At 42.6% G+C, this 72,089-nt stretch overlaps 2 protein-coding genes across 2 annotated transcripts; one reads left to right on the top strand and one right to left on the bottom strand.

The window, feature by feature from the left end:
• Positions 1-4,506: 4,506 nt before the first annotated feature.
• LOC135505267 (peptidyl-prolyl cis-trans isomerase A-like) lies at positions 4,507-8,785 on the top strand. The gene is made up of 6 exons (XM_064924476.1): positions 4,507-4,768; positions 5,104-5,134; positions 5,260-5,348; positions 5,482-5,578; positions 6,512-6,587; positions 7,975-8,785. The coding sequence occupies exons 1-6, from the start codon at positions 4,607-4,609 to the stop codon at positions 8,108-8,110; spliced, it is 591 nt and encodes a 196-aa protein (XP_064780548.1). The 5' UTR covers positions 4,507-4,606; the 3' UTR covers positions 8,111-8,785.
• Positions 8,786-18,750: 9,965 nt separating this feature from the next.
• LOC135505266 (zinc finger CCHC domain-containing protein 24-like) lies at positions 18,751-67,186 on the bottom strand. Its single transcript, XM_064924475.1, has 4 exons — positions 66,643-67,186; positions 53,019-53,219; positions 22,171-22,335; positions 18,751-21,351 (listed from the first exon to the last, which is right to left on the bottom strand). The coding sequence occupies exons 1-4, from the start codon at positions 66,880-66,882 to the stop codon at positions 21,238-21,240; spliced, it is 720 nt and encodes a 239-aa protein (XP_064780547.1). The 5' UTR covers positions 66,883-67,186; the 3' UTR covers positions 18,751-21,237.
• Positions 67,187-72,089: the final 4,903 nt, after the last annotated feature.

Raw genomic sequence — 72,089 nt, 5'->3', positions numbered from 1 at the left:
CGCAAAGTTCAAGGGGGCCGAATACTTTTGCAAGGCACTGTATATGGCAAATAGAAATTAAACTGGATTCGACATCAGAAATAGATGGTTGAGGTTAGAGGAGTAAAACAAACTAAATGTAACTCTTGTAAAATAGACTGTGCCTGTAAAATGTATATAGTGTGTGCAGTGGTGATTTTAGCATATACATCTTGGTGGGGAAAATAAAAATGATTGTGGGATGCATGCCAGCAAAGCCACAACACTAAACAAAACATTCATTGCACTATAACGGTGACAAACGGTGCCCACAAACTGTTAGGGCCTACAGAAATCTGTCCCAACAGCAGAGTCCCAACACCTTACCACTACTACACCTGTCTATCAGCAGAGTCCCAACACCTTACCACTGCTACACCAGGCTATCAGCAGAGTCCCAACACCTTACCACTACTACACCAGGTTATCAGCAGAGTCCCAACACCTTACCACTACTACACCTGGCTATCAGCAGAGTCCCAACACCTTACCACTGCTACACCAGGCTATCAGCAGAGTCCCAACACCTTACCACTACTACACCAGGCTATCAGCAGAGTCCCAACACCTTACCACTACTACACCTGTCTATCAGCGGAGTCCCAACACCTTACCACTACTACACCTGGCTATCAGCAGAGTCCCAACACCTTACCACTACTACACCTGTCTATCAGCGGAGTCCCAACACCTTACCACTACTACACCTGTCTATCAGCGGAGTCCCAACACCTTACCACTACTACACCTGGCTATCAGCGGAGTCCCAACACCTTACCACTACTACACCTGTCTATCAGCGGAGTCCCAACACCTTACCACTACTACACCTGGCTATCAGCAGAGTCCCAACACCTTACCACTACTACACCTGGCTATCAGCGGAGTCCCAACACCTTACCACTACTACACCAGGTTATCAGCAGAGTCCCAACACCTTACCACTGCTACACCAGGTTATCAGCAGAGTCCCAACACCTTACCACTACTACACCAGGTTCAGCAGAGTCTTGTCTGGCAGCGAAACAGTTCATTCAGCCTCATTTACAGCCTTCAATAAAAAAACATAGCTGATATGGCTGGATTGCTTAAACAAAGGTGGTTTCTTCTGACAATTGAGATGTGAAAACTATGACATAAGGGGACAAGATGATAAGAGGCCATCCGTAATTTCGATTAAGACATTAATGATCGAGCGATGACGGATATAGTCAACATAACAATTTGTTCAGCACTTTTGAAATGTACAGCGACAGAATTCAGAACATGGACCGTTCTTACAGTCTGTACTCCCTGTACACCAAGTCAAAAGCGTAGGATAAATAAAGTGGGCATATAGACAGAAAATGAAAGCTCTTACAATATTTGATGTTTACACATCTCTAAAACAGGTTATAGGCTCCATGTGCACCACCAAGTTAGAAGAGTCGTCGAAATTAAAAGGTGAAAATACACAGAATTATTAAGATGAGACACATTGAACGGCGTTTGGGTCTTTGCGCGCCTAAAAAAGATGCACGTCAAATAACACAATTACATTCTAGATTACAATTACATTCTAGAATGCTGAATTCGCCCTTTTCATGCCAAGCGCCACCACTACTATCAGTAGCACTGTCAGAGCTGTACAAAACAAGCACACACGGACCATGAACGATGTGTGTACAATAACACGTTTGGTGAAAATGTACCAAATGATTAGTGTTTATTTATTTATTTTATTTTACTAGGCAAGTCAGTTAAGAACAAATTCTTATTTTCAATGACGGCCTAGGAACAGTGGGTTAACTGCCTGTTCAGGGGCAGAACGACAGATTTTGTACCTTGTCAGCTTGGGGATTTGAACTTGCAACCTTTCGGTTGCTAGTCCAATGCTCTGACCACTAGGCTTGCAGTTAGCCACTGATTACTTCCAAATGATTAGAAGGAATGATCGTCCTCGCAGTGGCAGACCACGTGTAACAACACCTGCACAGGATCGGTACATCCGAACATCACACCTGCGGGACAGGTACAGGATGGCAACAACAACTGCCCAAGTTACACCAGGAAAGCACAATCCCCCCATCAGTGCTCAGACTGTCCGCAATAGGCTGAGAGGCTGAACTGAGGGCATGTAGGCCTGTTGTAAGGTAGATCTTCACCAGACATCACCGGCAACAACCTCGCCTATGGGCACAAACCCACCGTTGCTGGACCAGACAGGACTGGCAAAAAGTGCTCTTCACTGACGAGTGCGGTTTTGTCTCACCAGGGGTGATGGTCAGATTTGCGTTTGTCGTTGAAGGAATGAGCGTTACACCCAGGCCTGTACTCTGGAGCGGGGTTGATTTCGAGGTGGAGGGTCTGTCATGGTCTGGGGCGGTGTGTCACAGCATCATTAGACTGAGCTTGTTGTCATTGTAGGCAATCTCAATGCTATGCGTTACAGGGAAGACCTCCTTCTCCCTCATGTGGTACCCTTCCTGTAGGCTCATGCTGACATGACCCTCCAGCATGACAATGCCACCAGCCATACTGCTCGTCCTGTGCGTGATTTCTGGCAAGACGGGAATGTCAGTGTTCTGCCATGGTCAGCGAAGAGCCCGGATCTCAATCCCATTGAGCACGTCTGGATAGAAAGGTGAGGGCTAGGGCCATTCCCCCCAGAAATGTCAGGGAACTTGCAGGTGTCTTGGTGGAAGAATGGGGTAACATCTCACAGCAAGAACTGGCAAATCTGGTGCAGTCCATGAGGAGGAGATGCACTGTAGTACTTAATGCAGCTGGTGGCCACACCAGATACTGACTGTTACTTTGGATTTTGATCCCCCCCCCCCCTTTGTTCAGGGACACATTATTCCATTTGTCTTTGGAACTTGTTCAGTTTATGTCTCAGTTGTTGGATGTTGTTATGTTCATACAAATATTTACACATTAAATATATAAATATAAAATAAACGCATTTGACAGTGAGAGGACGTTTATTTTTTTGCTGGGTTTATATATTTACATTGTTTGCAAACTGATATGTGTTAATGACAAATAATATGCAAAACAGGCAAGGCCAATTCCCCCATAAAATCTGGCAGCTTCATTAAATAGTAAAACACCAGTCTCAACATCAACAGTGAAGAGGCGACTCCGGGATGCTGAACTTCTAGGCTTAATTCCTCTATCCAGTGTCTCTGTTCTTTTGCCCATCTTAATCTTTTCTTTTTATTGGCCAGTCTGAGATATGACTTTTTCTTTGCATCTCTGCTTAGAAGGCCGGCATCCCGGAGTCGCCTCTTCACTGTTGACGTTGAGACTGGTGTTTTCAGTTGTGCACCGGGACCTCCCACTCTTCTTTCTATTCTGGTTAGAACCAGTTTCCTCGATCACATGGCGCTAATAAGCCCAGTACATCACTTGGTCCCCCTGCCATCCAGGACCTTTATATGAGGTGGTGTGAACATTGATAAAACCCCAGCTACCCAAGCCATAGACTGTTCTCTCTGCTTCCACACAACAAGTGGTACCGGAGCAACAAGTCTGGCACCAACAGGCTCCTGAACACCTTCTATCCCAAAACCAGAAGACTTCTACACAGATAAAGAAAATGCCTTTACGGATTATCTGCATTGATCTTGTATTTTTTTGACATTCAACACTTTTTATTATTCATCCTTTATTTAAACCAGGCAAGTCAGTTAAGAACAAACTATTATTTACATTGACGGCCTACACCGGTCAAACCCAGACGACACTGGGCCAATTGTGTGCCGCCGTTTGGGACTCCCAATCATGTTATACAGCCTGGAGTCAAACCAGGGTCTGTAGTGATGCCTCTAGCACTGAGATGCAGTGTCTTCGACCACTGCGCCACTTCATTGGCTCACAAATGCGTAACGTACACAGACATTAATAGTTACTCTACACAAATGCATTCAATCATCATATACGCTGCTGCTACTCCGTTTATCATATATCCTGATGTCTAGTCAACTTAGCCCTATACATATCTAGCCCTCCAGTGTCCCTGCACATTGTAAATATGGTATTGGCATTGACCCTGTATATACACTATACTGTATATACAGATGTATGTGGACTCCCCTTTATTTTTTTCCCACTCGAGACCATGACGAGTCAAGTGTTGACAACTGGCATTTTAGCTAAACCTAATCCTTTTCCTAACCATAACCTCATTCACCTAACCTGCTACGTTCGTTCTCGCTAACCTGTTATATAAACATTAAGCTGACCCGCAATGCACCTAGCTATGCCCGGTCTAACCAATAATGGAGCTCTGATGTTACACCCGTCGCTGTTGATCCACCCACTTGTTTTGCAACGTCCACTTTCAGACACGGTCCAGGTACGCAGGAACCTATCTATACTTGCAGCACAACCCTGATTGCCAGAGAACACAAATGCGCAGCACAGCGAAATGCTGATTCCTTGACAGCATTAATGCGCAGCACAACGCAACGCTGATTCCTTTAAACACCACACTGTCCTTGATATTCTTGTGAACTTCCTCTTTGACGTCGGCTGTGTGTGTCAGCGCACTGCGTGATAGTTCACTCAATCTCAAGTGCAGTTTGTGTTAACACGTTGCGTTGAAATGCTACTTAACGCTTTATCGAGTCGGATAAAGCTCATTTCAGGATGTTCGTTGGCGTTCACCGCCGCCCGGATGTATTCTGCTGGCCCGGCAGCCACTAACCCTGTTGTCTACTTTGACATCGCTGCAGACAACCAGTCCCTCGGGAGAGTAACCTTCGAGGTGAGTTCAGTTATCTTGACCAGGAACTTGATCCGCGAGTTGCGTAGCTATACAAATGTTCTCTGTGATTGTTTAGGGCTCGGCTTTATGAGATAACGGGTAGCATGTCCATTGGTATCAGGAGGTGCACTAGGACACGGAGTAGGTTAAAGCATGACAACATGCTGCAACTTGTAACCAACGTGAAGAACACTCAGTCGGAGTTAAAACGCAATGAAATAACATGCCAGCTCTGCAACCTTACTATAGGTCTATTTTATTAACGCTGCATGCAACCGACTATATCACAACGGACTAGACTATATCATAACCAATGCTATTTTTTTATTTCGCAGCTGAATGCTGATGTGGTACCAAAAACAGCAGGTATAGGGGTGTGTGGGGGGGGGGGTACGATTCAACATTCAATAATGTGACCTCATACTTTGTATCCATAGACTAGGTCCTGTTGTGATGGGTAAACAAAACCTTGTTTTGTTTTTGTCCCTCAGAGAACTTCAGAGTCCTGTGCACAGGAGGAAATGGTTTTGGCTACAAAGGGTCCGTCTTCCACAGAGTCATTCCTCAGTTCATGTGCCAGGTAGGTTGTCCTGATGACTGCTAAGGGTTATATCATTTAGTGGGGGTAAAGCATGACGTCTGTCTCTGTCTGTCACAGGCCTGTCATCGCCCCTCCCCCCTCCCTCTAAATGTCTCTTATTCATCTCCTATAGGGAGGAGACTTTACTAATCACAATGGAACCGGAGGGAAATCGATCTACGGAACCAAATTCGAAGATGAGAACTTCAAACTGAAGCACACAGGGCCTGGTAATTATTAATTCCCCTTCTTGGTAAATGAAGCGGGGGCGGCAGGGTAGCCTAGTGGTTAGAGCATTGGACTAGCAACCGGAAGGTTGTGAGCTCAAACCCCTGAGCTGACAAGGTACAAATCTGTCATTCTGCCCCTGAACAGGCAGTTAACCCACTGTTCCCAGGCCGTCATTGAAAACAAGAATTTGTTCTTAACTGTCTTGCCTAGTTAAATAAAGGTAAAATAAAAAAAAATGGTGTGTGTGAAAATGGTTGAAGTTGTGTTTCCCCTCCACCCTCAGGTGGCAGCATTGCACTGCCCATATTTCAATGAGAGTTTAACAGCATAATGAAACCAATGTGGTCTAGCAGGATGATGAATTATTCTGGGTTAACACAGCCATAAGGAATCAATTGACCAAATATTATTTTTCTTTGTGTTTTTTTTTTTTTGATAGGTAATTAAGCAGTGCCTCTTATTGATGTTTTAGTTCAGGGCTGTTCAATCCTGATCCTAGTGGACCACTTCTGGTTTTCATTCTCTCCTTCTAATCGGGGACTGACTCAGACCTGGAACACCAGGGGTGTGTTATTAACTACCAGGTAGAAGCATAAACCAGAATCGGAATTCAACAGCCCTGTTTTAGATTGTCATAGGGTAGCCTAGTGGTTAGAGCGTTGGACTAGTAACCGGAAGGTTGCAAGTTCAAACCCCCGAGCTGACAAGGTACAAATCTGTCGTTCTGCCCCTGAACAGGCAGTTAACCAACTGTTCCCAGGCCGTCATGTTCTTAACTGACTTGCCTAGTTAAATAAAGGTAACAAAAAAATAAATAGTAACTCTCCTTACCCAAATGCAACTTGGCTTGACTTCAGCTGTGCAGTATCTCAGCTAACAGGTGTCACTTAGTTAAAATCATGTAATGTGCTGTTGTTTCTTTGTCCATTTAGGCATTTTGTCTATGGCCAACGCTGGGCCCAACACCAACGGCTCTCAGTTCTTCATCTGCACCGACAAGACAGAGTGGTACGTACAGACAGACCTTTTGAGACAGTGGTACGTACAGACAGACCTTTTGAGACAGTGGTACGTACAGACAGACCTTTTGAGACAGTGGTACGTACAGACAGACCGACCTTTTGAGACAGTGGTACGTACAGACAGACAGACCTTTTGAGACTGTGGTACGGACAGACAGACCTTTTGAGACAGTGGTACGTACAGACAGACCTTTTGAGACAGTGGTACGTACAGACAGACCTTTTGAGACAGTGGTACGTACAGACAGACCTTTTGAGACCGTGGTACGTACAGACAGACCTTTTGAGACAGTGGTACGTACAGACAGACCTTTTGAGACAGTGGTACGTACAGACAGACAGACCTTTTGAGACAGTGGTACGTACAGACAGACAGACCTTTTGAGACAGTGGTACGTACAGACAGACAGACCTTTTGAGACAGTGGTACGTACAGACAGACCGACTTTTTGAGACAAGTGGTACGTACAGACAGACCTTTTGAGACAGTGGTACGTACAGACAGACAGACCTTTTGAGACAGTGGTACGTACAGACAGACAGACCTTTTGAGACTGTGGTACGGACAGACAGACCTTTTGAGACAGTGGTACGTACAGACAGACCTTTTGAGACAGTGGTACGTACAGACAGACCTTTTGAGACCGTGGTACGTACAGACAGACCTTTTGAGACCGTGGTACGTACAGACAGACCTTTTGAGACAGTGGTACGTACAGACAGACCTTTTGAGACAGTGGTACGTACAGACAGACAGACCTTTTGAGACAGTGGTACGTACAGACAGACAGACCTTTTGAGACAGTGGTACGTACAGACAGACCGACTTTTTGAGACAAGTGGTACGTACAGACAGACCTTTTGAGACAGTGGTACGTACAGACAGACCTTGGCCCATAGTAGAGCTGTGCCGATAAACTGAAAACATTTTACTTATAATCATTATGTACAATAATTATCCTATACTAAAGAAATGTATGTATGCTAAATTTGGACAATTGATAACTACAATGTTCAAAGTAGTAGAAATTCATAGCAAAGTAACTGAGGTGCACGTTTTATTTATCATTGTGTTAAATCAACCAATTTATTGTGCTGCGGATTTCCCTCCAATATTGCACCAGCTCATAGTCATTAAGAGTCTCTGAGCAGGAGGGCTGATTTTTAGGATCAGTTCTGTCTTTTAGATCATAAACCACAGATATTATATGAACTGGGGGGTAGGGGGGTCTGATCCTAGATCAGCACTGCAATGCTGAGACGCTTCATGAGTACAGTACTGACCCATACCGTAATGAGTTTTCCCAGTCCGGGGGGCAGTGATAATAATTTTTTTAAATTTTTTTTTCCCCTTCACATTTCTTCTCTCTCAGGTTGGATGGCAAACATGTTGTGTTTGGCAGTGTGACCGAGGGACTGGATGTGATCAGGAAAGTGGAGTCGTTCGGATCCCGTTCTGGGCGTACCTCCAAGAGGATCACCATCGCAGACTGTGGAGAGCTTAAGTAGCCTTGGACCGGCCAAATGGCACCTTATTCCCTCTATAGTGCACTACTTTTGACCAGAGTCCTATGGACCCCTATTCCCTATATAGTGCATACCTTTTGACCAGAGCCTTAATAGTGCACTATAGAGGGAACCGGTATGGAGTAGGTGTGATGGTTTCTAACCCCCTGCTACTGTGATTTTCAATGTGAAATAATCTACAGTGGATCTACTGTTTACAATACAGACTAGAACATAGGCTGTGTTTACACAGGCAGCTCAATTTGTATTGGTAAAATATCTGAGCTCATTGATCAAAATAGCAATTATTAGCAAAAGATCAGAAAAGGATTGTGTCTTTAAACACATCAATTGTGTCTGTATGGCATGTTGACGAGTGTTTTTGTTTTCTTTCTTCAGGGATATTATGTCAAACACTGTTTTTAATGGGGAAAGGGAAAGTTAGACGTAGTCTGTGCTTGATCTTTTCGGTAAAGTTTTCAACCACCCACTTACTGGGCCAGTGCTAAGCTAACTCATTCAATGTGAACGTATCTGAAAGACACGTTGATGCCTGGGCGTACACCTCAGTTAACCAGTTTGTCTGTTAAAAGAAAAAAAAAGACAATGATTCTGGAAAGCCTAAAATGTTTTGTAACAGGGACTGGCAGTGACATCTGGAATAAACGTCAGATGGTTTTTGGCATCTGTGTGTTTTCTTTGCCTTCGTACTTTTCTTGCTCCAGCACATTTTCACAAGTAAATTCTGTCAGTGTGGTGCCAGGACAACTACCTCAATGTGAGCAAGACAAAGGAGCTGATCGTGGACTACAGGAAAGAAGAGGCCCGAACAGGCCCCCATTAACATCGATGGGGCTGTAGTGGAGCGGATTGAGAGTTTCAAGTGCCTTTGTGTCCACATGACCAACCAACTATCATTTTCCAAACATACCAAGACGATTGTGAAGAGGGCACGACACAACCTATTCCCCCTCAGGAGACTGAAAATATTTGGCATGGGTCCTCGGATCATCAAATGTTCTACAGCTGCACCATCGAGAGCTTCCTGACCGGTTGCATCACCACCTGATATGGCAACTGCTTGACATCTGACCATAAGGCGCAACAGAGGGTAGTGCGAACAGCCCAGTACATCACTGGAGCCAAGTTTCTTGTCATACAGAACCTCTGTGTCAGAGGAAGGCCCAAAAGAATTGTAAGAGACTTTGTTTTTTTCTGCCCAGCAAGCGGTACCAGAGCGCCAAGTCTACGTAGGACCAAAAGGCTCCTTAACAGCTTCTACCCCAAACCATAAGACTGCTGGACAATCAAATGGCCAGTGGACTATTTGCATTTTTGTTTGTTTATTTGGTAAATATTTTCTTAAACAGTGCAGTTCAAGAAGAGTTCAGGGCTTGCATTTCACGGTAAGACTTGTTGTATTCGGCATGTGACGAAGTTCGATTTGTAATTCAGAACTGACATGCCACAAGTAAGAGCGGGACATTTTAGAACGGTACACCACATCAAAGTTAAGATCATTGATATTTAATGAGTAGGGAAGCCTGCAGTTATGCGCATTAACATGAGACTTTTTCTATTCATTCACAAAGCAATCAGTCGAAGACCATGATCAATGTTATTGTAAAGATGAATGTTTTCATTTCTTCTCGTTGAGGAACATGAGCTTGACTCACCGATGATCTTATGTCCTGTGTGACCCTCCTCCTTGACCCAAACCAGGGACCCTCTGAACACATTGCCTATAGTTACCCATGAAGCATGGAGCAAGAAAAACAACTACTTCCAGGGTCTCAGCGCGAGTGACGTCACTGATTGAAACACTACTGGCTAGCCAGTTACTGTGGGGCAAAAAAGTATTTTCCACCATAATTTGCAAATAAATTCATTAAAAATCCTACAATTTCTTGATTTTTTTTTTCCTCATTTTGTCTGTCATAGTTGACTTGTACCTATGATAAATTACAGGCCTCATCTTTTTAAGTGGGAGAACTTGCACAATTGGTGGTTGACCTAAATACTTTTTTTGCCCCTCTATATGTCAGAAACAACCATTTTGTTTTGGGCTGGTTCTGATTTAATATTTGTGTATATATTATGGATCCCCATTAGTTCCTGCCAAGGCAGCAGCTACTCTTCCTGGGGTTTATTATGGATCCCCATTAGTTCCTGCCAAGGCAACAGCTACTCTCCCTGGGGTTTATTATGGATCCCCATTAGTTCCTGCCAAGGCAGCAGCTACTCTCCCTGGGGTTTATTATGGATCCCCATTAGTTCCTGCCAAGGCAGCAGCTACTCTCCCTGGGGTTTATTATGGATCCCCATTAGTTCCTGCCAAGGCAACAGCTACTCTCCCTGGGGTTTATTATGGATCCCCATTAGTTCCTGCCAAGGCAGCAGCTACTCTTCCTGGGGTTTATTATGGATCCCCATTAGTTCCTGCCAAGGCAACAGCTACTCTCCCTGGAGTTTATTATGGATCCCCATTAATTCCTGCCAAGGCAGCAGCTACTCTTCCTGGGGTTCAGCAAAATTAAGGCAGTTTATACAAGTGTGATGAAGATTCAGTAGCTAATTGTCTGAATGGATCATTTCTTTGTTATTGTGTAGTGGGAAAGACGTGAGTAAAGAATGTCGGAAAAAAAAATGGCACGACAGGCCTGATGGAAACAGCAAATTGATCGTTGAATTTTCAAAAAAGTTGACAAAACAAAATATCCTCGACATACTTCTATATGGTTATTATATCAACTCCTGTACATAAAGGCATTTCCATCATCTCTCCCGTAATTGATTTTACCGACACAAAAAGATCCAACCTTGTCTAGCCGATTTTGTTTTGTCAACGTTTGGATTGTTTAGCCTACCGACTAATTTGCTGTTTCCATCAGGCCTGTCTGTTTACTTTTCTCACTTAAAAAGGTTGGATGGAAACCTGGTTAATGACAGATATTCAATCTATGTTATAAACTGGAAGAAAACTAAATTATACAACAAATTTAAACATTTGAATACAAATATCCCTCAAAGTACAACAGAAAATCTGTTTCAGATCAACTAAGAGCAAACAAGGCACATTGTGCTGTTGGTTTAAAGAGTTGTATTACCCTTCACAGTACCATTAGAACACCTTCACAGTTCCATTAGAACACCTTCACAGTTCCATTAGAACACATTCACAGTTCCATTAGAACACCTTCACAGTTCCATTAGAACACCTTCACAGTTCCATTAGAACACATTCACAGTTCCATTAGAACGTTCCCATTTCTACAGTACATCCACATTCTGAGGCCGTAGGATCTAGCCTTGTCCCAGATCTGTTGTCTCCTTCTATAGCCTGGTCCCAGATCTGTTGTCTCCTTCTATAGCCTGGTCTCAGATCTGATGTCTCCTCCTATAGCCTGGTCCCAGATCTGTTGTCTCCTTCTATAGACTGGTCTCAGATCTGATGTCTCCTTCTATAGCCTGGTCCCAGATCTGATGTCTCCTTCTATAGCCTGGTCCCAGATCTGTTGTCTCCTCCTATAGCCTGGTCCCAGATCTGTTGGCTCCTATAGCCTCGTCCCAGATCTGTTGTCTCCTTCTATAACCTCTTCCCAGATCTGTTGTTTCCTTCTATAGCCTCGTCCCAGATCTGTTGTCTCCTTCTATAGCCTGGTCCCAGATCTGGGACCAGGCTATAGGATGAGACAACAGATCTGGGACCAGGCTATAGGATGAGACAACAGATCTGGGACCAGGCTATAGGATGAGACAACAGATCTGGGACCAGGCTATAGGATGAGACAACAGATCTGGGACCAGGCTATAGGATGAGACAACAGATCTGGGACCAGGCTATAGGATGAGACAACAGATCTGGGACCAGGCTATAGGATGAGACAACAGATCTGGGACCAGGCTATAGGATGAGACAACAGATCTGGGACCAGGCTTTAGGAGGAGACAACAGATCTGGGACCAGGCTATAGGATGAGACAACAGATCTAGGACCAGGCTATAGGATGAGACAACAGATCTGGGACCAGGCTATAGGATGAGACAACAGATCTGGGACCAGGCTATAGATCAATGATATAAAGAATGATGGAAGAAACAACTTTAGTGCTTTAAATAAAATTATGGGCAGAAAGACCAATTCAACTCCGTCTTTCATCCAATCAGGTGGCTTATTCATCACAAAAACATTTGATGTTGCCAATTATTTTAATGATTACTTCATTGGCAAAGTGGGAAAACTTAGGCAGGAAATGGCAACAACGAACAGTGATCCATCGTATTCATGCATAAAAAAAACTAATGATGAATGAAAAGCATTGCAAGTTTGAATTTTGTAAAGTTAGTGTGGGAGAGGTGGAACAATTATTGTTATCGATCAATAATGACAAACCTCCTTCAGCCACCCCACTTTCAGCATGCTTATAGAGAAGGGCGCTCAACATGTACTGCACTGACACAAAAGACTGATGATTGGTTGAAAGATAATAATAATAATAACATTGTGGGAGCTGTACTGTTAGATTTCATTGCAGCCTTTGATATTATTGACCATAACCTGTTGTTAAAAAATCTTGTGTGTTATGGCTTTTCAACCTCTGCCATAACGTGGATTCAGAGCTATCAATCTAATAGTGCTCAAAGGGTTTTCTTTAATGGAAGCGTCTCTAATATCAAACATGTAAAGTGTGGTGTACCGCAGGGCAGCTCTCTAGGCCCTCTACTATTTTCTATCCTATAACTGTAGGTATATTCAGGAAGTAAAGTATACACATGTAGTCTATCCTATAACTGTAGATACATTCAGGAAGTAAAGTATACACATGTAGTCTATCCTATAACTGTAGGTACATTCAGGAAGTAAAGTATACACATGTAGTCTATCCTATAACTGTAGATACATTCAGGAAGTAAAGTATACACATGCAGTCTATAATATAACTGTAGATACATTCAGGAAGTAAAGTATACACATGTAGTCTATCCTATAACTGTAGGTACATTCAGGAAGTAAAGTATACATATGTAACCTATCGTATAACTGTAAATTATTTCATTCTACGAGGTGGGATGAAACATTTTATTTCATACAAAGCACACAAAAAGTTAAAAACAAGTAATGATCTTGTAAACAAAGAGAATAGCCACTGCAGCATTAAAAATAGTTTTATTTCATATAGCACTGTGGTGAATAACTATCTAGTTTTTGGTGCGAAAAGAGGCTATAATATATAATATAATTATATAAGCCAATTTGCATTTATAATACCATTAGAGCTTCAATATTACATTGGGTTTAACAAAAGCTCTTGTCAAATACATCTTCAGAATGGTAACATATAGTGGGAAGAACAAGTATTTGATACACTGCCGATTTTGCAGGTTTTCCTACTTACAAAGCATGTAGAGGTCTGTAATTTTTATCATATGTACACTTGAACTGTGAGAGGTGGAATCTAAAATAAAAATTCAGAAAATCACATTGTATGATTTTTAAGTAGTTAATTTGCATTTATTGCATGACATAAGTATTTGATCACCTACCAACCAGTAAGAATTCCGGCTCTCACAGACCTGTTAGATTTTCTTTAAGAAGCCCTCCTGTTCTCCACTCATTACCTGTATTAACTGCACCTGTTTGAACTCGTTACCTTTATAAAAGACACCTGTCCACACACTCAATCAAACAGACTCCAACCTCTCCACAATGGCCAAGACCAGAGAGCTGTGTAAGGACATCAGGCATAAAATTGTAGATCTGCACTAGGCTGGGATGGGCTACAGGACAATAGTCAAGCAGCTTGGTGAGAAGGCAACAACTGTTGGCGCAATTATTAGAAATTGGAAGAAGTTCAAGATGACAGTCAATCAACCTCGGGCCGGGGCTCCATGCAAGATCTCACCTCGTGGGGCATCAATGAACATGAGGAAGGTGAGGGATCAGCCCATAACTACACGTCAGGACCTGGTCAATGACCTGAAGAGAGCTGGGACCACAGTCTCAAAGTAAACCATTAGTAACACATTACGCCGTCATGGATTAAAATCCTGCAGCGCACACAAGGTCCCCCTGCTCAAGCCAGGTCATATCCAGGCCTGTCTGAAGTTTGCCAATGACCATCTGGATGATCCAGAGGAGGAATGGGAGAAGGTCATGTGGTCTGATGAGACAAAAATAGAGTTTTTGGTCTAAACTCCACTCGCCGTGTTTGAAGGAAGAAGAAGGATGAGTACAACCCCAAGAACACCATCCCAACCGTGAAGCATGGAGGTGGAAACATCATTCTTTGGGGATGCTTTTCTGCAAAGAGGACAGGACGACTGCACCGTATTGAGGGGAGGATGGATGGGGCCATGTATCGCGAGATCTTGGCCAACAACCTCCTTCCATCAGTAAGAGCATTGAAGATGGGTCGTGGTCTTCCAGCATGACAGTGGCCCGAAACACACAGCCAGGGCAACTAAGGAGTGGCTCCGTAAGAAGCATCTCAAGGTCCTGGAGTGGCCTTGCCAGTCTCCAGACCTGAACCCAATAGAACGTTTTTGGAGGGAGCTGAAAGTCCGTATTGCCCAGCGACAGCGCCGAAACCTGAAGGATCTGGAGAAGGTCTGTATGGAGGAGTGGGCCAAAATCCCTGCTGCAGTGTGTGCAAACCTGGTCAAGAACTACAGGAAACGTATGATCTCTGTAATTGCAAACAAAGGTTTCTGTACCAAATATTAAGTTCTTATTTTCTGATGTATCAAATACTTATGTCATGCAATAAAATGCAAATTAATTACTTAAAAATCATACAACGTGATTTTCTGGATTTTTGTTTTAGATTCCGTCTCTCACAGTTGAAGTGTACCTATGATAGAAACCTCTACATGCTTTGTAAGTAGGAGAACCTGCAACATTGGCAGTGTATCAAATACTTGTTCTCCCCACTGTAGATACAAGCACAATAAGCATAGATTTTCACAGATAACAATATATAAGGCACTTACTTGTTATTACAAACTAATCAACAAAACCATTATAATGAATTTTCATTATAGATAATGAAAAAAGTATGAACCATCCTTAATACCAATACTAATTACACAGATTATACAAATTATACAAATTATACACATTATACACATTATACTAATTACACAGATTATACAAATTATACAGATTATACTAATACAGATTATACTAATTGCACAGATTATACAAATTATACAGATTATACTAATTATACAGATTATACTAATTATACAGATTATACTAATAGAGATTATACTAATACATATTTGACTAATTATACAAAGTATACTAATACATATTATACAGATTATACTAATTATACAGATTATACTAATACAGATTATACTAATACATATTATACAGATTATACTAATTATACAGATTATACTAATACAGATTATACAGATTATACTAATACATATTTTACTAATTATACAGATTATAGTAATTATACATTAATATTTCCTTCGTACTAGATATTTGTTGCATATTACAGACAAAAACACAGTTCAGAAAACGTATATTTTTTTCCATTAATTATTTCTGTAAAATACATCAAACATAACAGAAAGCATACTTATCAAATGACCACATTTAATAATATAATAATAATAATAAATGCAGGAAAGGTGGTGTATAAAATAGAAATAGAAAGATTTACTGTATGATTGACAGGATCTAAAATAAGAGCTCTGAGTCAACTTGAAGGAATCAATTGAATCAATTGAGATGAATAATCAATTAATTGATTCAAATGAATCATGTGCAGTTGTTTGATTCTGTTTTCATGAAGGTATTGGACAGAAACGTTTCTGTCAGACAACACCCAGAATACATTTCATGTACAGTGCCTTCAGAAAGTATTCAGACCCCTTGACTTTTTCCACATTTTGTTACGTTACAGCCTTATTCTAAATGTATGAAATCCTTTTTTCCCTCATCAATCTACACACAATACCCCATAATGACTATGTTTTTAGAATTTTTTGCTAATTAAAAAAATATATATATTATATTTATATAAGTATTCAGACCCTTTACTCAGTACTTTGTTGAAGTACCATTGGCAGCTATTACAGCCTTGAGTCTTCTTGGGTATGACGCTACAAGCTTGGCACGCCTGTATTTGGGGAGTTTCTCCCATTCTTCTCTGAAGATCCTCTCAAGCTCTGTCAGGTTGGATGGGGAGCGTTGCAGCACAGCTATTTTCTGGTCTTTCCAGAGATGTTCAATCGGGTTCAAGTCCGGGTTCTGGCTGGGCCACTCAAGGACATTCAGAGACTTGTCCCAAAGGCACTCCTGCGTTGTCTTGGCTGTGTGATCAGGGTCGTTGTCCTGTTGGAAGGTGAACCTTCGCCCCAGTGTGAGGTCCTGAGTGCTCTGGAGCAGGTTTTCATCAAGGATCTATCTGTACTTTGCACCGTTTATCTTTGCCTTGATCCAGATTAGTCTCCCAGTCCCTGTTGCTGAAAAACATCCCCACAGCATGATGCTGCCACCACCATGCTTCAGAGTAGAGATAGTGCCAGGTTTCCTCCAGTGCTGCAGAGATGGTTGTCCTCCTGGAAGGTTCTCCCATCTCCACAGAGGAACTCTGGAGCTCTGTCAGAGTGACCATCAGGTTCTTGGTCACCTCCCTGACTAAGACCCTTTTCCCAGCTCTAGGACGAGTCTTGGTGGTTCTAAACGTCTTCCATTTTAAGAATGGTGGAGGCCACTGTGTTTTTGGGGACCTTCAATGCTGCAGATTTTTTTTGGTACCCTTCCCCAGATCTGTGCCCCGACACAATCCTGTCTCGGAGATCTACGGACAATTCCTTCAAACTCATTGCTTGGTATTTACTCTGTCATGCACTGTCAACTGTGGGACCTTATATAGACAGGTGTGTGCCTTTCCAAATCATGTCCAATCAATTGAATTTACGACACGTGGACTCCAATCAAGTTGTAGAAACATGTCAAGGATAATCAATGGAAATAGGATGCACCTGAGTCTCATAGCAAAGGGTCTGAATACTTATTTAAATAAGGTATCTGTTTTTTATTTTTAATACATTTGCAAAAAAATATATAACCTGTTTTGCTTTGTCATTATGGTGTAGTGTGTACTGTAGATTGCTGAGGATGTAATTTAAAACAAATCCATTTTTAGAATAAGTCTAATGTAACAAAATATGGAAAAAGTCAAGGGGTCTCAATAATTTCTGAAGGCACTGTGTGTACAGTGGGTATACGATACTGCAATATGTGCTTTCAACAGCTACTGATACTGAATATTTTGACCCACAGCAGTCTCAGAAGATCTGGTTCTGACCCACAGCAGTCTCTGAAGATCTGGTTCTGAACCACAGCAGTCTCTGAAGATCTGGTTCTGAACCACAGCAGTCTCTGAAGATCTGGTTCTGACCCACAGCAGTCTCTGAAGATCTGGTTCTGACCCACAGCAGTCTCTGAAGATTCTGGTTCTGACCCACAGCAGTCTCTGACGATCTGGTTCTGACCCACAGCAGTCTCAGAAGATCTGGTTCTGACCCACAGCAGTCTCTGAAGATCTGGTTTTGATCCACAGCAGTCTCTGATGATCTGGTTCTGACCCACAGCAGTCTCAGATAAAAACATACAGTAACTAGTCTATGTTCTATATTTCCAATGAAACATGTTAGATGTAAAGTAATAAATATATAAACAGGTCATGTGAAATCCAGGTCTGACATCTTTATAATTGATTTTTTAGTTAATTCACAGTTGATAAGATATGCTGTTGACCCCCAACAACATAATCCACTTCACTTGAGCCAGGATTCAATCAAATGTGCGTTGTCGCTAAGTGCATTGCACTGTTGACAACGCACCTTTTATTAAAGGCACCTTTCCCCGACATTAACGGAGATCTCGGTAAACAGTGCGAATGACCACTCAAGCATAAATTACTTTTAAAAGTGCTATGCGTCTGTTGTTGTTGTTGTTGTTGTTGTTGTTTGTTGACAAACACACCTTTGATGGAATCCCAGCCTATTATTAAGAATATTTTTTATTTTATTAAGAAATGAAATTAATGAACACATCTACATAAAGTAAAACCTGAAGTATTACTCAAGTACTAGTACAGGTACAGTTGAAGTCGGATGTTTACATACACTTTAGCCAAATACATTTATTAAACTCCGTTTTTCACAATTCCTGACATTTAATCCTAGTAAAAATGTCCTGTCTTAGGTCAGTTAGGATCACTACTTTATTTTAAGAATGTGAAATGTCAGGATAATAGTAGAGAGAATGATTTATTTCAGCTTTTATTTCTTTCATCACATTCCCAGTGGGTCAGAAGTTTACATACACTCAATTAGTATTTGGTAGCATTGCCTTGAAATTGTTTAACTTGGGTCAAAAGTTTCGGGTAGACTTCCACAAGCATCCCACAATAAGTTGGGTGAATTTTGGCCCATTCCTCCTGACAGAGCTGTTGTAACTGATTCAGGTTTGTAGGCCTCCTTGCTCGCACACGCTTTTTCAGTTCTGCACACTAATTTTCTATAGGGTTGAGGTCAGGGCTTTGTGATGGCCACTCCAATACCGTGACTTTGTTGTCCTTAAGCCATTTTGCCACAAATTTGGAAGTATGCTTGGGGTCATTGTCCATTTGGAAGACCCATTTGCGACCAAGCTTTAACTTCCTGACTGATGTCTTGAGATGTTGCTTCAATATATCCACATAATTTTCCTCCCTCATGATGCCATCTATTTTGTGAAGTACACCAGTCCCTCCTGCAGCAAAGCACCCCCACAACATGATGCTGCCACCCCCGTGCTTCATGGTTGGGATGGTGATCTTCAGCTTGCAAGCCTCCCTCTTTTTCCTCCAAACATAACGATGGTCATTATGGCCAAACAGTTCTATTTTTGTTTCATCTGTCCCCATGTGCAGTTGCAAACCGTAGTCTGGCTTTTTTTATGGCGGTTTTGGAGCAGTGGCTTCTACCTTGCTGAGCAGCCTGTCAGGTTATGTCGATATAGGATTAGTTTTACTGTGGATATAGATGCTTTTGTACCTGTTTCCTCCAGCATCTTCACAAGGTCCCTTGCTGTCGTTGTTGTTCTGGGATTGATTTGCACTTTTCGCACCAAAGTGCTTTCATCTCCAGGAGACAGAACGCGTCTCCTTCCTGAGCGGTATGACGGCTGCGTGGTCCCATGGTGTTTACACTTGGGTACTATTTTCTGAGGTCTTGGCTGATTTCTTTAGATTTTCCCATGATGTCAAGCAAAGATGCAGTGTGTTTGAACGTAGACTTTGAAATACACCCACAGTTACACCTCCAATTGACTCAAATGATGTCAATTAGCCTATCAGAAGCTTCTAAAGCATTAGCATCATTTTCTGGAATTTAACCAAGCTGTTTAAAGGCACAGACCCACTGGAATTGTGATACAGTGAATAAGTGAAATAATCTGTAAACAATTGCTGGAAAAATGACTTGTGTCATGCACAAAGTAGATGTCCTAACTGACTTGCCAAAACTATAGTTTGTTAACAAGAAATTTGTAGTGGTTGAAAAACAAGTTTTAATTACTCCAATCTAAGTGTATGTAAACTTCCGACTTCAACTGTCATAACAAATTACTAAATTAACGAATCCTGTAAACACAGAGGCTGCGTTTAGACAGGCAGCCCAATTTTGATATTTATTTTCACTAATTGGTCTTTTAACCAATCAGATCACCTCTGAAAAAAGGATTTGACGTAAAAAGATCTGATGTGATTGGTCAAAAGACCTGTCTAAACCCAGCCTAACAGATATCACTTAAGCCCCATTTATACCCGGTTCTAACATACTTCCTTTGTCATGATCTTGTCCACGTTCTGATTGTGCCCACATTTTCAGACAGGTGTAAACGATTAAAAGATGCACTGTGATCTGATCTTCCTGACCACGTCAGGAGGTCGTCGGCCATTTAAAATCGTCGGTATCCCCGCCTTCTAAAACTATTTCACAGGTGGCAGCATTGACTTACGGCATCAAATGGCGTCTTAAAATAAATAAACAAATGCTACTTTGAAAGAACGGCTGTCAGAATCATGAGGATACAGTGATGGAACCAGGGAATCTGGTCACAATGCGGACACAGTGGACGGATATGATACATTTTTAATACCATGTGTAGACATATTTTCAGAAAATGTGAGCGCAATAAGAATGCGGACAACATCAGGACAAAGGATGCTTGTTAATGGTAAAAAGAAGAAGGCTAGAGGTACAGCTTAACATTGGGTAGGTAGGCAGGAGCTACTACGTGATAAAACACACAACACACACAAGGTTTGGGATCAATTCCACTTCAATTCGGGAAGTAATTGAATCCTAAATAGACTTAAGTGAAATGGAATTGGTCCCCTAATTCACACGTGTAGGGAACAGAGAAACAGGTCAAGATGTGTTTTATAAACATAATAACAATAACAACAGAGTATTGACAGTGGATCAGGACTATTCTACTGAGATATGTGAACCAGGGAAGTCAACTACAGGCCAGGGAAGTGAACCAGGGAAGTCAACTACAGGCCAGGGAAGTGAACCAGGGAAGTCAACTACAGGCCAGGGAAGTGAACCAGGGAAGTCAACTACAGGCCAGGGAAGTGAACCAGGGAAGTCAACTACAGGCCAGGGAAGTCAACCAGGGAAGTCAACTACAGGCCAGGGAAGTCAACTAGGGAAGTCAACTAAAGCGCAGGGAAGTCAACTACAGGCCAGGGAAGTCAACCAGGGAAGTCAACTACAGGCCAGGGAAGTCAACCAGGGAAGTCAACTAAAGCGCAGGGAAGTCAACTAAAGGCCAGGGAAGTGAACCAGGGAAGTCAACTTAAGGCCAGGGAAGTCAACTAAAGGCCAGGGAAGTCAACTATAGGCCAGGGAAGTGAACCAGGGAAGTCAACTAAAGGCCAGGGAAGTGAACTTGACTTCGGGGTGTAGTTTATCCTACTGTAGGTAGATATCTAGGATCAGCTTCCCCAACCCCAGACCTGACCTTAAACATTAGTGTAGAAAATGCTAAACTGACCAAAGATCAGTGTCTAGAGGGCAACTCCATGAACTTGCGGCCAGATAACGACAGGTTATTATTGCACGCGACGACAGTAGTACCCGAGGACCTTGCATTTTTCACACAGGTGCTGTGGGTGCTCCTTGCTCTGGTCTGAAACATCTAACCCATCAGGTTTCTCCAGAGGTCTCTACACAGAGAAACACAGGTAACATTAAGCTGTTTAAAACACAGAGAAACACAGGTAACACACTTTACATTAAGCTATTAAAAACACAATGTATTCAACCTTTTATTTATCCAGGTCCCATTGACGTCAGAGGATCTCTTTTACAAGGGAGTGGCCACCGATATTTAAAAAAAAAAAATTCTCTCCAATTTCGTGGGATCCAATTGTTAGTAGTTACTATCTTGTCTCATCGCTACAACTCCCGTACGGGCTCGGGAGAGACGAAGGTCGAGAGCCATGCGTCCTCTGAAACACAACCCAACCAAGCCGCACTGGTTCTTAACACAGGGCGCATCCAACTCGGAAGCCAGCCGCACCAATGTGTGAGGAAACAACGTACACCTAGCGACCTGGTCAGCGTGCACTGCGCCCGGCCCGCCACAGGAGTCGCTAGTGCGCGATGAGACAAGGATTTCCCTACCGGCCAAACCCTCCCTAACCCGGACGACGCTAGGCCAATTGTGAGTCGCTCCATGGACCTCCCGGTTGCGGCCTGCTGCGACAGAGCCTGGGCTCGAACCCAGAGTCTCTGGTGGCACAGCTAGACTACTGCGCCACCCGGGAGGCCCGGCCACCGATATTTATAGGGTTTATAAACGGTTAATTATTAGTTTATATTGTTTATAAATCAGAAATAAACACTTCAAAGTTACACAATCAGTTGAGACAATAGAACAATTGGATGGAGGTATGTCATATGTAGGCCTATATGCAAGACAACACAAACAGATCTGGGACCAGGCTAATATCATGGATAATAAACAAAATTGAAGTATTCACCTGCTTGTGAGGGTAAACGTTGATGTGGCACTTGATACATTCTTGTCCCATGTTGGCCCAGGAGTTCCCACTCATCCACTTCCTCTTGCATTTAGGGCACTTGTATTCCCCGAAACATCTCTTCTTGCCCTGATATGGGGTCTGGCCTTCCCCTTTCGGCCGAGCCTGGAGACAAAGCATATTGAAGCATTGCACTGAATTTACAGATGAAACGACATCGAATGGTCATATTTCATTTTAGTATACAGAGAGAAGTCTCTGTGCTCAGCAGGCCCTCTACATCCAGGTGCTGATTTTGGCAGATACAACAAGTACACAGAAAAACAGTGTAAAAACTGCAAACTGTTAAAAAAAAACAGGCGACCGACCTTCACTTCTATTTATTTGTAATTTGCCGTGAATCAACTAACAATGTTTCACATATCAACTAACACATATGACACTTTCTTCGGTGTCACTGAATGACCGTGCCATTACGACAACTAATGTGACGACACTGACCGTGGTCTTGACTCTAGGTGACGTTACAACCACTGACCACTGGTCTTGACTCCAGGTGACGTTACGACCACTGACCACTGGTCTTGACTCTAGGTGACGTTACGACCACTGACCACTGGTCTTGACTCTAGGTGATGTTAAGACCACTGACCACTGGTCTTGACTCTAGGTGACGTTACGACCACTGACCACTGGTCTTGACTCCAGGTGACGTTACGACCACTGACCACTGGTCTTGACTCTAGGTGACGTTACGACCACTGACCACTGGTCTTGACAATAGGTGACGTTACGACCACTGACCACTGGTCTTGACTCTAGGTGACATTACGACCACTGACCACTGGTCTTGACTCCAGGTTACATTACGACCACTGACCACTGTTCTTGACTCTAGGTGACGTTACGACCACTGACCACTGGTCTTGACTCTAGGTGACGTTACGACCACTGACCACTGGTCTTGACTCTAGGTGACGTTACGACCACTGACCACTGGTCTTGACTCTAGGTGATGTTACGACCACTGACCGTGGTCTTGACTCCAGGTTACATTACGACCACTGACCACTGGTCTTGACTCTAGGTGATGTTACGACCACTGACCGTGGTCTTGACTCTAGGTGATGTTACGACCACTGACCACTGGTCTTGACTCTCCACATATTGTATATTTAGAAATACATTACATTGCCAAATGCACATAATGTGTATCAATCCAATCGCCTCCCATCACTTTAGCAGGGAGGAATAACATATTGTTTTTTCTCAACTTTAGCAGGAGGAGATAACATATTGTGTTTCTCAACTTTAGCAGGAGGAGATAACATATTGTGTTTCTCAACTTTAGCAGGAGGAGATAACATATTGTGTTTCTCAACTTTAGCAGGGAGGGATAACATATTGGGTTGCTCAACTTTAGCAGGGAGGGATAACATATTGGGTTTTTCAACTTTAGCAGGGAGGGATAACATATTGTGTTTCTCAACTTTAACAGGTGGAGATAACATATTGGGTTTCTCAACTTTAGCAGGGAGGGATAACATATTGTGTTTCTCAACTTTAGCAGGGAGGGATAACATATTGTGTTTCTCAACTTTAGCAGGGAGGGATAACATATTGGGTTTCTCAACTTTAGCAGGGAGGGATAACATATTGGGTTTCTCAACTTTAGCAGGAGGAGATAACATTGTGTTTCTCAACTTTAGCAGGAGGGATAACATATTGTGTTTCTCAACTTTAGCAGGAGGGATAACATATTGTGTTTCTCAACTTTAGCAGGAGGAGATAACATATTGTGTTTCTCAACTTTAGCAGGAGGAGATAACATTGTGTTTCTCAACTTTAGAAGGGAGGGATAACATATTGGGTTTCTCAACTTTAGCAGGAGGAGATAACATATTGGGTTTCTCAACTTTAGCAGGGAGGGATAACATATTGGGTTTCTCAACTTTAGCAGGGAGGGATAACATATTGTGTTTCTGTGGAGCATTGCCAGCTCAAATCACTGAAGCAGAATTATGAAGAGATTTGATAACAGCCTCGTAGGTGGTTAAGTTGAAGGGAAAAGCAGTTCACATTGAATGTTGGTGTAAGTTTCTGTCAAACTGCATATTGAGAAATAACCAGTATCCCCTATGGACCCCTGTTCACTATATAGAGCACTACTTCTGACCAGAGTCCTATGGACCCCTGTTCACTATATAGTGCACTACTTCTGACCAGAGTCCTATGGACCCCTGTTCACTATATAGAGCACTACTTCTGACCAGAGTCCTATGGACCCCTGTTCACTATATAGTGCACTACTTCTGACCAGAGTCCTATGGACCCCTGTTCACTATATAGTGCACTACTTCTGACCAGAGTCCTATGGACCCCTGTTCACTATATAGTGCACTACTTCTGACCAGAGTCCTATGGACCCCTATTCACTATATAGTGCACTACTTCTGACCAGAGTCCTATGGACCCCTGTTCACTATATAGTGCACTACTTCTGACCAGAGTCCTATGGACCCCTGTTCACTATATAGAGCACTACTTCTGACCAGAGTCCTATGGACCCCTATTCACTATATAGTGCACTACTTCTGACCAGAGTCCTATGGACCCCTATTCACTATATAGTGCACTACTTCTGACCAGAGTCCTATGGACCCCTATTCACTATATAGAACACTACTCAAAGGGAGTTCTCATAGAACATGAAATGAGTTCCAATAGAACATGAAGTGAGTTCCAATAGAACATGAAGTGAGTTCCAATAGAACATGAAGTGAGTTCCTATAGAACATGAAGTGAGTTCTTATAGAACATGAAGTGAGTTCCAATAGAACATGAAGTGAGTTCTAATAGAACATGAAGTGAGTTCCAATAGAACATGAAGTGAGTTCCAATAGAACATGAAGTGAGTTCCTATAGAACATGAAGTGAGTTCTTATAGAACATGAAGTGAGTTCCAATAGAACATGAAGTGAGTTCCAATAGAACATGAAGTGAGTTCCTATAGAACATGAAGTGAGTTCCTATAGAACATGAAGTGAGTTCCAATAGAAGATAAAGTAAATTCCTATAGAACATGGAGTTCTCTAGTTCTATGGAGTGTTCTATGGTCCAGCTCCCTGAGGAGCATAGCGGAGGCCCAGCCCAGTGATGGACCAATCACAGCCCTCCTCCTCTACAGGACACATACCTCAGCCTCTCTGTCATCCTTCCCTCCCAGCTGGCCTTTGTCGGCCAATCAGGACTTGGGGGGGGAGGGAGGAAATCAACCCCAGATGAGCTTCACTCCACTTGTATAACTGGAGAAAAATCCTAAACCCAACATAAAGAAATTATTTCAACATTGACTGGTTTAAATTAAAAACACCCCTTCGGAGGTTAAAGGAGGTGGGGCAACCAGCCAAATGACATTGATCTGTTGTCATTTGGACTCCCTCAGAGCAGAGACAAACCTTTCTAGGAATGAATATGAGTGTTGGCTTTTCTGCAGCCATGTATCACAGTAACAGTGAATAGATTTCAAAATGTGATTAAATACATTGTACCCCACTTTTTCAATACATTTATCCATCCAACACTTTGAATTCCATATCCAAACTCCAAGAAGAGTCCCCTTGTTGTTGTGATGCCAGGCGCTGTCTGTAGTTAGTGATGATGGCCTGTATCCTATCTTACCACTCTCTCATCAGCCCAGTTACAGTCTGCGTCCCAAATGGTACCTTATCCCCTATTTGGTCCACTACTTTTGACAGATAGGGAATTTGGGGGGAATAGGGTTCCATTTGGAGGGAATAGGGTTCCATTTGGAGGGAATAGGGTTCATTTGGGAGGAATAGGGTTCCATTTGGAGGGAATAGGGTTCATTTGGAGGAATAGGGTTCATTTGGGAGGAATAGGGTTCATTTGGAGGGAATAGGGTTCCATTTGGAGGGAATAGGGTTCATTTGGGAGGAATAGGGTTCATTTGGAGGGAATAGGGTTCCATTTGGAGGGAATAGGGTTCCATTTGGAGGGAATAGGGTTCCATTTGGGAGGAATAGGGTTCATCTGGGAGGAATAGGGTTCATTTGGGAGGAATAGGGTTCATTTGGGAGGAATAGGGTTCCATTTGGGAGGAATAGGGTTCATTTGGGAGGAATAGGGTTCATTTGGGAGGAATAGGGTTCATTTGGGAGGAATAGGGTTCATCTGGGAGGAATAGGGTTCATTTGGAGGGAATAGGGTTCATTTGGGAGGAATAGGGTTCCATTTGGGAGGAATAGGGTTCATTTGGGAGGAATAGGGTTCATTTGGGAGGAATAGGGTTCATTTGGGAGGAATAGGGTTCCATTTGGGAGGAATAGGGTTCATTTGGGAGGAATAGGGTTCATTTGGGAGGAATAGGGTTCATTTGGGAGGAATAGGGTTCATCTGGGAGGAATAGGGTTCATTTGGAGGGAATAGGGTTCATTTGGGAGGAATAGGGTTCCATTTGGGAGGAATAGGGTTCATTTGGGAGGAATAGGGTTCATTTGGGAGGAATAGGGTTCATTTGGGAGGAATAGGGTTCATTTTGAGGGAATAGGGTTCATTTTGAGGGAATAGGGTTCATTTGGGAGGAATAGGGTTCATTCGGAGGGAATAGGGTTCATTTTGAGGGAATAGGGTTCATTTTGAGGGAATAGGGTTCATTTGGGAGGAATAGGGTTCATTTTGAGGGAATAGGGTTCATTTTGAGGGAATAGGGTTCATTTGGGAGGAATAGGGTTCATTCGGAGGGAATAGGGTTCATTTGGGAGGAATAGGGTTCCATTTGGGAGGAATAGGGTTCATTTGGGAGGAATAGGGTTCATCTGGGAGGAATAGGGTTCATTTGGAGGGAATAGGGTTCATTTGGGAGGAATAGGGTTCCATTTGGGAGGAATAGGGTTCATTTGGGAGGAATAGGGTTCATTTGGGAGGAATAGGGTTCATTTGGGAGGAATAGGGTTCCATTTGGGAGGAATAGGGTTCATTTGGGAGGAATAGGGTTCATTTGGGAGGAATAGGGTTCATTTGGGAGGAATAGGGTTCATCTGGGAGGAATAGGGTTCATTTGGAGGGAATAGGGTTCATTTGGGAGGAATAGGGTTCCATTTGGGAGGAATAGGGTTCATTTGGGAGGAATAGGGTTCATTTGGGAGGAATAGGGTTCATTTGGGAGGAATAGGGTTCATTCTGAGGGAATAGGGTTCATTGAGGGAATAGGGTTCATTTGGGAGGAATAGGGTTCATTCGGAGGGAATAGGGTTCATTTTGAGGGAATAGGGTTCATTTTGAGGGAATAGGGTTCATTTGGGAGGAATAGGGTTCATTTTGAGGGAATAGGGTTCATTTTGAGGGAATAGGGTTCATTTGGGAGGAATAGGGTTCATTCGGAGGGAATAGGGTTCATTTGGGAGGAATAGGGTTCCATTTGGGAGGAATAGGGTTCATTTGGGAGGAATAGGGTTCATTTGGGAGGAATAGGGTTCATTTGGGAGGAATAGGGTTCATTTGGGAGGAATAGGGTTCATTTGGGAGGAATAGGGTTCCATTTGGGAGGAATAGGGTTCATTTGGGAGGAATAGGGTTCCATTTGGGAGGAATAGGGTTCCATTTGGGAGGAATAGGGTTCATTTGGGAGGAATAGGGTTCCATTTGGAGGGAAAAGGGTTCATTTGGAGGGAATAGGGTTCATTTGGAGGGAATAGGGTTCATTTGGAGGGAATAGGGTTCATTTGGGAGGAATAGGGTTCCATTTGGAGGGAATAGGGTTCATTTGGGAGGAATAGGGTTCCATTTGGGAGGAATAGGGTTCATTTGGGAGGAATAGTGTTCATTTGGGAGGAATAGGGTTCATTTGGGAGGAATAGGGTTTCATTTGGAAGGAATAGGGTTCATTTGGGAGGAATAGGGTTCATTTGGGAGGAATAGGGTTCATTTGGAGGGAATAGGGTTCATTTGGGAGGAATAGGGTTCCATTTGGGAGGAATAGGGTTCATTTGGAGGGAATAGGGTTCGTTTGGGAGGAATAGGGTTCATTTGGGAGGAATAGGGTTCATTTGGGAGGAATAGGGTTCATTTGGGAGGAATAGGGTTCATTTGGGAGGAATAGGGTTCATTTGGAAGGAATAGGGTTCCATTTGGAAGGAATAGGGTTCATTTGGAGGGAATAGGGTTCATTTGGGAGGAATAGGGTTCATTTGGAGGGAATAGGGTTCATTTGGTAGGAATAGGGTTCATTTGGGAGGAATAGGGTTCCATTTGGGAGGAATAGGGTTCATTTGGGAGGAATAGGGTTCATTTGGGAGGAATAGGGTTCGTTTTGGGAGGAATAGGGTTCATTTGGGAGGAATAGGGTTCCATTTGGAGGGAATAGGGTTCCATTTGGAGGGAATAGGGTTCATTTGGAGGGAATAGGGCTCCATTTGGAGGGAATAGGGTTCATTTGGAGGGAATAGGGTTCCATTTGGAGGGAATAGGGTTCCATTTGGAGGGAATAGGTTTCCATTTGGAGGGAATAGGGTTCCATTTGGGAGGAATAGGGTTCATTTGGGAGGAATAGGGTTCATTTTGAGGGAATAGGGTTCATTTTGAGGGAATAGGGTTCATTTGGGAGGAATAGGGTTCATTCGGAGGGAATAGGGTTCATTTGGGAGGAATAGGGTTCATTTGGGAGGAATAGGGTTCCATTTTGAGGGAATAGGGTTCGTTTGGGAGGAATAGGGTTCATTTGGGAGGAATAGGGTTCCATTTGGGAGGAATAGGGTTCATTTGGGAGGAATAGGGTTCATTTGGGAGGAATAGGGTTCATTTTGAGGGAATAGGGTTCATTTGGGAGGAATAGGGTTCATTTTGAGGGAATAGGGTTCATTTGGGAGGAATAGGGTTCATTTTGAGGGAATAGGGTTCATTTGGGAGGAATAGGGTTCCATTTGGGAGGAATAGGGTTCATTTGGGAGGAATAGGGTTCATTTTGAGGGAATAGGGTTCATTTGGGAGGAATAGGGTTCATTTTGAGGGAATAGGGTTCATTTTGAGGGAATAGGGTTCATTTGGGAGGAATAGGGTTCATTCGGAGGGAATAGGGTTCATTCGGGAGGAATAGGGTTCCATTTGGGAGGAATAGGGTTCATTTGGGAGGAATAGGGTTCATTTGGGAGGAATAGGGTTCATTTGGGAGGAATAGGGTTCATTTGGGAGGAATAGGGTTCATTTGGAAGGAATAGGGTTCCATTTGGAAGGAATAGTGTTCATTTGGAAGGAATAGGGTTCCATTTGGAGGGAAGAGGGTTCATTTGGGAGGAATAGGGTTCCATTTGGGAGGAATAGGGTTCCATTTGGGAGGAATAGGGTTCATTTGGGAGGAATAGGGTTCATTTGGGAGGAATAGGGTTCATTTGGGAGGAATAGGGTTTCATTTGGAAGGAATAGGGTTCATTTGGGAGGAATAGGGTTCATTTGGAGGGAATAGGGTTCATTTGGGAGGAATAGGGTTCCATTTGGGAGGAATAGGGTTCATTTGGAGGGAATAGGGTTCATTTGGGAGGAATATGGTTCCATTTGGAGGGAATAGGGTTCATCTGGGAGGAATAGGGTTCCATTTGGGAGGAATAGGGTTCGTTTGGGAGGAATAGGGTTCGTTTGGAGGGAATAGGGTTCATCTGGGAGGAATAGGGTTCATTTGGAGGGAATAGGGTTCATTTGGGAGGAATAGGGTTCCATTTGGGAGGAATAGGGTTCGTTTGGGAGGAATAGGGTTCGTTTTGGGAGGAATAGGGTTCATTTGGGAGGAATAGGGTTCATTTGGGAGGAATAGGGTTCATTTGGGAGGAATAGGATTCATTTGGGAGGAATAGGGTTCATTTGGGAGGAATAGGGTTCATTTGGGAGGAATAGGGTTCATTTGGGAGGAATAGGGTTCATTTTGAGGGAATAGGGTTCATTTTGAGGGAATAGGGTTCATTTGGAAGGAATAGGGTTCATTCGGAGGGAATAGGGTTCATTTGGGAGGAATAGGGTTCCATTTGGGAGGAATAGGGTTCATTTGGGAGGAATAGGGTTTCATTTGGAAGGAATAGGGTTCATTTGGGAGGAATAGGGTTCATTTGGGAGGAATAGGGTTCATTTGGGAGGAATAAAGTTCGTTTTGGGAGGAATAGGGTTCATTTGGGAGGAATAGGGTTCATTTGGGAGGAATAGGGTTCCATTTGGAGGGAAAAGGGTTCATTTGGAGGGAATAGGGTTCATTTGGAGGGAATAGGGTTCATTTGGAGGGAATAGGGTTCATTTGGAGGGAATAGGGTTCACTTGGGAGGAATAGGGTTCCATTTGGAGGGAAAAGGGTTCATTTGGGAGGAATAGGGTTCCATTTGGGAGGAATAGGGTTCATTTGGGAGGAATAGTGTTCATTTGGGAGGAATAGGGTTCATTTGGGAGGAATAGGGTTTCATTTGGAAGGAATAGGGTTCATTTGGGAGGAATAGGGTTCATTTGGGAGGAATAGGGTTCATTTGGAGGGAATAGGGTTCATTTGGGAGGAATAGGGTTCCATTTGGGAGGAATAGGGTTCATTTGGAGGGAATAGAGTTCGTTTGGGAGGAATAGGGTTCATTTGGGAGGAATAGGGTTCATTTGGGAGGAATAGGGTTCATTTGGGAGGAATAGGGTTCATTTGGGAGGAATAGGGTTCATTTGGAAGGAATAGGGTTCCATTTGGAAGGAATAGGGTTCATTTGGGAGGAATAGGGTTCATTTGGAGGGAATAGGGTTCATTTGGGAGGAATAGGGTTCATTTGGGAGGAATAGGGTTCCATTTGGGAGGAATAGGGTTCATTTGGGAGGAATAGGGTTCATTTGGGAGGAATAGGGTTCGTTTTGGGAGGAATAGGGTTCATTTGGGAGGAATAGGGTTCCATTTGGAGGGAATAGGGTTCCATTTGGAGGGAATAGGGTTCATTTGGAGGGAATAGGGTTCCATTTGGAGGGAATAGGGTTCATTTGGAGGGAATAGGGTTCCATTTGGAGGGAATAGGGTTCCATTTGGAGGGAATAGGGTTCCATTTGGAGGGAATAGGGTTCCATTTGGGAGGAATAGGGTTCATGTGGGAGGAATAGGGTTCATTTTGAGGGAATAGGGTTCATTTTGAGGGAATAGGGTTAATTTGGGAGGAATAGGGTTCATTCGGAGGGAATAGGGTTCATTTGGGAGGAATAGGGTTCATTTGGGAGGAATAGGGTTCCATTTTGAGGGAATAGGGTTCGTTTGGGAGGAATAGGGTTCATTTGGGAAGAATAGGGTTCCATTTGGGAGGAATAGGGTTCATTTGGGAGGAATAGGGTTCATTTGGGAGGAATAGGGTTCATTTGGGAGGAATAGGGTTCATTTTGAGGGAATAGGGTTCATTTGGGAGGAATAGGGTTCATTTTGAGGGAATAGGGTTCATTTGGGAGGAATAGGGTTCCATTTGGGAGGAATAGGGTTCATTTGGGAGGAATAGGGTTCATTTTGAGGGAATAGGGTTCATTTGGGAGGAATAGGGTTCATTTTGAGGGAATAGGGTTCATTTGGAAGGAATAGGGTTCATTTTGAGGGAATAGGGTTCATTTTGAGGGAATAGGGTTCATTTGGGAGGAATAGGGTTCATTTTGAGGGAATAGGGTTCATTTTGAGGGAATAGGGTTCATTTGGGAGGAATAGGGTTCATTCGGAGGGAATAGGGTTCATTCGGGAGGAATAGGGTTCCATTTGGGAGGAATAGGGTTCATTTGGGAGGAATAGGGTTCATTTGTGAGGAATAGGGTTCATTTGGGAGGAATAGGGTTCATTTGGGAGGAATAGGGTTCATTTGGAAGGAATAGGGTTCCATTTGGAAGGAATAGGGTTCATTTGGAAGGAATAGGGTTCCATTTGGAGGGAAGAGGGTTCATTTGGGAGGAATAGGGTTCATTTGGGAGGAATAGGGTTCATTTGGGAGGAATAGGGTTCATTTGGGAGGAATAGGGTTTCATTTGGAAGGAATAGGGTTCATTTGGGAGGAATAGGGTTCATTTGGAGGGAATAGGGTTCATTTGGGAGGAATAGGGTTCCATTTGGGAGGAATATGGTTCATTTGGAGGGAATAGGGTTCATTTGGGAGGAATAGGGTTCCATTTGGAGGGAATAGGGTTCATCTGGGAGGAATAGGGTTCCATTTGGGAGGAATAGGGTTCGTTTGGGAGGAATAGGGTTCGTTTGGAGGGAATAGGGTTCATCTGGGAGGAATAGGGTTCATTTGGAGGGAATAGGGTTCATTTGGGAGGAATAGGGTTCCATTTGGGAGGAATAGGGTTCGTTTGGGAGGAATAGGGTTCGTTTTGGGAGGAATAGGGTTCATTTGGGAGGAATAGGGTTCATTTGGGAGGAATAGGGTTCATTTGGGAGGAATAGGGTTCATTTGGGAGGAATAGGGTTCATTTGGGAGGAATAGGATTCATTTGGGAGGAATAGGGTTCGTTTTGGGAGGAATAGGGTTCATTTGGGAGGAATAGGATTCATTTGGGAGGAATAGGGTTCATTTGGGAGGAATAGGGTTCATTTGGGAGGAATAGGGTTCATTTGGAGGGAATAGGGTTCATTTGGGAGGAATAGGGTTCATTTGGGAGGAATAGGGTTCATTTGGGAGGAATAGGGTTCATTTGGGAGGAATAGGGTTCGTTTTGGGAGGAATAGGGTTCATTTGGGAGGAATAGGGTTCATTTGGGAGGAATAGGGTTCATTTTGAGGGAATAGGGTTCATTTGGAGGGAATAGGGTTCATTTGGGAGGAATAGGATTCATTTGGGAGGAATAGGGTTCATTTGGGAGGAATAGGGTTCATTTGGGAGGAATAGGGTTCATTTGGGAGGAATAGGGTTCCATTTTGAGGGAATAGGGTTCATTTGGGAGGAATAGGGTTCATTTGGGAGGAATAGGGTTCATTTGGGAGGAATAGGGTTCATTTGGGAGGAATAGGGTTCCATTTGGGAGGAATAGGGTTCGTTTGGGAGGAATAGGGTTCGTTTGGAGGGAATAGGGTTCATCTGGGAGGAATAGGGTTCATTTGGAGGGAATAGGGTTCATTTGGGAGGAATAGGGTTCCATTTGGGAGGAATAGGGTTCGTTTGGGAGGAATAGGGTTCGTTTTGGGAGGAATAGGGTTCATTTGGGAGGAATAGGGTTCATTTGGGAGGAATAGGGTTCATTTGGGAGGAATAGGGTTCATTTGGGAGGAATAGGTTTCATTTGGGAGGAATAGGATTCATTTGGGAGGAATAGGGTTCGTTTTGGGAGGAATAGGGTTCATTTGGGAGGAATAGGATTCATTTGGGAGGAATAGGGTTCATTTGGGAGGAATAGGGTTCATTTGGGAGGAATAGGGTTCATTTGGAGGGAATAGGGTTCATTTGGGAGGAATAGGGTTCATTTGGGAGGAATAGGGTTCATTTGGGAGGAATAGGGTTCATTTGGGAGGAATAGGGTTCATTTGGGAGGAATAGGGTTCGTTTTGGGAGGAATAGGGTTCATTTGGGAGGAATAGGGTTCATTTGGGAGGAATAGGGTTCATTTTGAGGGAATAGGGTTCATTTGGAGGGAATAGGGTTCATTTGGGAGGAATAGGATTCATTTGGGAGGAATAGGGTTCATTTGGGAGGAATAGGGTTCATTTGGGAGGAATAGGGTTCATTTGGGAGGAATAGGGTTCCATTTTGAGGGAATAGGGTTCATTTGGGAGGAATAGGGTTCATTTGGGAGGAATAGGGTTCATTTGGGAGGAATAGGGTTCATTTGGGAGGAATAGGGTTCATTTGGAAGGAATAGGGTTCATTTGGGAGGAATAGGGTTCATTTGGGAGGAATAGGGTTCATTTGGGAGGAATAGGGTTCCATTTTGAGGGAATAGGGTTCATTTGGGAGGAATAGGGTTCATTTGGGAGGAATAGGGTTCATTTGGGAGGAATAGGGTTCATTTGGGAGGAATAGGGTTCATTTGGGAGGAACAGGGTTCATTTGGGAGGAATAGGGTTCATTTGGGAGGAATAGGGTTCATTTGGGAGGAATAGGGTTCATTTGGGAGGAATAGGGTTCATTTGGGAGGAATAGGGTTCCATTTGGGAGGAATAGGGTTCATTTGGGAGGAATAGGGTTCCATTTGGGAGGAATAGGGTTCATTTGGGAGGAATAGGGTTCATTTGGGAGGAATATGGTTCCATTTTGAGGGAATAGGGTTCATTTGGGAGGAATAGGGTTCATTTGGGAGGAATAGGGTTCATTTGGGAGGAATAGGGTTCATTTGGGAGGAATAGGGTTCATTTGGGAGGAACAGGGTTCATTTGGGAGGAATATGGTTCATTTGGGAGGAATAGGGTTCATTTGGGAGGAATAGGGTTCATTTGGGAGGAATAGGGTTCATTTGGGAGGAATAGGGTTCCATTTGGGAGGAATAGGGTTCATTTGGGAGGAATAGGGTTCCATTTGGGAGGAATAGGGTTCATTTGGGAGGAATAGGGTTCATTTGGGAGGAATAGGGTTCATTTGGGAGGAATAGGGTTCATTTGGGAGGAATAGGGTTCCATTTGGAGGGAATAGGGTTCATTTGGGAGGAATAGGGTTCATTTGGGAGGAATAGGGTTCATTTGGGAGGAATAGGGTTCCATTTGGGAGGAATAGGATTCATTTGGGAGGAATAGGGTTCCATTTGGGAGGAATAGGATTCATTTGGGAGGAATAGGGTTCCATTTGGGAGGAATAGGATTCATTTGGGAGGAATAGGGTTAATTTGGGAGGAATAGGGTTCATCTGGGAGGAATAGGGTTCCATTTTGAGGGAATAGGGTTCATTTGGAGGGAATAGGGTTCATTTGGGAGGAATAGGATTCATTTGGAGGGAATAGGGTTCCATTTGGGAGGAATAGGGTTCATTTGGGAGGAATAGGGTTCATTTGGGAGGAATAGGGTTCATTTGGGAGGAATAGGGTTCATTTGGAGGGAATAGGGTTCATTTGGGAGGAATAGGGTTCATTTGGGAGGAATAGGGTTCATCTGGGAGGAATAGGGTTCATTTGGGAGGAATAGGGTTCATTTTGAGGGAATAGGGTTCATTTGGGAGGAATAGGGTTCATTTGGGAGGAATAGGGTTCATTTGGGAGGAATAGGGTTCCATTTGGAGGGAATAGGGTTCATTTGGGAGGAATAGGATTCATTTGGAGGGAATAGGGTTCCATTTGGGAGGAATAGGGTTCATTTGGGAGGAATAGGGTTCATTTGGGAGGAATAGGGTTCAATTGGGAGGAATAGGGTTCATTTGGAGGGAATAGGGTTCCATTTGGGAGGAATAGGGTTCATTTGGGAGGAATAGGGTTCATTTGGGAGGAATAGGGTTCATTTGGGAGGAATAGGGTTCATTTGGGAGGAATAGGGTTCATTTGGGAGGAATAGGGTTCATTTGGGAGGAATAGGGTTCATTTGGGAGGAATAGGGTTCCATTTGGGAGGAATAGGGTTCATTTGGGAGGAATAGGGTTCATCTGGGAGGAATAGGGTTCCATTTGGAGGGAATAGGGTTCCATTTGGAGGGAATAGGGTTCATTTGGGAGGAATAGGGTTCATTTGGGAGGAATAGGGTTCCATTTGGGAGGAATAGGGTTCATTTGGGAGGAATAGGGTTCCATTTGGGAGGAATAGGATTCATTTGGAGGGAATAGGGTTCATTTGGGAGGAATAGGGTTCATTTGGGAGGAATAGGGTTCATTTGGGAGGAATAGGGTTCATTTGGGAGGAATAGGGTTCATTTGGGAGGAATAGGGTTCATTTGGAGGGAATAGGGTTCCATTTGGAGGGAATAGGGTTCATTTGGGAGGAATAGGGTTCATTTGGGAGGAATAGGGTTCCATTTGGGAGGAATAGGGTTCATTTGGGAGGAATAGGGTTCATTTGGGAGGAATAGGGTTCATTTGGGAGGAATAGGGTTCATTTGGGAGGAATAGGGTTCATTTGGGAGGAATAGGGTTCATTTGGGAGGAATAGGGTTCATTTGGGAGGAATAGGTTCCATTTGGAGGGAATAGGGTTCCATTTGGGAGGAATAGGGTTCATTTGGGAGGAATAGGGTTCATCTGGGAGGAATAGGGTTCCATTTGGAGGGAATAGGGTTCCATTTGGAGGGAATAGGGTTCATTTGGGAGGAATAGGGTTCATTTGGGAGGAATAGGGTTCCATTTGGAGGGAATAGGGTTCATTTGGGAGGAATAGGGTTCCATTTGGGAGGAATAGGATTCATTTGGAGGGAATAGGGTTCATTTGGGAGGAATAGGGTTCATTTGGGAGGAATAGGGTTCATTTGGGAGGAATAGGGTTCATTTGGGAGGAATAGGGTTCATTTGGGAGGAATAGGGTTCATTTGGGAGGAATAGGGTTCATTTGGAGGGAATAGGGTTCCATTTGGAGGGAATAGGGTTCATTTGGGAGGAATAGGGTTCATTTGGGAGGAATAGGGTTCCATTTGGAGGGAATAGGGTTCATTTGGGAGGAATAGGGTTCCATTTGGGAGGAATAGGATTCATTTGGAGGGAATAGGGTTCATTTGGGAGGAATAGGGTTCATTTGGGAGGAATAGGGTTCATTTGGGAGGAATAGGGTTCATTTGGGAGGAATAGGGTTCATTTGGGAGGAATAGGGTTCATTTGGGAGGAATAGGGTTCCATTTTGAGGGAATAGGGTTCATTTGGGAGGAATAGGGTTCCATTTGGAGGGAATAGGGTTCGTTTGGGAGGAATAGGGTTCATCTGGGAGGAATAGGGTTCCATTTTGAGGGAATAGGGTTCATTTGGAGGGAATAGGGTTCATTTGGGAGGAATAGGGTTCCATTTGGAGGGAATAGGGTTCCATTTGGAGGGAATAGGGTTCATTTGGGAGGAATAGGGTTCCATTTGGAGGGAATAGGGTTCATTTGGGAGGAATAGGGTTCCATTTGGAGGGAATAGGGTTCATTTGGGAGGAATAGGGTTCATTTGAAACATCTCAAATATTATTTATTTGAAACATCTCAAATATTATTTATTTCTCTGCTTGGAGATCAATGTGGTGATTGTGATCAGAAAGAATGGAGATCAATGTGGAGATCAATGTGGAGATCAATGTGGAGATCAATGTGGAGATCAATGTGGTGATCAATGTGGTGATCAATGTGGTGATCAATGTGGTGATTGTGATCAGAAAGAATGGAGATGATTGTAATCAGAAAGAAACCAAACCACATGTACGTATAAATCAAAAGCATATTTTCATGATTCATGCTTGACTGACTGCTTGGTTTGACTTGGGAACATGAGGCATCATTCATTCTGTTATTAACAAACTACATGTCTGCTCTGAGGTTTCAAAGCATGAGCACACAAGATGCAGAAACCTTGATGAATGCAAACTCCCAAGTCCTTCCAAAACCTAAGCGATACAGACAAGAGCGAGTCCTTCCTCAACTACAGCCGCGGACAGATTTGTTTCTTCAGTGGATGGTCGGAGGTCTGGAACATAATTGCAAATAATTTGTAGACTGCAAATTGACCCTCTGGAGGTTGGCTCCCTCAGCATCTGGGAAACATCATGATAAACAATGGTCTCTCTCTCTCTCTCTCTCTCTCTCTCTCTCTCGAAAATTGTACTCGATCAAATGTGTTATTTGTATATTTAAAGTTTTCAAAAAAAATCTCAAACAGCCTCAACAGATTGGCTCTTAGGGATTAAGGGCATTTATATTTTGAGAATCACAATACGTCACTTGTGGGTAGTGCCAATAAAATAGCTATAACATATGGCCATGAGCCCTCTTGGGACAAATACACACTCCAGTAAACCTGATACATGTTACAGTGCCTTGCGAAAGTATTCGGCTCCCTTGAACTTTGCGACCTTTTGCCACATTTCAGGCTTCAAACATAAAGAACTGTATAAAACTGTATTTTTTTGTGAAGAATCAACACCAAGTGGGACACAATCATGAAGTGGAACGACATTTATTGGATATTTCAAACTTTTTTAACAAATCAAAAACTGAAAAATTGGGCGTGCAAAATTATTCAGCCCCCTTAAGTTAATACTTTGTAGCGCCACCTGTTGCTGCGATTACAGCTGTAAGTCGCTTGGGGTATGTCTCTATCAGTTTTGCACATCGAGAGACTGAAATTTCGCAAGGCACTGTATATGCTTTGTGTTCATGGGAAGACATACGAACAGTATTACCTAGGTAACCAACTGACATCTCACCTGAACCAGATGACAAGTCCACAATGACTAAAGTCCTCCTTCTCTCTACTTTTTCAATGTCTCTTGGTACTCTGTGGACTGGTTTCCCGGACACAGATTAAGTTCTGGACTTAAACACGATTTTTTTCGATGGAGGTTTCCCATTGAGCCGGCTGTTTAGTTCAGGACGAGGCTTAACTGTGTCCTAAAATCTGTGAACTTTAAAAGCTCACGTAATTGCGTAATTTACGTTACATGCCTCTGTTCACGAGAGATAACTGTCTAACTGGTACCTGTAGTCCCCGACAGACAACACCACCAGGAGATTAAATGTACTATAATATATAAAAACCAACACAGCAACGAGATAGTCCTTTTGTCCTGCAGCACATATACAGCTGTTCTTTCTGCGCCGCTAGCGCCAAGGTATGTTGTTAAATGTCTACTTCATTACAACCATTAGACATTAGCTAATGCAAAATACCACAAAGCCCGCTAGTATGTTACTGAAACAATCACACATCAGAATCAGTCTTCAGGTTGAAAATGGATCAATCCTCCCCACTATCTATATGGGTGTCGAAAGTCCTGTCTATGTGAAGCTATAAGGCAGTATTTTCCCAAAGCCACACACACACACACACACACACACACACACACACACACACACACACACACACACACACACACACACACACACACACACACACACTGAGGGGTTGATTGTTTAACACTAGATTACACTCCATCTTTCCTTTAACTTTTGCCCCAAAATATTACACAGTGTGCAAAAAAAAAAAGAGTAAAAGATGCAACAACAAACTAAAGTTAAGAACGGGAAGCATAGAAATTGATGACGTAGAACAGATATACTGTTTTTTTTTAGTTTACGGTCAATGAGAATTACAGATCTATTAACTCACATTTCTATGTGAATTTTGGTTGGGTCACCTGAAAAGGAACATATTTTCAGCTTTAAGCTTGTTTCGTTAAAGGGTTTAATTCAGGTTTTAATACATATTACAAGTGCAATGCTTTTTAATCAGAGAAGGATAAGAACAAAGTATGTTTGTTTACGTTGTGATGATACAGTCTGTCCCTTGTTTCCATGGATACTATACCTCCTTCCTTGTGTACAAGGAAACACACGCATGGATTACTCAAACAGTGCTGTCTTTATGGACCCAGGATAGTCTATCACATAGAGCTGTCTTTATGGATAGTCTATCACATAGAGCTGTCTTTATGGACCCAGGATAGTCTATCACATAGAGCTGTCTTTATGGACCCATGATAGTCTATCACATAGAGCTGTCTTTATGGACCCAGGATAGTCTATCACATAGAGCTGTCTTTATGGATAGTCTATCACATAGAGCTGTCTTTATGGATAGTCTATCACACAGAGCTGTCTTTATGGACCCAGGATAGTCTATCACATAGAGTTGTCTTAATGGATAGTCTATCACATAGAGTTGTCTTAATGGACCTAGGATAGTCTATCACACGGAGCTGTCTTTCTGGACCCAGGATAGTCTATCACATAGAGCTGTCTTTATGGATAGTTTATCACATAGAGCTGTCTTTATAGATAGTCTATCACATAGAGCTGTCTTTATGGACCCAGGATAGTCTATCACATAGAGCTGTCTTTATGGATAGTCTATCACATAGAGCTGTCTTCATGGACCCAGGATAGTCACATAGAATTGTCTTTATGGATAGTCTATCGCATAGCTGTCTTTATGAATAGTCTATCACACGGAGCTGTCTTTATAGACCCAGTATAGTCTATCACATAGAGCTGTCTTTATGGATAGTCTATCACACAGAGCTGTCTTTATAGATAGTCTATCACAGAGCTGTCTTTATGGACCTAGGATAGTCTATCACATAGAGCTGTCTTTATGGATAGTCTATCACATAGAGCTGTCTTTATGGATAGTCTATCACACAGAGCTGTCTTTATAGATAGTCTATCACAGAGCTGTCTTTATGGACCTAGGATAGTCTATCACATAGAGCTGTCTTTATGGATAGTCTATCACGTAGAGCTGTCTTTATGGACCTAGGATAGTCTATCACATGGAACTGTCTTTATGGACCCAGGATAGTCTATCACATAGAGCTGTCTTTATGGACAGTCTATCACGTAGAGCTGTCTTTATGGACCCAGGATAGTCTATCACACAGAGCTGTCTTTATGGATAGTCTATCACATAGAGCTGTCTTTATTTATAGTCTATCACACGGAGCTGTCTTTATGGACCGTCTATCACATGGAGCTGTCTTTATGGACCCAGGATAGTCTATCACATAGAGCTGTCTTTATGGATAGTCTTTCACATAGAGCTGTCTTTATGGACCCAGGATAGTCTATCACATAGAGCTGTCTTTATGGACCCAGGATAGTCTATCACATAGAGCTGTCTTTATGGACCCAGGATAGTCTATCACATAGAATTGTCTTTATGGATAGTCTATCACATAGCTGTCTTTATGAATAGTCTATAGCATAGAGCTGTCTTTATTGACCCAGGTTAATCTATCAAAGTGAATCAATGATAGCTGTATCATACATTGCCTTAGTCCACAAACCAACAGTGGTCAGGTTGTTGACCATGGCCTAGGTGATGACTTGTACAGCTGTGGGCTAGCTTTACATTTCAAAACATGGGACGGTGACTGAGATTCAAATACAGAGTTATTCAAAACGTTATGGTTGAATCAAGTAACACAAAAAAATTAAAAAGAATTTTAAAAAAATGTTTATTTTTAGAAAATGGGAGAGCAGGTGAGATGTAAGACAGGCCAGGGATATCAAAACGTTATGGTTGAATCAAGTAACACAAAAAAAATTAAAAAGCATTTAAAAAAAAAGTGTGTTTATTTAGAAAAATGGGACAGCGAGTGAAATGTAAGACAGGCCAGGGACGGACATCAAAACTTTATGGTTGCGGTGGAGAGGAAAAGTAGTTGTCTGCCATTTTTACGATGTAGCAGATGTGAAGTCAATAACCCTGTTTCCTGGATGAAAAGATCTGTTTTCAAAACCAGACCGTGCTAAATTAATTCTAGCCTGGTCCCAGATCTCTTTATGCTGTCTTGCCAACTCATATGGCAATAACCATAGGAGTTGATAAGACAGCACAAAGAGATCTGGGACCAGGCTAGAATTAATTTAGCATGGTCTGGTAGTAGATCAGTAGACAGCACAAAGATATCCTAAGCATTTCTCTTTCTGAAATGCTATGGAACTTTGGTGACTATTAAGGATTTTTTAAACCTTCCCGCTTTGGGGTGGATGTCTCAATGTGTAGTTCATACAGACATAATTATTTAGCATAAATAGTGTCTTACCTCAATTAGCCACAAAATTTGCTAAAACAGTTTATCCACAGCATCAGATGCACCTTATCTAAGAGATTTCACACTCTCTTCCTCTGGTTTCCCTTTCCTGCTCTCCCCACATCTCTTCTCCTGAGCAGCGGAGAAATTGCAATGCATACAAGTAGTAGTTCCCACTGAGATGGGACTAGAGAACGAGGTAGTAGTTCCCACTGAGATGGGACTAGAGAACGAGGTAGTTGTTCCCACTGAGATGGGACTAGAGAACGAGGTAGTAGTTCCCACTGAGATGGGACTAGAGAACGAGGTAGTTGTTCCCACTGAGATGGGACGAGAGAACGAGGTAGTTGTTCCCACTGAGATGGGACTGGAGAAGGAGGTAGTAGTTCCAACTGAGATGGGACTAGAGAAGGAGGTAGTAGTTCCAACTGAGATGGGACGAGAGAACGAGGTAGTAGGCTCCCACTGAGATGGGACTAGAGAACGAGGTAGTAGTTCCCACTGGGATGGGACTAGAGAACGAGGTAGTAGTTCCCACTGAGATGGGACTAGAGAACGAGGTAGTAGTTCCCACTGAGATGGGATTAGAGAAGGAGGTAGCAGTTCCCAGAGAACGAGGTAATAGATCCCACTGAGATGGGACTACAGAACGAGGTAGTAGTTCCCACTGAGATGGGATTAGAGAAGGAGGTAGCAGTTCCCAGAGAACGAGGTAATAGATCCCACTGAGATGGGACTACAGAACGAGGTAGTAGCTCCCACTGAGATGGGATGATGTATTACAATTTGCATAAAAATGACTTTGAAACATTAATCAACAGAAATTAGAAAGAATTTGCTGTAACTATTTTGACTACAACAACTAAACCAATACATGTCCAACAAAACATTCTTTCCATCCATACATGTTATTTTTACCGTTGTGGACAGAACCATTTGGTTATCTCAGAGATATCTTCTCCACACACACACACACACACACACACACACACACACACACACACACACACACACACACACACACACACACACACACACACACACCGCACACGCACACACACACACACACACACACACACACACACACACACACACACACACACACATACACACACACACACTTCCTCCACCTCCAGGTTAGTCTCTTTACATAGTGTCACAGCAGGGGACTTCCTGTAATTTTGGTTAGAGCAGACATTTCCATATGTCTGTGTTAGCTGCATGTGTGACATAACTCCACCAGTCCTATTTATGATAGAATTTACAAAGATTATACTTTTTTTTAAATAAAAAAGTATTGTTTATTTGAGTTAAACCATAACATGTGTTGTATTATTTATTCTGTCTGGTGGATTAAACTGAAATTACAACAAACTTTCTATGGCTTGTTTTAAAAAATAACGACATTTTGGAGATTATTTCATTTTCAGATAACCCGAAAGTGAAAGGTTGTTATCTGGATAAAGGGAAAAAGGTCATTCTTGAACGCAGGGTGACACATTCTTACTAATCTGCTGGAGAACCCGAACGGGTTTTAAGTGTAACTAGTTTTTGTATGACTGACGCCTTCAGTGAGAGGTCTAATACTTTAATATTTAATCAATTCTGCCCTCTACATTCATTTCATTACAGTGTATCACACATTGACACTGACACCCATACACACACTCATCTCACCTGATGCCTAGTCACTTTACCCCTACCTATATGTACGGTCCATTCGGAAAGTATTCAGACCCCTTGACTTTTTCCACATTTCGTTACGTTACAGGCTTATTCTAAAATTGATCCAATTAAATGTGTTCCTCATAATATACACACAGTACCCCATAATGACATCACAATACTCCATAATGACATCACAATACCCCATAATGACATCACAATACCCCATGATGACATCACAATTCCCCATGATGACATCACAATACCCCATAATGACATCACAATACCCCATAATGACATCACAATACCCCATGATGACATCACAATACCCCATGATGATATCACAATACCCCATGATGACATCACAATACCTCATGATGGCATCACAATACCCCATGATGACATCACAATACCCCATAATGACATCACAATACCCCATAATGACATCACAATACCCCATGATGACATCACAATACCCCATAATGACATCACAATACCCCATGATGACATCACAATACCCCATGATGACAGCCTTATTCTAAAATTGACTCAATATTTTTTCCCCCTCATTAATCTACACACAATATCCCATAAGGACAAAGCGAACAGTTATTTTTTGTTTACAAATGTATTAAAAATAAAAACAGAAATACCGTATTTACATAAGTATTCAGATCCTTTGCTATGAGACCCGAAATTGAACTCAGGTGCATCCTGTTTCCATTGATCATCCTTGAGATGTTTCTCCAACTTGATTGGTAAATTCAATTGATTGGACATGATTTGGAAAGTCACACACCTGTCTATGTAAGGTCCCACAGTTCACAGTGCATGTCAGAGAAACAAACCAAGCAATGAGGTCGAAGGACTTGTCTGTAGAGCTCTGAGACAGGATGGTGTAGAGGCACAGATCTGGGCAAGGGTACCAAAATATTTCTGCAGCATTGAAGATCCCCAAGAACACAGTGGCCTCCATCATTCTTAAATCGAAGAAGTTTGAAACCACTGTCATGACGTTGGCCTGGGGGTAGGTTTATGACAGACATAAATACATCTTCCCCCCTTTTTCCTCTCTCTACCCTACTGATGTTACATTTGCAAACCCCTTTGGTAAACATAGAGATTCTGGGAACATCAGTAGGTGGGGGGTAAATGAACTATATTCTGGTAATCCGACCAATTGAACATATGAGGTGGTACTTAATGAATATGATGTCAGTTCGGTTGTCATCTGAGACATTCTCATCAATGATAAGATGACATAAACTCTACAAATCAGAGTTATCGGATTCTCATGGAATTGTTGTTCAATTTAAATGTTTGAATATGAAATTATTCGTGATGGGATGAAATATGATTTTAAAATGTGAGATTTGGGTTTTCATAAGGTTAGGGCAATGCTCAATCAGTGGCCCCTGTGAAGGGACATGGGCTATAAAACTTTTCAAGCACGCCCTCCTCTCCCTTCCTATATAAAGCCTTGACAACAATGTAACCTCCTGTTCCGAGGATGTGAGGACGACGGTCCGATGTCAGAATGGTTCAGATAACTACAGAACGAAGCCAACATCAGCGTGAGCTTTGGTTGCAAATGGTATGAACTTTGAACTCTTATTCACTACAGAAGTGATACCTTCTAGCCGTTGAGTTAGCAACAGCAGCTGCAAACGCAGGTTAGGAAGGAACAGACAGAGTATCCCTACTACCACACAATGAAGTTACTACAACATATCCAATTTACCAGCAGAGACATTCTTCAAAGGACAAAGGACTTGGTTGGGCAACACGGCCTTCCATCTACCACCAACCTACCGAAGCGCAGCTCAGAGTAAATATTTATTGCATTTTCCTTTTCCAAATAGGCAGTAATTTAGAATGAATAAGATGCTGTATTTACGATAGCACAGCATCGCCCTTTGTTCCTCAGTCTTCCCACTCTTTCACTCAAACCCCGCCCCTTTTCTTTTGTGTAACAAGCTGTCATATCTGTTCCGCCCGCTAGGGACGTTTTCCTTTATGACATAATTTGTAATCAAGTTATGATTAATTATGTAATTCTGTATGATTAGTTAGGTATTTAGTAAATAAATAATTAAACCCAATTTTGTATTGCTGATTCAACTTGTTAGCCAGGGTTCGTGAAGAATTTACAACATTCAGAAGAGACTGAATTAAGGTGACGATTAATATTGACTGCTATTGATGTAAAATATTACTAGGTCTTTATGAGTTTATTCGTAAGATAACAGCTCTATAAATATTATTTCATGGTACCCCAACTTTCTAGATAATTACATTTACATGATTAGCTCAATCAGGTAATATTCATTCCGGAGAAATTATTTCATAGAATAGCATGTCATATCACTTAATCCGGCATAGCCAAAGACACGACACCACCAAGAATCGGGGGAGATAGGCCTTGGTCAGGGAGGTGACCAATAACCAGATGGCCACTCTGACAGAGGTCCAGAGTTCCTCTGTGTCGATGGGAGAACCTTGCAGAAGGACAACAATCTCTGCTACATTCCACTAATCAGGCTGTTATGGTAGAGTGGCCAGACGGAAGCTACTCCTCAGTGAAAGACACATGACAGCCTGTTTGCCGAAAGGCACCTAAAGAATCTCAGACCATGAGAAGCAATATAATCTGGTCTGATGGAACCAAGATTGAACTCTTTGGCCTGAATGCCAAGCACCACGTCTGGAAGAAACCTGGCACCATCCCTACGGTGAACAATGGTGGTGGCAGCATCATGCTGTGGAGAAGTTTTTCAGCGGCAGGGACTGGGACACTAGTCAGGATCGAGGGAAAGATGAACAGAGAAAAGTACAGAGATATCCTTGATGAAAACCTGCTCCAGAGCACTCAGTACCTCAGACTAGGGCGAAGGTTCACCTTCCAACAGGACAATGTCCCTAAGCACACAGCCAAGACAACAATAGGAGTGGCTTCAGGACAAGTCTCTGAATGTCCTTGAGTGGCCCAGCCAGAGCCTTGACTTGAACCCGATCAAACATCTCAGGAGAGACCAGAAGATAGCTGTGCAGTGACGCTCCCCATCCAACCTGACAGAGCTTGAGAGGATCTGCAGAGAAGAATGGTAGAAACGCCCCAAAATACAGGTGTGCCAAGCCTCAAGGCTTTAATCGCTGCCAAAGGTGCTTCAACAAAGTACTGAGTAAAGGGTCTGAATACTTATGGAAATGCAATATTTCCGTTAAAAAAAAAAATACATTTGCAAAAATTGTGTGTAGATTGATGAGGAAAAAAACGATTGCATTTTTTTTAGAATAAGGCTGTAAGGCACTGTACATAGCTACCTCAATGACCTCTTACCCCCACACATCGACTCAGTACTGGTGCTCCCTGTATATAGCCATGTTATTACCTGGTACTTTCTGTATATTACCATATTATTACCTGGTACTCCCTGTATATAGCCATGTTATTACCTCCTTGTATATAACCATGTTATTACCTGGTACTTCCTGTATAGAACCATGTTATTACCTGGTACTTCCTGTATAGAACCATGTTATTACCTGGTACTTCCTGTATATAGCCATGTTATTACCTGGTACTCCCTGTATATAACCATGTTATTACCTGGTACTCCCTGTATATAGCCATGTTATTACCTGGTACTCCCTCTATATAGCCATGTTATTACCTGGTACTTCCTGTATATAGTCAATATTACCTGGTACTCCCTGTATATAACCATGTTATTACCTGGTACTCCCTGTATATAGCCATGTTATTACCTGGTACTCCCTGTATATAGCCATGTTATAACCTGGTACCCCCTGTATATAGCCATGTTATTACCTCCCTGTATATAGCCATGTTATTACCTGGTACTCCCTGTATATAGCCATGTTATTACCTGGTACTTCCTGTATATAGTCAATATTACCTGGTACTTCCTGTATATAGTCAATATTACCTGGTACTTCCTGTATATAGCCATGTTATTACCTGGTACTTCCTGTATATAGCCATGTTATTACCTGGTACTTCCTGTATATAGCCATGTTATTACCTGGTACTCCCTGTATATAGCCATGTTATTACCTCCCTGTATATAGCCATGTTATTACCTGGTACTTCCTGTATATAGCCATGTTATTACCTGGTACTCCCTGTATATAGCCATGTTATTACCTGGTACTTCCTGTATATAGTCATGTTATTACCTGGTACTTCCTGTATATAGCCATGTTATTACCTGGTACTCCCTGTATATAGCCATGTTATTACCTGGTACTTCCTGTATATAGTCAATATTACCTGGTACTCCCTGTATATATCCATGTTATTACCTGGTACTCCCTGTATATAACCATGTTATTACCTGGTACTCCCTGTATATAGCCATGTCATTACCTGGTACTCCCTGTATATAACCATGCTATTACCTGGTACTCCCTGTATATAGCCATGTTATTACCTGGTACTCCCTGTATATAGCCATGTTATTACCTGGTACTCCCTGTATATAACCATGTTATTACCTCCCTGTATATAGCCATGCTATTACCTGGTACTCCCTGTATATAGCCATGTTATTACCTGGTACTTCCTGTATAAAGCCATGTTATTACCTGGTACTTCCTGTATTTAGCCATGTTATTACCTGGTACTCCCTGTATATAACCATGTTATTACCTCCCTGTATATAACCATGTTATTACCTGGTACTCCCTTTATATAACCATGTTATTACCTCCCTGTATATAGCCATGTTATTACCTGGTACTTACTCCCTGTATATAACCATGTTATTACCTCCCTGTATATAGCCATGTTATTACCTGGTACTCCCTGTATATAGCCATGTTATTACCTGGTACTCCCTGTATATAGCCATGTTATTACCTGGTACTCCCTGTATATAACCATGTTATTACCTCCCTGTATATAACCATGTTATTACCTGGTACTTCCTGTATATAACCATGTTATTACCTGGTACTCCCTTTATATAACCATGTTATTACCTCCCTGTATATAGCCATGTTATTACCTGGTACTTACTCCCTGTATATAACCATGTTATTACCTCCCTGTATATAACCATGTTATTACCTGGTACTCCCTTTATATAACCATGTTATTACCTGGTACTCCCTGTATATAACCATGTTATTACCTGGTACTCCCTGTATATAACCATGTTATTACCTGGTACTTCCTGTATATAACCATGTTATTACCTGGTACTTCCTGTATATAATCATGTTATTCTAACTTGTTATTGTTATTCCTCTGTTTATATTATTTTATCTTTAACTCTGTGTTGTTGGAAAAGGACCTGTCGGTAAGAATTTCACTGTTAGTCTCCAAACCTGTTGATTACAAACCATGTGACAAATACATTTTGATTTGCCTGTGACACACAGCGATGACTTAATGACTCTAGGCCAGCAGACCTGGGTTCAAATAGTATTTGAAATCATTTCAAGAACTTTATCTGGGTTTGATTGAGCTTGCCTGGCCCAACGAAACCAACAGAACAGTCGAGAGAACCCTGACCAATCTGTCAATCCAGGCAGGCTTTAACAAACGTATTTAAATCCAGATCTGTCAGGTAACAACCCTCTGAGTGAACAATACCAGCCGTTACTCTCTGACCTCGCTGTCCGCGGAGCCTTTAGAGAAACAATAGAGTCCTTCTGTAGTCCCAGTCCAGTCCCATTCCCAGGCCCAGTCCCAGCCCAGGCCCATTCCCAGTCCCATTCCCAGGCCAAACCTCAGCCCAGTCCCATTCCTAGTCCCAGGCCCAGTCCCATGCCCAGTCCCATTCCCAGTCCCAGTCCCAGGCCCAGGCCCAGTCCAGTCCCATTCCCAGGCCCATTCCCAGTCCCATGCCCATGCCCAGGCCAGGCCCATTCCCAGGCCCATTCCCAGGCCCAGTCCCAGCCCCATTCCCAATCCCAGTCCCAGCCTCAGCCCAGCCTCAGCCTATTCCAGGTCCCAGCCTCAGCCTATTCCCAGTCCCAGCCTCAGCCCAGTCCCACAACTGGACCAGTTACTGTCTCTTATTTCATCACTTTACTGTCACACAGGTCACAGAGCTGTGAGTATGTCCTGTAACACAGGTCACAGAGCTGTGAGTACGTCCTGTAACACAGGTCACAGAGCTGTGAGTACGTCCTGTAACACAGGTCACAGAGCTGTGAGTACGTCCTGTAACACAGGTCACAGAGCTGTGAGTACGTCCTGTACCACAGGTCACAGAGCTGTGAGTATGTCCTGACACAGATCAGAGAGTGGTGAGTATGTCCTGACACAGGTCAGAGAGCGGTGAGTATGTCCTGTAACACAGGTCACAGAGCTGTGAGTACGTCCTGTAACACAGGTCACAGAGCTGTGAGTACGTCCTGTAACACAGGTCACAGAGCTGTGAGTACGTCCTGTAACACAGGTCACAGAGCTGTGAGTACGTCCTGTAACACAGGTCACAGAGCTGTGAGTACGTCCTGTACCACAGGTCACAGAGCTGTGAGTACGTCCTGTAACACAGGTCACAGAGCTGTGAGTACGTCCTGTAACACAGGTCACAGAGCTGTGAGTACGTCCTGTAACACAGGTCACAGAGCTGTGAGTATGACCTGACACAGATCAGAGAGTGGTGAGTATGTCCTGACACAGGTCAGAGAGCGGTGAGTATGTCCTGACACAGATCAGAGAGTGGTGAGTATGTCCTGACACAGATCAGAGAGCTGTGAGTACGTCCTGTAACACAGGTCACAGAGCTGTGAGTACGTCCTGTAACACAGGTCACAGAGCTGTGAGTACGTCCTGTACCACAGGTCACAGAGCTGTGAGTATGTCCTGACACAGATCAGAGAGTGGTGAGTATGTCCTGACACAGGTCAGAGAGCGGTGAGTATGTCCTGTAACACAGGTCACAGAGCTGTGAGTACGTCCTGTAACACAGGTCACAGAGCTGTGAGTACGTCCTGTAACACAGGTCACAGAGCTGTGAGTACGTCCTGTAACACAGGTCACAGAGCTGTGAGTACGTCCTGTAACACAGGTCACAGAGCTGTGAGTACGTCCTGTACCACAGGTCACAGAGCTGTGAGTACGTCCTGTAACACAGGTCACAGAGCTGTGAGTACGTCCTGTAACACAGGTCACAGAGCTGTGAGTACGTCCTGTAACACAGGTCACAGAGCTGTGAGTATGACCTGACACAGATCAGAGAGTGGTGAGTATGTCCTGACACAGGTCAGAGAGCGGTGAGTATGTCCTGACACAGATCAGAGAGTGGTGAGTATGTCCTGACACAGATCAGAGAGCGGTGAGTATGTCCTGACACAGATCAGAGAGTGGTGAGTATGTCCTGACACAGGTCAGAGAGCGGTGAGTATGTCCTGACACAGATCAGAGAGTGGTGAGTATGTCCTGACACAGGTCAGAGAGTGGTGAGTATGTCCTGTAACACAGGTCACAGAGCTGTGAGTACGTCCTGTAACACAGGTCAGAGAGTGGTGAGTATGTCCTGACACAGGTCAGAGAGTGGTGAGTATGTCCTGACACAGGTCAGAGAGCGGTGAGTATGTCCTGTAACACAGGTCACAGAGCTGTGAGTACGTCCTGTAACACAGGTCACAGAGCTGTGAGTACGTCCTGTAACACAGGTCACAGAGCTGTGAGTACGTCCTGTAACACAGGTCACAGAGCTGTGAGTACGTCCTGTAACACAGGTCACAGAGCTGTGAGTACGTCCTGTACCACAGGTCACAGAGCTGTGAGTACGTCCTGTAACACAGGTCACAGAGCTGTGAGTACGTCCTGTAACACAGGTCACAGAGCTGTGAGTACGTCCTGTAACACAGGTCACAGAGCTGTGAGTATGACCTGACACAGATCAGAGAGTGGTGAGTATGTCCTGACACAGGTCAGAGAGCGGTGAGTATGTCCTGACACAGATCAGAGAGTGGTGAGTATGTCCTGACACAGATCAGAGAGCGGTGAGTATGTCCTGACACAGATCAGAGAGTGGTGAGTATGTCCTGACACAGGTCAGAGAGCGGTGAGTATGTCCTGACACAGATCAGAGAGTGGTGAGTATGTCCTGACACAGGTCAGAGAGTGGTGAGTATGTCCTGTAACACAGGTCACAGAGCTGTGAGTACGTCCTGTAACACAGGTCAGAGAGTGGTGAGTATGTCCTGACACAGGTCAGAGAGTGGTGAGTATGTCCTGACACAGGTCAGAGAGTGGTGAGTATGTCCTGACACAGGTCAGAGAGCGGTGAGTATGTCCTGACACAGATCAGAGAGCTGTGAGTACGTCCTGTACCACAGGTCAGAGAGCGGTGAGTATGTCCTGACACAGGTCAGAGAGTGGTGAGTATGTCCTGACACAGGTCAGAGAGTGGTGAGTATGTCCTGTAACACAGATCAGAGAGTGGTGAGTACGTCCTGTACCACAGGTCAGAGAGCGGTGAGTATGTCCTGACACAGATCAGAGAGTGGTGAGTATGTCCTGACACAGATCAGAGAGTGGTGAGTATGTCCTGACACAGATCAGAGAGTGGTGAGTATGTCCTGACACAGATCAGAGAGCTGTGAGTACGTCCTGTACCACAGGTCAGAGAGCGGTGAGTATGTCCTGACACAGATCAGAGAGTGGTGAGTATGTCCTGACACAGATCAGAGAGTGGTGAGTATGTCCTGACACAGATCAGAGAGTGGTGAGTATGTCCTGACACAGGTCACAGAGCTGTGAGTACGTCCTGTAACACAGGTCACAGAGCTGTGAGTACGTCCTGTAACACAGGTCACAGAGCTGTGAGTATGTCCTGACACAGATCAGAGAGTGGTGAGTATGTCCTGACACAGGTCAGAGAGCGGTGAGTATGTCCTGACACAGATCAGAGAGTGGTGAGTACGTCCTGTAACACAGGTCACAGAGCTGTGAGTATGTCCTGACACAGGTCAGAGAGCGGTGAGTATGTCCTGACACAGGTCAGAGAGTGGTGAGTATGTCCTGACACAGGTCAGAGAGCGGTGAGTATGTCCTGACACAGGTCAGAGAGCGGTGAGTATGTCCTGACACAGGTCAGAGAGTGGTGAGTATGTCCTGACACAGGTCAGAGAGCGGTGAGTATGTCCTGACACAGGTCAGAGAGTGGTGAGTATGTCCTGACACAGGTCAGAGAGTGGTGAGTATGTCCTGACACAGATCAGAGAGTGGTGAGTATGTCCTGACACAGATCAGAGAGCGGTGAGTATGTCCTGATCTTTCCTCACCACTTCAACATTACATCGATGATACATATGCCAAAATAAAAAAAAAGGCATCTGTTTTGCAAAGTGGCTGCAATGTTCTGTACCTTCATCGGACTGTAGCTTTGCCAAAAGGAGAGGGGAAGCTGCTTGGTTTCAGATGGCGCCAGAACCAGCTCAGCTGGGGTTAGTCTTTGATTGTGTGTGTGTGTGTGTGTGTGTGTGTGTGTGTGTGTGTGTGTGTGTGTGTGTGTGTGTGTGTGTGTGTGTGTGTGTGTGCGTGCGTGCGTGCGTGCGTGCGTGTGTGTGTAGGGGCAATGCTCTGCTCACCTGCGGGCAGTCTTTGATGTAGTGTCCTTTGTTGAAGCAGAGATGGCACAGGTAGTTGGGCGGAGGTCGCTTGCTGGGTTTGCGTGACTCAGAGGAGACGGAGAGGTCCGAGAAGTGGTCCGTCAGAGAACTCAGGCCGTCTACGATGTTGCTGAGTGAGCCGTAAGGAGAGGACCTTCTATACAAATGGTCGTTTGAGGCCTGAGGACAGAAAACAATGAGGACTCTATTGAATCTGTAGCAGTGAACATCCACTGTATAGCAGCAATGGAAAATTAAAGGCAACGTCGCCGCGGTCGAGAAGACTGCATTCCCGGTAATCGCAGCATGTGCCGGCTCAACCGGAAACCACCTTTACATTTTAACCTTCCACGATACTTCGGCGATACGGATTGAATAGAGCCCTGAGTGAAATATGGGCTTGAAATTTAGTTGATAAACCACATTTTTTTTTCTCAATATGTCATTAAAGTAATGGGAAAGAATTTAATCTGGCTGAACATGTCAATTACAGACGAGCCTCTCTCTGCATTGAGTGAATAACACGTGGTTGAGAGCATGTTAAAAGGTCAAATCTGTGATATTAGGCCTAAACAGGATTGTGCCAATTAGCTGACAGAGTTTAGATAGATACTTGGCAGGGCTCCTACAGTACTGACTGACTGACTGACTGTCTGTCTGTCTCTCTGTCTCTCTGTCTGTGCCATTACAGAACTGTCTGTCTGTCTGTCTGTCTGTCTGTCTGTCTGTCTGTCTGTCTGTCTGTGCCATTACAGAACTGTCTGTCTGTCTGTCTGTCTGTCTGTCTGTCTGTCTGTCTGTCTGACTGTCTGTCTGTCTGTCTGTCTGTCTGTCTGTCTGTCTGTCTGTCTGTCTGTCTGTCTGTCTGTCTGTCTGTCTGTGCCATTACAGAACTGTCTGTCTGTCTGTCTGTCTGTCTGTCTGTCTGTCTGTCTGTCTGTCTGTCTGTGCCATTACAGTACTGCCTATCTATCTGTCTGTGCCATTACAGTACTGCCTATCTATCTGTATGTGCCACAACACCACAACTTGATAGATTTTCCTATCTGCTTGTCTCCTCAGGGTGCACAACAGAAGTGGACATTATTTTATCTTTCCAGATGTGTTGTCATTCCCTCTACGAGCAGAAAGAATTCCATTTCCTGAGAGGAACAGAATGCCTTTGTCAAGGATCATTTTCTGATCCCCCCTTTTGGGCTGGCACAATCAGTACCATTGTATCTGTGATCCGGATATGAACCCTGACTATAGCACCAGTGTGTGAAGAAGCAACAGGCTGTTGTGCTATTTGATTCAATAAAAGTCCTTACGTACTATGTGTTGTGGAATGGATCAGGATGTGGAATGGAATGGATCTGGATCAGGATGTGGAATGGAATGGATCTGGATCAGGATGTGGAATGGACCTGGATCAGGATGTGGAATGGAATGGATCAGGATGTGGAATGGAATGGATCTGGATCAGGATGTGGAATGGAATGGATCTGGATCAGGATGTGGAATGGAATGGATCAGGATGTGGAATGGATCTGGATCAGGATGTGGAATGGAACTGGATCAGGATGTGGAATGGAATGGATCAGGATGTGGAATGGAATGGATCAGGATGTTGAATGGATCTGGATGTGGAATGGAATGTATCTGGATCAGGATGTGGAATGGAATGTATCTGGATCAGGATGTGGAATGGATCAGGATGTGGAATGGATCAGGATGTGGAATGGAATGGATCAGGATGTGGAATGGATCAGGATGTGGAATGGAATGGATCAGGATGTGGAATGGATCTGGATCAGGATGTGGAATGGAATGGATCAGGATGTGGAATGGATCAGGATGTGGAATGGAACTGGATCAGGATGTGGAATGGATCTGGATCAGGATGTGGAATGGAACTGGATCAGGATGTGGAATGGATCAGGATGTGGAATGGAACTGGATCAGGATGTGGAATGGATCTGGATCAGGATGTGGAATGGATCAGGATGTGGAATGGAACTGGATCAGGATGTGGAATGGATCAGGATGTGGAATGGAACTGGATCAGGATGTGGAATTGATCTGGATCAGGATGTGGAATGGATCTGGATCAGGATGTGGAATGGATCTAGATCAGGATGTGGAATGGATCTGGATCAGGATGTGGAATGGATAAGGATGTGGAATGGAACTGGATCAGGATGTGGAATGGAACTGGATCAGGATGTGGAATGGATCTGGATCAGGATGTGGAATGGAATGGATCTGGATCAGGATGTGGAATGGAATGGATCAGGATGTGGAATGGAATGGATCAGGATGTGGAATGGAACTGGATCAGGATGTTGAATGGATCTGGATCAGGATGTGGAATGGATCTGGATCAGGATGTGGAATGGATCTAGATCAGGATGTGGAATGGATCTGGATCAGGATGTGGAATGGATAAGGATGTGGAATGGAACTGGATCAGGATGTGGAATGGAACTGGATCAGGATGTGGAATGGATCTGGATCAGGATGTGGAATGGAATGGATCTGGATCAGGATGTGGAATGGAATGGATCAGGATGTGGAATGGAATGGATCAGGATGTGGAATGGAACTGGATCAGGATGTTGAATGGATCTGGATCAGGATGTGGAATGGATCAGGATGTGGAATGGAATGGATCAGGATGTGGAATGGAATGGATCAGGATGTGGAATGGAATGGATCAGGATGTGGAATGGAATGGATCAGGATGTTGAATGGATCTGGATGTGGAATGGAATGTATCTGGATCAGGATGTGGAATGGAACTGGATCAGGATGTGGAATGGATCTGGATCAGGATGTGGAATGGAACTGGATCAGGATGTGGAATGGATCAGGATGTGGAATGGAACTGGATCAGGATGTGGAATGGATCTGGATCAGGATGTGGAATGGATCAGGATGTGGAATGGAACTGGATCAGGATGTGGAATGGATCAGGATGTGGAATGGAACTGGATCAGGATGTGGAATTGATCTGGATCAGGATTTGGAATGGATCTGGATCAGGATGTGGAATGGATCTAGATCAGGATGTGGAATGGATCTGGATCAGGATGTGGAATGGATCAGGATGTGAAATGGAACTGGATCAGGATGTGGAATGGATCTAGATCAGGATGTGGAATGGATCTGGATCAGGATGTGGAATGGATCTGGATCAGGATGTGGAATGGATCAGGATGTGGAATGGAACTGGATCAGGATGTGGAATGGATCTGGATCAGGATGTGGAATGGATCTGGATCAAGATGTGGATCAGGATGAGTAATGGAACTGGATAAGGATGTGGAATGGAATGGATCAGGATGTGGAATGGATCTGGATCAGGATGTGGAATGGATCCGGATGTGGAATGGAACTGGATCAGGATGTTAAATGGATCTGGATGTGGAATGGATCAGGATGTGGAATGGATCAGGATGTGGAATGGAACTGGATCAGGATGTGGAATGGGTCTGGATCAGGGTGTGGAATGGATCAGGATGTGGAATGGATCTGGATCAGGATGTGGAATGGAATGTATCTGGATCAGGATGTGGAATGGGTCTGGATCAGGGTGTGGAATGGATCAGGATGTGGAATGGATCTGGATCAGGATGTGGAATGGAATGTATCTGGATCAGGATGTGGAATGGAACTGGGTCAGGATGTGGAATGGATCAGGATGTGGAATGGATCAGGATGTGGAATGGAACTGGATCAGGATGTGGAATGGATCTGGATCAGGATGTGGAATGGATCTGGATCAGGATGTGGAATGGATCAGGATGTGGAATGGATCAGGATGTGGAATGGAACTGGATCAGGATGTGGAATGGATCAGGATGTGGAATGGAACTGGATCAGGATGTGGAATGGATCAGGATGTGGAATGGAACTGGATCAGGATGTGGAATGGATCAGGATGTGGAATGGAACTGGATCAGGATGTGGAATGGAACTGGATCAGGATGTGGAATGGATCTAGATCAGGATGTGGAATGGATCTGGATCAGGATGTGGATCAGGATGTGGATGTGGAATGGATCTGGATCAGGATGTGGAATGGATCTGGATCAGGATGTGGAATGGATCTGGATCAGGATGTGGAATGGAACTGGATCAGGATGTGGAATGGAACTGGATCTAGATGTGGAATGGATCAGGATGTGGAATGGAATGGATCTGGAACAGGATGTGGAATGGATCTGGATCAGGATGTGGATCAGGAATGGATCTGGAACAGGATGTGGAATGGATCTGGATCATGATGTGGAATGGAATGGATCAGGATGTGGAATGGAATGGATCAGGATGTGGAATGGAATGGATCTGGATCAGGATATAGAATGGATCTGGATCAGGATGTGGAATGGAATGGATCTGGATCAGGATATAGAATGGATCTGGATCAGGATGTGGAATGGAATGGATCTGGATCAGGATATGGAATGGATCAGGATGTGGAATGGATCTGGATCAGGATGTGGAATGGATCTGGATCAGGATGTGGAATGGAACTGGATCAGGATGTGGAATGGATCATGCTGTGGAATGGAATGGATCTGGATGTGGAACGGATCTAAATATATGGACACATAACACGCTGCACCTTGGTCCTCTCCTTCCAACAGCCGTTACAGAACTACCCACCAAAAAAGGACCAAGCAGCGTGGTAACCAGGAGCAGCGTGGAATGGACTCATGAACACGGGAAGGGTTCCTCCACATGGGAGGAGATCCTGGCTGGAAGGGATCGCCTCCAGTGAGAACAGGTGGAGGCAGCCAGGAGGGGGAGGCAGCAGGTAAAGGGAGCAAGCGCTTTGAGGGAACACGGCTGGCAAGGAAGCCCGAGAGGCATCCCCAAAAATGTCTTGGGGGAGGCACACGGGGAGTGTGGCTAAGTCAGGTAGGAGACCTGAGCCAACTCCCCATGCTTACCGTGGCGAGAGGTTGACTGGGCAGGCACCGTGTTATGCCGTGAGGCGCACGGTGTCCCCAGTGCGCAGGCATAGCCCGGTGCACTACATCGCAGCTCCTCGTATCGGCCGGGCTAGAGTGGACATCGAGCCAGGAATAATGAAGCCGGCTCAGCGCATCTGGTCTCCAGTGCGTCTCCTCGGCCCGGGTTATATGGTCCCAGCCCTACGCACGGTGTCCCCGGGTCGCCAGCACAGCCCAGTGCGGTCTGTTCCACCCCGCCGCACTTGCCGGTTTACAGGGAGTATCCTGCCAGGACAGGTTGTGCAGGCTCGGTGCTCGAGACCTCCAGAGAGCCTCCACAGTCCGGTCCATCCAGTGCCTCCTCCACGCACCAGGCCTCCTGTGGCAGCCCCACGCACCAGGCTGTCTCCTCCCTACAGGTGCTCCCGCCTGTCCAGCCCTTCCAGAGCCTCCCTCCTGTTCAGCGCTTCCCTTCACTCCGCTTCCCTTCACCCGTCTATTCGGGGCCCGCTGCAAGGGTCCCCAGTCCGAGGCGAGGTTCGCCTCTCCAAAAGCGCCACTTAAGTGGGCCAAGACTATGATGGAGTGGGGTCCACGTCCCGCACCAGAGCCGCCACCGTGGACAGATGCCCATCCAGACCCTCCCCTATAGGTTCAGGTTTTGCAGCCGGAGTCCGCACCTTTGGGGGGGGGGTTATACACTAACCCAGGGTCATCATAGCAGCTACAACTTCAAACAGCATATAGAATCAAGTATTTAATGAATGCTCTCGTGGATATCGTCATAACTCCTGACCCCTCCTGTCTCAGCCTCCAGTATTTATGCTGCAGTAGTTTACGTGTCGGGGGGCTCGGGTCACTTTGTTATATCTGGAGTACTTCTCCTGTCCTATCCGGTGTCCTGTGTGAATTTAATTATGACCTCTCTAATTCTCTCTTTCTCTCTTTCTTTCTCTCTCTCGGAGGACCTGAGCCCTAGGACCATGCCTCAGGACTACCTGACATGATGACTCCTTGCTGTCCCCAGTCCACCTGGCCGTGGACTGGGGACATATATATGAACATTTGAACATCTTGGCCATGTTCTGTTATAAAATCTCCACCCGGCATAGCCAGAAGAGGACTGGCCACCCCACAGCCTGGTTCTTCTCTAGGTTTCTTCCTAGGTTTTGGCCTTTCTAGGGAGTTTTTCCTAGCCACCGTGCTTCTACACCTACATTGCTTGCTGTTTGAGGTTTAAGGCTGGGTTTCTGTACAGCACTTTGAGATATCAGCTGATGTACGAAGGGCTTTATAAATAAATTTGATTTGATTTGATAACTCCACTGTCTTAATCATGACATCTACTAGAACACATTCAAGCATTTATGAAATGGGCAATTACACAGTGACAGGGTGACGCTGAGTCTCACTTTTACACTTAAAAAATGTACGTCGAGCAAATTACCATTGATCGCAAAGTTAAACACACTTACACCTACAGTATATGCAAAAGTTTACTTTTAACAACTGAACATTTTACTAAAACACATTTATTTGAGGAACAGATTTAAAGTCTGGTAACAGAACAGTAACAAATGTTACGTGACTACATTTACACAAAAAAAACTCTTAAATATCTACTCCGAATTAATATTCAACGATGACTGCAGAAAGAGAGTCGGATATGACACCTGGTTATTAAACTACAGTGAAGTGAAGTGGATCAACACCCTGTAATAAAATGATAGTAACAGAATGGCATCATGGGTACTTGATCTGTACATAATTATGAATGGTATTCTCTTCACGGTGATGCATCCTGGATATTTACACAAAGGTAGATACAGTTGAAGTCAGAAGTTTACATAAACCTCAGACAAATATATTTTAAACTCAGTTTTTCATAATTCCTGACATTTAATCAGAGTAAATATACCCTGTCTTAGGTCAGGCAGGATCACCACTTTATTTTAAGAATGTGAAATGTCAGAATAATAGCAGAGAGAATGATTTATTTCAGCTTTTATTTCTCTACACTACAGAACTATACTCTACTGAACTCTACACTAAGGAACTATACTGTACTGAACTCTACTGTACTCTACTGAACTCTACTGAACTCTACTCTACTGAACTATACTCTACTGAACTATACCCTACTGAACTCTACACTAAGGAACTGTACTGTACTGAACTCTACTGTACTGAACTCTACAGAACTCTACTGTACTGTACTCTACAGAACTCTACTGTACTGTACTCAAATGTACTGAACTATACTCTACAGTACTCTACTGTACTGTACTATACTCGACTGTACTCTACTGTACTGTACTGTACTATACTCGACTGTACTCTACTGTACTCTACTGTACTCGACTGTACTCGACTGTACTCGACTGTACTCTACTCTACTGAACTCTACTCTACTGAACTCTAGTCTACTGAACTCTAGTCTACTGAACTCTACTGTACTGAACTGAACTCTACCGTACTAAACTGTACTGTACTGAACTCTACGGAACTCTACTGTACTGAACTCTACTGTAGTCTACTGTACTGTACTGTACTCTACTGTACTGAACTGTACTGTACTGAACTCTACTGTACTGAACTGTACTGTACTGAACTCTACGGAACTCTACTGTACTGAACTCTACTGTACTCTACTGTACTGTACTGTACTGAACTCTACTGAACTATACTGTACTGAACTCTACTGACCTGTACTGAACTCTACGGAACTCTACTGTACTGAACTCTACGGAACTCTACTGTACGGAACTCTACTGTACGGAACTCTACTGTACGGAACTCTACTGTACTGAACTCTACTGTACTGAACTCTACTGTACTGAACTCTACTGTACTGTACTGAACTCTACTGTACTGAACTCTACTGAACTGTACTGAACTCTACGGAACTCTACTGTACTGAACTCTACGGAACTCTACTGTACGGAACTCTACTGTACTGAACTCTACTGTTCTGAACTCTACTGTACTGAACTCTACTGTACTGAACTCTACTGTACTGTACTGAACTCTACTGAACTATACTGAACTCTACTGTACTGAACTCTACTGAACTGTACTGAACTCTACGGAACTCTACTGTACTGAACTCTACGGAACTCTACTGTACGGAACTCTACTGTACGGAACTCTACTGTACTGAACTCTACTGTACTGAACTCTACTGTACTGAACTCTACGGAACTCTACTATACTGAACTCTACTGTACTGAACTCTACTGTACTGAACTCTACTGTACTGAACTCTACTATACTGTAATGTGCTATACTGCAATTGTGGTTTGTGACTACTATGATTGGCCAATTCAATTGCAGTCATTGTGTAACTTATTTTTCGATCACTCTGTTCCCAGTGAAGCTTTTTAGTCATTTAAAAATTCAGAAAAAAACTTGACATCAGTAAAAAAAATAAAAAAAATTGGTAGGTCCCCCTTTACATGTTACTTTAGTGATCTTTCATGATCCTCCCTCCTCATGAGGGAGAGAAAGTAGAAAATATCTTTAAAATATGTGGGTTTTCGGTTCACAGAATGACAAGACATTAGGTAATATTTCCGTAAACTTACAGAACTCAAAATAATTTCCGCAAAACTAAATATAAATGTTGATATTAGTTGTCAGGAGTCTTCAAAATGATTGTGGGTTTTTTTTGTGTGTATTTCTGATACCTTTTATAATAATACCTTACTTTTAATACCTTACTTCTTCTACTAGATGTTTTTCAAGACCCCTTTTCCATCTTTGTCACCATAGATCTGTTTATTTTAGGTTGGAAAATGGCTGAACGGATGCCTTGATTTTACTTTCATTTGACACCAAATTTGATATGCTCCTATAAACTTCACGTTGATGTCTTTTGCGACACCCCCCCCCCCTCCCCCCCAAAAAAGAAAGCAGTATATAGCGAATAAGATACAGCCTAGCTTTCTGTAGCATATCTCACAAGCCAAATAAATCCTTAGTTTCTTCCGCGCCGGATGAATGTGCTATTCTACTTGACATACTGTACCGGTCTATGTGTCAGACTTCTCCTGACTTCTCCTGAGAGGGATGGTAATCAAATTGAGCACCACCACCAGCAGGCCCCATGCAGTATAGAAACATTGCATAGGGCCTACGTCACAAACGGCACCCTATCCCCTATATAGTGCACTACTTTTGACCCTAGCCCTACGGTCCCTGGTCAAAAATAGTGCTCTTCTTAGGGAATAGGGTGCCGTTTGGGACTTAGACTTTTTCAACCTGCCCTACCTCCCCCTGGCAGCCCACTGACATCAGAACGGTCTCAACACACACCAGGCACTATGTACTGTGTAAGAGGGGCTCATTCATACTATAGCCTACATGCAGCTAATCACCAGTCACCACACTGTTGTGGCCCAATGGAGGCAGGTATGTCAGAGCTAGGGATTTACTGTACGTTTACTGAACGTTTACTGAACGTTTACTGTACATTGCTGTATGTTACTGTACGTTAGTATACGTTTACTGAACGTTTACTGTACGTTACAGGACGTTACGGTACGTTACTGTATGTTACTGTACGTTTACTGTATATTACTGTACGTTGCTGTACATTTACTGTACGTTTACTGTACGTTACGGTACGTTACTGTATGTTACTGTACATTACTGTATGTTACTGTACATTACTGTATGTTACGGTACTTTACTGTATGTTACTGTACATTACTGTATGTTACTGTACATTACTGTATGTTACGGTACGTTACTGTATGTTACTGTATATTACTGTACGTTACTGTATGCTACTGTACGTTTACTGTATGTTTACTGTATATTGCTGTATGTTACTGTACGTTAGTATACGTTTACTGAATGTTTACTGTATGTTACTGTACGTTGCTGTACATTTACTGTAGGTTGCTGTACGTTACTGTACGTTACGGTACGTTTACTGAACGTTGCTGTACGTTTACTGTATGTTACTGTACGTTTACTGTATGTTACTGTATGTTGCTGTACGTTTACTGAACGTTGCTGTACGTTTACTGTACGTTACTGTACGTTTACTGTATGTTACTGTATGTTACTGTACGTTTACTGTATGTTACTGTATGTTACTGTACGTTACTGTGTTTACTGTACGTTACTGTATGTTACTGTGTTTACTGTATGTTTACTGTACGTTACTGTATATTACTGTGTTACTGTAGGTGACTGTACGTTACTGTACATTGCTGAACGTTTACTGTATGTTACTGTACATTTACTGTATGTTACTGTATGTTACTGTATGTTACTGTATGTTTACTGTACATTACTGTATGTTACTGTGTTTACTGTATGTTTACTGTACGTTACTGTATATTACTGTGTTACTGTAGGTTACTGTACATTGCTGAACGTTTACTGTATGTTACTGTACATTTACTGTATGTTACTGTATGTTACTGTACATTAATATAATAATATAATAATAATATAATAATACATTACTGTGTTTACTGTATATTACTGTACGTTACTGTATGTTACTGTATGTTACTGTATATTACTGTACGTTACTGTACGTTTACTGTACGTTACTGTACGTTTACTGTACATTTACTGTACGTTTACTGTATATTACGGTACGTTACTGTATGTTACTGTACATTACTGTATGTCACTGTGTTTACTGTATATTACTGTATGTTACTGTATGTTACTGTACGTTACTGTATGTTTACTGTATATTACTGTATGTTACTGTATGTTACTGTGAGTTTACTGGACGTTTACTCTATATTACTGTACGTTTACTGTACGTTTACTGGACGTTTACTGGACGTTTACTCTATATTACTGTATGTTTACTGTACATGTACTGTACGTTACTGTACGTTTACTGTACGATTACTGTACATTTACTGTACGTTTACTCTATATTACTGTATGTTTACTGTACGTTACTGTACGTTTACTGTAGATTAATGTATGTTGCTGTATGTTACTGTATGTTACTGTACGTTACTGTATGTTACTGTATAGTACTGTACGTTACTGTATGTTACTGTATATTACTGTACGTTACTGTATGTTTACTGTACGTTACTGTATGTTACTGTGTTTACTGTATGTTTACTGTACATTACTGTATATTACTGTGTTACTTTAGGTTACTGTATGTTACTGTACATTACTGTGTTTACTGTATATTACTGTACGTTACTGTATGTTAATGTATGTTACTGTATGTTACTGTACGTTTACTGTACATTTACTGTATGTTACTGTACGTTTACTGTATATTACGGTACGTTACTGTATGTTACTGTACATTACTGTATGTTACTGTGTTTACTGTATATTACTGTACGTTACTGTATGTTACTGTATGTTACTGTACGTTTACTGTATATTACTGTATGTTACTGTATGTTACTGTACGTTAGTATACGTTTACTGAACGTTTACTGTACGTTACTGTACGTTGCTGTACAATTACTGTACGTTACTGTACGTTACGGTATGTTTACTGTATGTTACTGTATGTTACTGAATGTTACTGTGTTTACTGTATATTACTATAATAATAATATAATATCCCATTTAGCAGACGCTTTTGTCCAAAGCGACTTACAAGTCGGCTGGGGCCACTACTTTTTGCATATGGGTGGCCCCAGTGGGAAACGAACCCACGACGCTTGGCGTTGCAAGCGCCATGCTCTACCGACTGAGCCACACAGGACCCCTGTATTACTGTACGTTACTGTATGTTTACTGTACGTTACTGTATGTTACTGTGTTTACTGTATGTTTACTGTACATTACTGTATATTACTGTGTTACTGTAGGTTACTGTACGTTACTGTACGTTGCTGTACGTTTACTGTATGTTACTGTACGTTTACTGTATGTTACTGTATGTTACTGTACATTACTGTGTTTACTGTATATTACTGTACGTTACTGTATGTTACTGTATGTTACTGTATGTTACTGTACGTTACTGTACGTTACTGTACATTTACTGTATGTTACTGTATGTTTACTGTATGTTACTGTATGTTTACTGTACGTTACTGTACGTTTACTGTACATTTACTGTATGTTACTGTACGTTTACTGTATATTATGGTACGTTACTGTATGTTACTGTACATTACTGTATCTTACTGTGTTTACTGTATATTACTGTACGTTACTGTATGTTACTGTACGTTACTGTATGTTTACTGTATATTACTGTATTTTACTGTATGTTACTGTACGTTTACTGTACGTTTACTGGACGTTTACTCTATATTACTGTATGTTTACTGTACGTTACTGTACGTTTACTGTACATTTACTGTACGTTACTGTACGTTTACTGTACGTTTACTGTATGTTTACTCTATATTACTGTATGTTTACTGTATGTTACTGTACGTTACTGTACGTTACTGTACGTTTACTGTATGTTTACTGTACGTTTACTGGACATTTACTCTATATTACTGTATGTTTACTGTACGTTACTGTACGTTTACTGTACATTTACTGTACGTTACTGTACGTTTACTGTACGTTTACTGTACATTTACTGTACGTTTACTCTATATTACTGTATGTTACTGTATGTTACTATACGTTACTGTATAGTACTGTACGTTACTGTATGTTACTGTATGTTACTGTACGTTTACTGTACGTTTACTGGACGTTTACTCTATATTACTGTATGTTTACTGTACGTTACTGTACGTTACTTACTGTACGTTTACTGTATGTTTACTGTATGCTTACTGTACGTTTACTGTATATTACTGTACGTTACTGTACGTTACTGTACATTTACTGTATGTTACTGTACGTTTACTGTACGTTACTGTACGTTTACTGTACGTTTACTGTATGTTTACTGTATGTTTACTGTACGTTTACTGTATGTTTACTGTATGTTACTGTACGTTACAGTATGTTTACTGTACGTTTACTGTATGTTACTATACGTTTACTGTACATTACTGTACGTTTACTGTACGTTACTGTACGTTGCTGTACGTCCAACTAAAACAATATTGTAAGTGGGTCATGCATTAAAATGTGAAAATATGTAGGATGGCACATTGGATTGGTAAATTATTATTAACATTATTTTTAATTGAACCTTTATTTAACTAGGCTAGTCAGTTAATAACAAATTGTTATTTACAATAACGGCCTACCCCGGGAAAACCCAGACGACGCTGTGCCAATTGTGCGCCGCCTGATGGGACTCCCAATCACAGCTGGTTGTGATACAGCCTGGATTCGAACCAGGGTCTGTAGTGACGCCTCTAGCACTGAGATGCAGTGCCTTAGACCGCAAGGGCTCTGCTTTCATTCTTAAAATGGGACCGTAAGATTTGTAGCCCTATGGGTTGAGTATAATTATTATTATAATCAAAAGCAAATGATATAATAACATATCTATGCATGCTTCAAGTGAATGGGGTAATCATACAATATACAGATTTTATGTTCAACTTGAGACAACAACAAAAATATGGTTAAAAGTGTTCATTGCAATGACAACATTATAATTGTTCTTTGAATGACAGAATACAATATTGGATGAAGTTCAATCAAAGTTATTTGGCATGACACACTGTGCAGTTTGTGCAAATCACATATTTCATAGTTGTTGTTTTTTAGTAAGCTTTTCACAACTTTACCTCATTCCTCTGAAGTTGCAAGAAATTGTTAAGATAGTTTGAGTTGAGCGCCGAGCTCAGGTCGACAGCAGCAGCGGACCGTTGTTTGTAGTTGTTCTCGTCCGATGGAGAACTCTCAGAATCCGGTCTGAACGCTTCGAAGTCATTGATCTGGTGGGAGTCTTGTAGAGACATATAGATCCAGTTCAGTAGTTGTGCTGGTTGGTACACAGATGTACCCGTATCTATCGCAGACATCATGTTGATCTTTGGAAGAGGAACGCACAGCGCGTCTTGGAAGTTAAAGCGCCTCAGGAGTTATTGCTGCACAATTAGGCTACCAAAACCAAATCACCTAAACCTGATACAAAAAGAAATCCTTTCGACCTCTTTAACCCGATAAAAAAAAAAGATCCTTGCATTTACGGTCACGGGAGAACCGTGATGAAGGCATGACAGGGTAAAACGTGTGTGCCAGTCAAAATATATGTGGACTCCACTCTGTAGCCCATCTCCACTCACCGTAGACCACAGCTGGGATGAGCTCAGCTCATTGCATATTCTCTCTCGATCATTGGAGTGCTTCATTGTGAATAGCTAGGAGGTCTGATAGAGCCCCACAGTGGAGATGTCACAATACCCATAAAACCTTGCGGTCAATCAGGAAAATGTTTCCAATAATTTTTCCCATAGGGGATTTTACAAACATTTAACATAAAGGCAGTGTTTCTTGTAGGCTTACCCTGGCCTGTAGTTTGATAACAATGTAAATCTATTTCGGATAAAGGTGACTTTTGTTAATATATTCGGCAATATTTACACTCAGATTCGAAAATGCTAATTAGCATCAAAGTAAACATCTTGCAAAATTACAAATCCCAGCATGCTTCTGCATGTCATCTCTCGCTGACACCTTTACTAACAGGTATTGTGTCAATTTAAAACGTGCACAAGACAGTTCACAGAACTGTTAATTTAAAGAAATATAGCCTATTTATTCCCTACTACATTTAGCTAACATTAGATAGTTCATCCAGAGGTTCTTACCTTTGCCTCAATTCGGCAGTCTCATCCAGATCATCATGGCATTTGTAGTTCTTTATGATAGCCACATTAGCATTTAATTAGCATGTAATTTAAGGGGGGGGGGGTAAATACAGATGAATATATTGATAAAAGTCACCTTGTCCTAGAGAGATTTACACGGTTATCTAAACGCCATGCCGACACAAAACACGTCCCTTATTTTAAGCGTTTCTAAAATCCCCAATGGGATAAAATGAACGGTGGAAAAAAGATTGGAACCATTTCCTTGTTTGACCGCTAGGTTTTATGGGTATTATGTTGTAATCTATGCTAGAGTAGTCTCGATAGCTACAGTAGGGTCAGGTTTTCATGACTGATGCTGGAGAGTTGTAGTGGCAGTGGTATAACATAGGCTAATAAACAAAAAATACTTTAAAGTAGACTAGTACTTATGCAGTTTCCATAATATAAGGAATTTGAAATTATTTATACTTTTAATTTTGATACTTAAGTATTTTTGAGCAATTACATTTAATTTGGGATACTTAAAGCTGCAAAATTCATATAGACATGTGAGTTATAGATCTGTCGTTCTCATTGAAACCAAGTGTACGAAGCGGTAGATATGTTCTATGTGCGCTATTTCTATGCTTCCCTGTTCTTTAAGTTTTGTTTTTGTGTCTTTTATTTTCAGTTTTGTACACCAGCTTCAAACAACAGAAAATACAATATTTGTGTTTATGGAAAATATATTTCACAGCGGTTTAGATGGTATAAGGATTCTCAACACTGTACTTGCTTGTTTTGCCACATAAACTGAAATTAAGCAAACTATTTGAATTTTAGGAAACAGGAAATAGCAGAGGGATTTCTGCATAGTGCATCGGTTAAATATATTTAAAACCAAATACTTTTAAACTTTTACTCAAGTAGTATTTTACTGGGTGACTTTCACAATAACTTGAGTAACGTTATATTCAGGTGTCTTTATTTTTACTCAAGTATGACAATTGGGTACTTTTCCCATTCCTGTGTAGTGGGTATTGAATGTTATGGATGGGATAGGCCGATTTCCATTCAACCTTTTTATGCGAGTAAAGTAGACCTACATGTCAGATTAAACAAGGTCATAAACCTAATGGAAACAGCTAAATTCTAGGTAAACTTTCAATATTTTGTCAAACCAAAGTACTTTTTTTCTGTTAGTAAAATAAATGATACGATAAATGGTGGTGGAAACGCTTTTATGCACGACTATTGACACAATAACCATCATATGGAAGTAAACTTGGAGTCATGAGATGATATGGTGTGTCGTCCTCCCACTGTGACTCAGGAAACCATGCAGTTTATTAGGCTACAGATGACATAAATTATGATGAACTTCACGGGGTGGGGAAAGTGCACGGTGACGAGTTGGATGCTGATTTATAATAAATATACAGGGTCTTATTCAGGTGACAAGATGATCGTTGACTGGGTGCCGTTTTGACAAATTAAAATAATCTCGCTCTTTTGTCCGTAGTAATCTCATCATGTAGACTAGTCTACCCACACCGTATCTGCGAACTGTTGGCTCGAGCACACCTGCCAATACCGGAGTGGGCACATTCACTATATAATGGAAAACATTTGAAAATTATATGGAAACACATTTAACTTGTATTTTTTATTCGGCACGTGGGAAATTAACTGCAAAAAGGTATTTTTATGTGCACTACATCATTACGCACAGATTTTTTTTAAATCCGCACCAAATCATTTTGCATGGAAACACATCTCTGGTGGGGAAAATGTGCATATTTTATTAATGCATATGTTAGAATATTCGTTTGAAAATCTGTCGCCATCGTTTCTATGGAAACCTGGCTAGTGAGTGACATAACAAGAGAAAAACTGCTGATGCAAAACCAACCCATCAGCTACTGAATACAGTGATACAATAATAACTATAAAAGGAAGTAAATTACTTAGTTTAAGTTTGCACAGTATTCATATGACTGTGTTATATTAAAAGTTAATTGTAAATGAGAGATTTGCAAATTAGAAACATTTGAAAATGGTATTGAGTGACTTAAAACCTGTGGGGCCCTGCTTCAAAGCCATTTCCACAGAGAGGGGCAAACACATTTAACCTGTACAATTTACAATTAAATAACAAATGACTCACCGTACAAATAAAATATTTTCATTATAACTTAAAAACAAGTTGCCTTTCAATTCGTGAATCAATTTACAGAAGCCTACAGACACACTTCTCTCTCAGCCATGAAATGACCGCCATCTACTGTTCACGCGAAAGATATCGTGGGGGAAGTGACGTCATCGATTTTGCTTCCAACACAACCATGTCAGATGCTGTGTTCGAAAAGGTTGGCATTGAATTTCTCCTAAAATATAACTAAATACAATTCCCCTTATATAATAGCCAATTTCCATAAGCAAGCGTTTACTATCCTAGTTAATTGTATATAAACATAATATATCACCTCATATTTATTTGATTTGGAATAACAAAGACAAAATACAAGAACAGATCTTAATTTTTTCAAAGATGGTTCAAGAATGGTATTTTGTTAGTGACAGTTATTTCATGAAAATGTACATTTTTATTTTTTATTAAATTATTTTATTAGCATCCTATTAGATGGTGTGTGCATCAATAATAAAATAAATAATACATTAAAAAAAGTTCACTAATAATTATATATATACTATTTACACTAAAGTATGTGGACACTACTTCAAATTAGTGGATTTGGCTATTTCAGCCACACCTGTTGCTGACAGGTGTATAAAATCGAGCACACAGCCGTGCAATCTCCATAGAGAAACATTGGCAGTAGAATGGCCCGTACTGAAGAGCTGAGACGTTCAACGTGGCACCGCCATAGACTGTCACCTTTCCAAAAAAGTCTGTTTGTCGATTGTCTGCCCTGCTAGAGTCAACTGTGAGCGCTGTTATTATGAAGTGGAAATGTCTAGGAGCAAAAACGTCTCAGCTGTGAAGTGGTAAGCCACACAAGCTCACAGAACAGGGTCGCTGAGTACTGAAGCGCGTAGCGAGTAAACATTGTCTGTCTTCAGTTGAAACACTCACTACTGAGTTCCAAACGGCCTCTGGAAGCAACATCAGCCCAAGAACTGTTTGTCAGGAGCGTCATGAAATGGGTTTCCATGGCCGAGCAGCCGCACACAAGCCTAAGATCACCATGCGTAATGCCAAGCTTCGTCTGGAGTGGTGTAAAGCTCGCCACCATTGGACTCTGGAGCAGTGGAAACACGTTCTCTGGAGTGATGAATCACACTTCACCGTCTGGCAGTCCAACGGACAAATCTTGGTTTGGCGGATGCCAGGAGAACGCTACCTGCCCCAATGCATAGTGCCAACTGTAAAGTTTGGTGGAGATGGAATAATGGTCTTGGGCCCCTTAGTTCCAGTGAAGGTAAATCTTAATGCATACAATGACATTCTAGACGTGTGCTTCCAACTATGTGGCAACAGTTTGGGGAAGGCCCTTTCCTGTTTCAGCATGACAAAGCCCACATGCATAAAGCGAGATTCATACAGACATGGTTTGTCGAGACCTGTGTGGAAGAACTTGACTGGCCTGCACAGAGCCCTGACCTCAACCCCATCTGTATGTGACCAAGAAAATGTAATTTTCAGAATTCCAGCTTCGCAGAGATCGGCCACAGGTTTATTGGCAAGAATAAATCAAATCAAATTTTATTTGTCACATACACATGGTTAGCAGATGTTAATGCGAGTGTAGCGAAATGATTGTGCTTCTAGTTCTGACAATGCAGTAATAACCAACAAGTAATCTAACTAACAATTCCAAAACTACTGTCTTATACACAAGTGTAAGGGGATAAAGAATATGTACATAAAGATATATGAATGAGTGATGGTACAGAGCAGCATAGGCAAGATACAGTAGATGGTATCGAGTACAGTATATACATATGAGATGAGTATGTAAACAAAGTGGCATAGTTAAAGTGGCTAGTGATACATGTATTACATAAAGATGCAGTAGATGATATATACTGTACTCTATATGTATACATATGAGATGAATAATGTAGGGTATGTAAACATTATATTAGGTAGCATTGTTTAAAGTGGCTAGTGATATATTTTACATCATTTCCCATCAATTCCCATTATTAAAGTGGCTGGAGTTGAGTCAGTGTGTTGGCAGCAGCCACTCAATGTTAGTGGTTGCTGTTTAACAGTCTGATATTCATCTCAGATGAAGGACTAACCTCAGAGATATTCATCTCAGATGAAGGACTCACCTCAGAGATATTCATCTCAGATAAAGGACTCACCTCAAAGATATTCACCTGAGATAAAGGACTCACCTCAGTGATGTTCATCTCAGATGCAGGACTCACCTCAGAGATATTCATCTCAGATAAAGGACTCACCTCAG

Source organism: Oncorhynchus masou, chromosome 18 (genome assembly GCF_036934945.1).
Source record: "Oncorhynchus masou masou isolate Uvic2021 chromosome 18, UVic_Omas_1.1, whole genome shotgun sequence".
NCBI lineage: Eukaryota > Metazoa > Chordata > Actinopteri > Salmoniformes > Salmonidae > Oncorhynchus > Oncorhynchus masou.
This window is presented reverse-complemented; position numbering and strand designations above follow the sequence as displayed.

Coding starts and splice junctions, on each gene's coding strand:
- LOC135505266 (XM_064924475.1), bottom strand. CDS start 66,882: ATGATGTCTGCGATAGATACGGGTACATCTGTGTACCAACCAGCACAA. Junction 22,336..53,018: donor ACATCAAAGACTGCCCGCAG/GTGAGCAGAGCA, acceptor CTTTGTCTCCAG/GCTCGGCCGAAAGGGGAAGG. Junction 21,352..22,170: donor ACGTTTACCCTCACAAGCAG/GTGAATACTTCA, acceptor TTCTCTGTGTAG/AGACCTCTGGAGAAACCTGA.
- LOC135505267 (XM_064924476.1), top strand. CDS start 4,607: ATGCTACTTAACGCTTTATCGAGTCGGATAAAGCTCATTTCAGGATGT. Junction 4,769..5,103: donor TCGGGAGAGTAACCTTCGAG/GTGAGTTCAGTT, acceptor TTTATTTCGCAG/CTGAATGCTGATGTGGTACC. Junction 6,588..7,974: donor TGCACCGACAAGACAGAGTG/GTACGTACAGAC, acceptor CTTCTCTCTCAG/GTTGGATGGCAAACATGTTG.